Consider the following 72,089-nt stretch of genomic DNA (forward strand, 5'->3'; position numbering starts at 1 on the left):
TCGATGAAAAAAAAAATTCTGCCAGAAAATTAGGGGCTGAGGCACCTCGCTTCTTGTTTAACCACGGACATGTCCAGGCTGTATTCGGAGTGCACTTCCTGAGACGCCAAAGCATTACACGTGTTTCAGGATCACAAGTTAAAGCAGTCTCGCTGCCCCAGAATGACAACTGTCCTGGCAAGCAGTGCTCTTGTCGAACTCACAACATATAGCGAAGACCCCACAAAACACGTATCCGCTGCCACTGCAAGCATGCCGAGACTGAGTACCCGGATGCATTCAGTTGAGGTGACGGCGCACATTAAAACCTTTCTCTGAGCTGTACCACAACGGTGGGTAGGAGCACGGGCGGGTCGCCTTCGCGGAGAAGGGGGGGGGGGGGGGGGGGGGCATCGTTTCTTGCTTTAATATATCTTCGAGATTCAAGTGAAAAATTCGTAGTGGGCGGCGTCCCCAGTTGCAGCTTTCTCGTGTGTCAAGAGCTCACCTGGGCGCCGCGAACTTGCTGCTGGTGTGGGTAGATCTTCTGATAGTCAAGCATTGCTGAGGCGCACCATCAGGGACACAACAAAGAAATGACAGAGTTTAGGAGCTCGAAGTGAGGGTGTCGCTTGTGACCTTGACGAAACAGTTCGCGTCAATCACCGTGAATCATGAGACCCCCAGGTTAGACAAAAGATAGCTGCCTAATTTTTATTTTTTATTCTCGTTTCGTGGTCAAGTATGTTCCACCTCCCTTCTAACTGCATTCAAGTATAATTGCATGTTGGGGGAAGGCGTAGTTTTGAGGAAGATTGTACTCTCCGAAGGCAAGTCAGTTCAATGTTTTTGAACTCCATATTTTTCTAAACATTACCCGACACATAAGATATTGTGACGTGAAACATTTTGACGCATGGCTGGTGGTATGTGAATAGCAAAAAGTCATTCGTGTTCTGTTTTAGAATTTTTAAGTATATACAGGTACGGCGGTGATTTCATCCGTCTATAGACGACATGCATAAAAAATTGTGAAATGTGAATTTTCTTTTCTACGTAAGTGCAGTGAGCTTATCTCCTGTAAACTGTACTTCGATAACCCTTCTGCCGCCACGCCTCACAAACAGCAATTCTAGGCCCAATGAAGCCATAAACGTTAAATCATGCTTTCAAGAACTTCTGTTTTCAGGTTACTGGCCAGTTTTCTCACATCGAATAAAGCAAAATGTATCATAAAACTAGCGTCATTAAAATTACTGTTGGCAATGGTAGAACTGTCGCAAATATTTCAAATGAACGTTTATCCTCACTGAAATGGCTGACGTCTCTCTTACAAATAAATCGACCTCAAAAGCATGTAAGGCAAAGTGCGACGCGCTATCCTTTATAATTTCCCCGCCGCGGCCGACATCATTCTCGGTATGGACATTCTGTATGAATACAGCGCCATCATCGACCTTAGAGAGAACAGATTGACGCTCCGCATACATGTTCCGCCTCCAGAAGCACCCCAAATAACGTCAGTCGTCGTACTAGTCGCGCCCGACCACGTGAACCTACAGCCGCGATCAAATGTTCTTGTTGTTACCTGCGGCGAAGTTCTTCTGGAATGCAACCTTCAATCGTTCCTGGGAAGAGGAATGGGCGTCGTAAGGGGGGTCACTGAACTTAAGGGCGGACGCACTGTGGTCCCCGTGACGAACTTCCGAAACGAAACGCAGCACCTGCGCCTCACGAAAGGTGCCGCTTTGGGCCACGTCCAGGAACTCTGGAACTCCGCCTAAATCCTTGCGATTACTGAAGAATCCTCACCACCTCAGCAAAACAGTCCGTCGCCTGCGCAGCTCGCACTTGACCCCCAGCTTCCAGTCCCGAAGCGACGGCACTTGACTGATGTCCTCGCCGAATACAGCGGCTGCTTTGCGACGTCGTCGAACGTACGCCAAACCGCCGTCGCGAAGTACCGCATCGTTACCGACGATGACGCGCTTTCTGTGCATCGATCGCCGTACAGTTTCCGTTAAAGAAAGGGAGGCCCTTCAGGAGCAAGTGCAAGAAATGCTGAACGACGACATAATTCAGCCTTCAAGTAGTCCGTGGACCTTTCCAGTCTTACTGGTTGAGAAGGAGGACGGACTGGTTAGGTTCTGCGTGGACTGCCGGCAGCTGAACGCGGTGACGAAGAAAGGCGTCTATCCTCTCCCCCGCATACACGAAACGCCAGACCGGCTGCGCCACTCTCGAAACCTTTCACCGATGGAACCGAAGAGCGGCTACTGGCAGATCGAAGTCGAAGAACGGGAGCGAGAGAAGACAGTCTTCGTCTCGCCGGATGGACTGCCCCGTGTTGCATCAAAAAAAAAAAAAAAAAACGTTTTTACGAAACATCTGTAATGTTTCATATGGCCATCGTAGTGCGCCTATCTTTAAGGTCCTGAGTCAAATGCCTGTGAATTTCCTGTATGAATATCGACCGTGTGTGATTTATAAATCACATGTAGAAAACAATGCTCATTCATTTCTGGAACTCGCGCCCCTAACACCTAGAGTGACCCCATATCCCACCCGTAGCACGGAGAACTAGATGCTCCAAAATTACAAAACGACGTAGGGCGAGCAAATGATATCAGTTACACTACCTAGACTACTCAAATTACTTCGCACTGAAAACATACACCTACCTACCTCGTGATTTAAAAAAAAAAACTTCGAGCATTTCTTTCAAATACGGCTGTGTAGCAAATGTATAATATTCACCTTTGAAAAAATGCTACCATAAATGTATTGCCTTACCTTGTTGTATTGAACTGTGTTTTGCCTGTATGTATTCTTTTTTCTTTGATTATTTTTACAGCAAAGCTGTTAAGGGCTAGGTTCCCCAGGATCGTGTCCGGTGTGTCGACACAAACCTACCTGGACAGCTACCGCCATCTATAAGCGACGGCAGCAAGCACACAACCAGTATGGTTTCCGCCGTCGCTCGTAGATGGCGGCAAACTTTCCAGCTATAATATAAGAATGGATAGCTGGGCGCGTTGGTGAGAATTCGTCGTAGGAAACAGCGCGAAAAACAGACGACGACGAAGGAGAAGCACACAGTGTATCGAGTGCAGTTCTGCTGGTCTTTCTTCTTCACGAGAGTGGAAAGGCTGAACGATTTTTTTTTATTTATAAAAATTATATAACATAAAATTTCTCCAACCAAGGATGACTGTGTGTTGTAGAAAGAAGTATGCGAGAATGATGATATAAAAACCTTACAGCGTGATCTAAATCAAATTTTACAATGGTGTAACAAATCGAAGATGCCTTTAATTATAGCTAAATGTATTAATGTCAGATTTTCTATAAAACGCCAAATAGTGTCGCAGGCATCTATTCTTAATAATCATCCCTTAAAACTCTGCACAGAGGCGTTATATCTTAGAGTGCACATGCGCATGATTTTAAAATAGAAGAGTCATATGTGTAAGTTTGTTCCAAGGCTTGCAATATCTTGCACTTCCTTCGTCGTAATTTTAGGCAAATTTGTCGCGGCTTGAAAGAAACGATTTTTCGTATATACGACCCATTTTAGAGTATGCTGACATCGCTTAGAATCCGTAAACTGAAATTGGTTTAAATCAAATAGAACGAATATATAATCAAGCTGCACGGTATGTAACGAGCAACTACAATTTTTGCGAGAGCACTTCCAGCAATAATATTATTACTAGGATGGCAACCTTTTCAACGTATACGGAAATGTTTGCGACTGAAGTTTTACACAACCTCTATTATGGGAATAATGGTAATGAAAAATATAAATACATCCTTGTACCATGACATTTTTCAGATAGTAAATAATAGACGAAACGTTCGTGAAGTTTCTCCACGAACTGATGTGCTGAAGTATTGATATTTGCCTCAAACTGTCTATGACTGGAATGTGCTGCCCGAATCATTCGTAACGCTACCCTATGATTACTCTATTTTCCAAGAAATGTTATTGCACAGTTCTTTCTCATCTCTTATATAGATCTGTAGTTTGGTTGTTTGTATGCTTTTTATGTAGACTTTCGTGTATGATATATTCTTTATGTCCCCCCTATTACAGTGCAATCTGGGCAGTGTAGGTATAACAAATTTTAAAAATTAACATGAGTTTTTTTTTTTTTTATTTAGTGAATTGTTGAAAAAAAAATATTAGTCTAAAGAGCGCGAGCCGCCAACCGATAAAAATGGTTCATCCCCATCCATCCAACCAGTTAATGCCGAAAGAAATAACATGAAAATATATATATAATAAAAAGGAAGCAAAAAAACGCGACATTCCTCTATCTTCCTTTCGGCAAAGCGAGTGGCCACAGATAACACGGAAATTTAGTAACACTGCGCTATTACAAGGTCACTTTGCAAGCACCACCCTCAGTAACCTCAATTTCAACTCTCCTAAAGAAAGACATTTTTTGCGCATCCCTCTCAAGTATTGATGCAACCTTTTTCCCCTGAAATGCATCCTCTGTCGAAATAAAGCCGACTCCCTCTCCCCGGTTAAGCGCAGGGAAAGGGAATTCGTCACCGGGCCACTCACATCATTCCATCGCCGAGGTTCAAAGGTGACCTCATTGCAATCAAGGGTCAAAACTTTCCGAGAAAGAGGGGACTCGGCCCACTACGACTTCTTCACTCGACCCTCGAGGATCTCAAAGTGCCAAACATGATGAGACCGGAAAGACCGTCCCACCCGTGTCCGCACCCGACGTGTTTCTACAGCTTCGACGGGACCTACAACCTGCGTCGACATCTGGTCGGAATGCACCCGGGTTACCAGGCTCGGCATGCTTGCAGCGGCAACGGCTGCGAGGTGTGTCGACTTTACGGTACTCCCGTAGAGTACGCCAAGGCCATCCCTTTGCCACAAGAGGGGTCATCGCAAGGCAGCCCTTCAAGCGCAGGAATCTTAGGATTGACACCGATGAGCAACCAGCCGGTCTTTTTCCAATGCTGCCCGCTGGACTTGACGGTTTCTCGACACCTGGTTTCATATAAACGAGCAGCCGAAGCCCAGCCTCTGGATCTCTCCACGCGGAGTCTGGACGATTGCCGCGATTCCTTGACTTCAGAACCTCAAAACTCTGGCAAGTACCTGGATACGTCCCTGATTCAATGAAATACGAGATGCTCCCAGTTTGCTAGCGATGAAAGGTACCTTATGAATGCGGGCTACATTTTAATTTCGGATCCTGAAGCCTTCGGCAAATCGACCTCCCAACCAGTGTTTCCGAGGTAGACGCTGGACGTGACCGTGATACAACCAGCATCAAAATGAACCGTCTTCGTGTTTTCCGAGATTGCTCCTTGATCGACGCCACATTTTTGACGTCTTGCCATGACTATACTCCGATTTGTATTTCGTGATATTTCATTTGCGTTGCGTGTCTTCCTTTTTTCTTTGAAGCGAATGAGATACGGTCTTTGGCGTTTTGGATTCGTTTCTGTTCGTTGCCAATTAGTGTCCCAGTTAATTGGCGCTCTGAAGATCCGTAAACATTTGTGCATTGTGCTCCGCTAAGGCAACACTAAACAGGCGTTTTTGTAGTGTTCTGAAATTTTCTATTGCTCATTTCTCGATTTATACGTCGCACTCTTCCCAACAACTGCGGTTTCCTCTGTAAAAGGAGATTTCTAATTCTTTTTTTGTTTATTTCTACACCTCCTTCAACGCTAAGTGCCGAGAAATTACACCGAGGACAGGAATGTGAAATTCATTTGCACACTTGCAGACAGTGTCTAGAATAATTAGTCCACGGGCGGACAAATAGAATAGGAACAGTTGATCGAATTTTGTAATATGGGGATTGTGTGGTACGTACAGTAGAGCCTGATGATAATACCAGACTTGGCAAGTAATCCGTTGCAGGTAACGGATTACTTGTAATCCGTTAAATCTTGAAGTAATTTTGTCATTGCCACGCTCTTTTCTTCAAAGTAATTTGTTATGTAATTTCGTTACAAAATATTGGTAACAGACTTTCTTACTATGGTCGGTTACAAGTCAAGAAGGTATGCCCCCAGACCAGCACTCCCGAACAAGAGCTGCCACTCTAAGACGGTAAAGGCGAGTGTCGTTAGATCGATGTTCACAAATGCTTTGAACAGGTCATGTGTTCATTTTGTGGCTAAGGCAGTGAGGGGGCAGTGGCAACGATTGATGAACGCAGGCTACGAGCGAGATTTCATCGGGAGGTAAGTGGCATTAATGAACCGGGAAAGTGAAAAGGCGGAGGAAAAATCGAGAAACAGGATCGCAGTGATGCCGTATTTTCACACCGTGTCACACAATATACAAGCGTGTGCAAAAAAATGTGGCGTTAATGTAGTTTTCAGCTCGGACTTTAAGTTTGGCAACCTCACCCCGTTCCAAAGAGAGAAAAAAGGGTGCCAAAAGGGCCACAGGGAAAAGTCTGTGCCTTGTGAAACTGGTGTCGTTTACGACATACCGATGACGTGCGGTTTTAGGTATATAGACAGACCTCAAAATTCTTGAACGATCGTCTGACAGAGCACAAAGTTCCGAAATTGCGACACATGTACAATAATGCAGAAACTGCTCAGCCGAGTGGTCCGGCACAACGGTAGTATGCAAAGAGGTCAATGACGTCAAAAGGGTCGTAAAAGAGACAGTAAAAATTAGGTCGATCGGCAATTGCATAAGCCAGGCGTCTATGCTTCTTAGTGATAGGGCGAAAGCTTTTCTGCGAGTATGAATTGAACAGGTCTTGTGTTTTTCGCCAGAGGTACCTCCTTTGTCATGATCTTGTTCCGTTTGTATGCGTACGTAAAGGGGAAAAAAAAGGTGTAACAGGTTGATGGGTTCGAACTGCAGTCGGTTCCGTGTGTTTCGCTTCTTCGTCTTTTGTAAAAATAAGAGTGGCTGCGAGGTCAAAGAATGTTCCCTTCGGCCGACGGTTTGATGTGTGTGTAGCTTTTGCTACACACACATCAGCGCTTGTGTGTCCTGCATGTTCCTTTTCTCTGTCCTTGTCTTTGTGTGCGCTCTTCTGTTCATCATGACGAGATAAGGAAACGAGTTTTGAGCGCAGTCACTCAGTCTCGTTTTCAACACTACGATGTTACACGAAGGCAAACGAAACCGGACCACTGCACACGTCACGTCTCACCTTTGCCATTTCCCAAGTCACATTTCCTTCCTTAGAAACGCATGTCAGAGAAGAGTGCTACACAATTCGCGAAGTCAAAGGTCGTTCTTGGTGACTTAGCCTACTAACACACCGCAGCTCCGAGCGCGAGGATCTAAAGCTCGCGCTGGAGAGCCCAGGGATCCTAGGTTCAATCCCCACCCCTTCCCGTTTTGATCTGGATGAGCATCGTACTGGCGTGAGGTCGTGTATCACTACTGCATAGCCCACGTTAAAAACCCCAGGATAGAGGTTGTAATGCACTGGCCAAATATCTCAACTACAGCTGAGCGACAAGTCGCCTATTGAGGCCGGCTATATGTACAACGCCCTTACCTACGCCCCAACATGAGGCATCTCTGAGGGAGCGTAGTGCGTCAGCAGTGAAGCGTGAGCCGTAATAAAACTGGACACTCTGCTTGGACACAAAAGATATGCGAGTCTCCAGGTGTGCATATAAGTCAGATCTGTTGGAAGTCTAGATAACCCAACTTCGCAGTTCCAAATAGAGACCCTTCTCCTTCCTTGTCTTATAATTTTGTTTGTGTTTAATACTTTTTCTTCAAAAATATTACTCTTTTTTGAAAGACTCGCTAAAAGACGTCATGCCATTCAGTACGTACACTTGCGCAAAGTTCTACTACAGCTTCACTTTTGTTCACAAACTTGCCAGATTTGTTGAACATTCAGTGGCTTTGTGAACGCGCAGTTGTGGGACATGACCATTATACCCAAATATAACGGATTCTCAGTTTGGTTTCCGTAAGGGAAAGTCTACAGAATCTGCATTACTTCAACAAACAGAAATTATTTTGAAAAGCATAGAAATTCAATTATTTACCCTTGGCATATTTATAGATTTTAGTAAGGCATTTAATTTCATCAACCACAAAATTATATTAGATACACTATACTGCTACGGTGTCGGTGGTGTAACTTATCTCTTTTGCGGTCTTATCTTGAACAACGAGCGCAATGTGTTGTGAATCTTGTGATCGATGGTCATACATCGCCTTTTCTTAAGGTACGATGTGGTGTACCCCAGGGCAGTATTCTTGGGCCTATGTTCTTTAATATATATATTAATGACATCGTCAATATCAATAAACAAATAAAATATATAATATATGCTGACGATACAAGCCTATTTCTCGCTGAAACGAATGTTGAAAAATTAATAGCCGACGCAAATAATATGCTTAGCCAGTTTTTTATATGGTCCGACAATAATGGCCTTAAGGTCAACATCCAGAAAACAAAGGGTATTGTTTTTCGTCCGAAAAACAAGGCTGTAGCTATTTACACCAATATTACAATTGATTTTACACCAATTGAATTAGTAAAAAGTCATAAAACACTCGGAATAATTTTTTTTTTTCTGAGCATCTTTTGTGCAATGACCATGTCGATTTCCTCATAAAGAAGCTGTCCAAAGTGGTTGGAATCATGTCCCACTGTCGCTGTTTTTCCAGTTCATGTAAAACTACAAATTTACTATTCACTATTTCAGTCCTACATTAATTACTGTCATTTTATTTGGGGGAAGACTACTCAAATAAACATTAAAAAGCTAGCGTTACTTCAAAACAAAATGCTCCGTTACATTGCCAATGGACACTATATGGCTGATACAAAGCCCCTATTTTCCTAATGATATTTAGCATAGAAAAGATTTACGACTATGGACTGCTGCATTGTTTCCGCCTTTCAACTGCTGACCATATTTTGTTTTTGTGTGAAATGGCGAACCTCTCCGAACCTCCTCATCGCATCAACACCCGCCTCTCGGAAAGATGGATGATACTTCGAGCTCGTACTAATTATACTTATTAGTCAATCACTTATCGTCTATTTTCATTAGTTAACCATTTACTTACCAACAATATTGATATATATATATATAACATGGGAAGGAAATTATTATTGACGCACTTCTTATAGTCCTGTCGGACATTAATTGTGTTTAAATAAATGGGAAAGCGTTTCATTGTATGGTACATCTATTCTCGTTAAAAAGGCTGTAATGTTGTATAATGCGGAAAATGGCTGTGTGTACGCGTTTATTGGAAATTGTTTTATTATATTGCTTTTTGATAACCGTATTTCTCTTTTAGAAAGTTTTGTATTTTGTGGAATATTAGGAACAGAAGCTGTGCGTATATTTTTGTGGTATGTGCGCTTGTGTGCGATCTTGGTATTTTTGGTAAATATTGGTATTTTGATTTCGGTATTTTGGTAAATACGTTTTCATCGTGTTTTATTTATTTTTGAAACTTAGTCCTGCTGCCAAACTCCAAATCGGCCCCAGACCCCGTCAAGCTGACTTTGGCAGATTTTTTTATGGGCACCTTCGGCTATAAGGCCAAAAATAGACTGATTGATTGATTGAACATGTAAACATAATGACAAAAATAATTGAAAAGTCTTCTACTTACATTTTTTCCCCAAAGGAGTTCAGCCGCTAAACCTAAAGTCGGCTGTTATTCCCACTACGCAAACACCGTGTACTTTTCTTAAGCAAAAAAAAAAAAAGATCTAAAGGGGTTTAAAAAAAAATGTTGAGCTCTTTTTTACTGTGGCAATGCTTCAACCTACGCGAACTAAAAAGGTCCTGAAAAAAAAAAACTACGATGATGCGCGACCAATATTTGTTGTTTTAATTAAAACGCGATACATATATTACGACACTTTTTTGTTTGTGCAATTAAAAAAAGAACCTGCCAGGATTATTGATCACGTTCAAAATAAAGTAAAAAATTAGGCACACACGATCAGAACCTTGACTTTTTTTTTCTAAGTACGCTTACAAAACATAGCTTGCGTTAGCGAAATACTAAAACTCTTAATACCTCACAGCTTTAAAAATACAAAGCGTTTTGTATTTTCATTCGCACTTCTTGATTCGTGATCAGAGTTTTGGCACTCTTATCGACCAACGCCGCCGTCGCATTGACTAAGAGCGCTAAAGAGATGCTTGAAATTCGTCACACTCTGAGTTTCAAAGGCTGTGAGTATACTATAGTGAAGTAAGTATCATATCCGCTGTCATCGATACTTCGGAGACACGCCATTTATTTAGTTGCATTTATCTTGACACGGCAGACCCGTATGGCACATAGGCCGTACCATAAAGCTCCCATTAGAAAGCCAGTACAATACCCACACCAGTTTTAAAAAATACAAAACCGAAGGAGTGTATGTATGCCCGCAGATACGATCATTATTCGCTTCCATTTATAGCTGGTGCATCGAGCATTGTTTGCCGGGAGAAGTGACCCTGATGCACCACCATTTCGGGAGCCAGCTGGTCAATGCTTGAGCAACCTGCGTGAATTGGAACGAGGTTGGGGACAGCATGTTAGTCTTCTTTCAGTTTATAGTATTTTTTTTTTCTCGCGACTTGAAAGGCATATTTTTCTGTTCTCCTTTTATGATTCCTCGAAGCTGAAACAGAGAAAACAAATATTTTTGCAACCGGAGGGAGTGATTGTGTTGGTGATAAGGAAAAAAACAGAAATACCAGGTTTCTACGCGTGCGCCGCAAATGAAATATAACGACAGCCCAGGCGCTGCTCACATTTTAATAAATCGATCACTTTCGATTTTGTTCGAACTAAGCATAGAACGTACACCTTAAGTGCATATTAATGCATAGCCTTCTTGGCCAGTCTTTTGCCTGATCCAAATGTAAAAAACTGCTGTTTGTAATTGTTCTCACATTTGGCGCGTTAAGTTCGCGCTCCTTAACCGCTCATTCACACTGGAAGCGGATCCCCGTTTGCAAAGTGGTTGCGAACGCGGTTGTATAAGATCCAGTGCAATTGCACGCGCGCACTTGATGTCCTCAAGTGCGCGTGCGATTGCACTGGATCTTTATACAACCGCGTTCGCAACCGCTTTGCGAACGCGGATCCGGTTCCAGTGTGAGTGAGCGGTTACTGCTTCTCCGACTCTCCGACTTTCATACTTCAAGTGCAGCAGCTAAACAGAGCACAGCGTACAGGGTCGCTAAACTCGGCATACACAAAGATTCTTTGTGTTGTTACGGGGGAGGAGCCGAAAGACTGCAGCGAAGTTTTTTTCTTACAAACCCGCTGATCCGTTTATCTTCGTGGCGTTTTTCATTGAAGGGGCGAAAGATCCTTATCACTTTCTAGGCGCCGAACAAGAGCAGCACGAGAAAGTAAGCAGAGACGACCGTTGTTTTTACGTTTGACGTCACGACAAAGATTATTAGCTGCCACCAACATGTTTGATGGTCTCTAAAAAGCACGGCAGAGGCTTAAGTTAATTGCATTCTAAAATCAATACCGTCGAAATCGACAGTCTGATATCCTTCCTATTTCCGCCGATAAAGCAGAATCTACTGAAGAACATTCCCGCCGCTCATTTCACTTCTCTCGGCCTTTTAAATATGATCACTGTCTAGGCCGACGTGGCTAGATCAGAACCAGCTGATCAGCGTTGTCCACCTTCGGTCAAATTTCTCCTCCTGTAAGTTGCCCCCCCCCCCCCCCCCCCCCAAAATCGGCGGAATAAAATCATTTTACTGTTTATTTTTTTCGAAGTAGTGACTACTGGTCATGTAGGCGACCAAAAGCATCGATGTAGTCCAAAAGCATCGGTGTAGCCAAACGAATTAATTCTGCTTCCATCGACGCAGATAAGAGTAATGTCAGGTTGTCAATATTGACGGTGATGTTTTAAGGACGCCATGAGTCTAAGCTTCCATCATACACAATCAAACTTGTCACTAGAAAGTTTTAGTAGATCGTTCCCATGACTCCGATAACGATATCCCGATACTCCGCCACCGCCTCCCTTGCGCATGCATAGTATCGTTATCGGGGCTATCGGAGGTATCGGAACGATCTACTAAAACTCTCTACTGTCGATTCGAAAAGGCACCATCGAATTTGTCAGTCACAACTGAATCCTGACCTTGATGTCAAAGATAGGAACTAGAATCACTAAATAAGCTGCACTTGGAGTATCGGCACTCCGTTCCCCGACATTGTTGTGGGCGCCGCCATTTTGGTGCTTGTGTAGAAGGGACACAACTGCCGATCGTCATGATTCAAAAGTGCGACTTTCTCAGCAGTAGATTCGGTGTTAAAGGAGCTGTGCAACAATTTCAGGGCTTTGCTTAAATTATTGCGGAAGTTGATGCCTGACATTTCTGAAGTGAACTACAGAAAACAAATTTTGCCTGGATACCCTAGTTTTTATTTTAAAAAATAAAAAAGATCCAGGTTTTTGCCGCCTCTCAGTTCGTACGTCGTTTTGCTAGTCACGTGCGCAGTGACGTTGATGGGTTAGGCGCAGGGTTCCCGAAAAGTTCTCTCTTTAGAGCCATCAGTGAGCAGCGAGAACTCATCCGCTCGCGACCGCGTGACCTCGTGCTGGCGGACGCCGCGCGAACACTATGGTGAAAGGAGGAAAGTCTCATCCGGGTCCGGCCATACCCGTCCGGCCTGTCCCCCTCCTTCTTTGGCTACTGGCGGCTGTTCGCGGTAGCAGAGAGAGCCGACGGTTTTGTGGACCTAGGATAGAGGGCGCCACTAAAACTCCGTATAATAAAAGTTTTGCCGATGATACCAAGTTTTCGACGCATTTATATTTATGTTAAACGAAAAGATTTACAGAAAAGTTACCTTTTATCGAGCAGGTATTCGCACAACCTGCTATCTTTTTACAATACTAACCATTGACGTCACGCCGCGTGTTTCTCATGGCCGCCACTCGCGGCTGCACGTCGGGGAATATTCTAAGTTTTGCCTCGCTATTACGCGGCGGAATCGCGACATTTCCATGAAAGGAGGTGTGTTTTCTGTCATTTGTGACAAGGTGAACAATATCAAAAGCAGAAGATGGCAATTCTTTCAACGTTCAAATCGTTGCACAGCTTAAGGCCGCTTCAGATACTTGCGTTTGAGTGCGTTTGACCGCGTTCCTTCGAGAACCGAAAGCGAGACACCGGCACATAGTGAACAAAAATATATGATATTTCATTTCTTTTACAGAAGTATTGCTCGACGTCTAGTGAATAGCCAATCATATTTTGTTTTGATATGGTACACCATAATGCAGCCTTTTTAGCCACCAGGGGTCGGTTGTTGCGACACCGGTAGGTTTTATTTATTTTTCAATTGCGCCTTCTTCTTCGTCACCTCGTGGACGTTCACAGTCGCCTACGTTTTCCTTTTGTAAAAAAAGAATATTGAATTCCTATGGTTTTAATATAATATAAAGTTTTAATATAAGCATACATATCTAGCAAGAAATGGGAAGAGTACGCGGTGCAAGGAGTTTAGCGGAGAATGTTTAGAAGGCGATTATCCGTGGATACCAGTCTGGGATGAAGCAGCGCCAGCTTTCAGAGCAATTCGGAGTAGCGCAATCAACAGTTTCTGAAGTTCTCAAGAGAAATAAGCTCAGAGGAGGTGTTTTTACTCGGCACTCTTCAGGCGACCCAGGTCGACGTCTCACGTGGTCGATAGGAACATTGTTCGGGCGAGCCGCACGAACCCTCGACTGTCGGCCGTCGGCATTTCCAAGGAGTTGTCTTAGGGATCAGGCTCCATGGTGGCTTCATGGAGCGTGAAACGTCGTCTACGAGCTGCTGAACTAAATGCCCGTAGACCAGCTCAGAAGCCAATGGTAAGCAAAAAGAACCCGGCAATCAGGTTGAAGTGGGCAAAGGAGCACCTCAACTGGATTTCTGGTCAATGGAAAAAGTTGTCTGGTCAGATGAATCTAAGTTTATGCTGTTTGGCAGCGATGGAATCCAATGCGTGCGTCGTCCCAAAGGCACCAGATTCAATCCCAGTTATCAGCTGCCTAAAATGAAGCATGGCGGAGGGAGCGTCATGGTATAGGGCTGGTTCTCCGTTCGTGGTGTGGGTCCTCTTCACCGGATTCATGGAGTAGTGACCCAGGAAGTCTATGAGGAAATCCTTCAAGACGTCATGCTTTCCTGGGCATGGAGGAATTTCGGCCGTGGCTACGTGTTCCCACAGGACAATGACCTCAAGCACTCATCCAGGCTTGTGAAAAATTTGTTCAGGAAAAGAAGGGTGCATCTGATGGAGTGGCCGAGTCAGTCCCCTGACCTTAACCCAATCGAGTATCTTTGGGAAGAGCTGGAGCGTCGTCTGCGGGTCAAGAAAGCCAGAAACGTTGACGAGAAGTTTGACCAACTGCAGCAGGAGTGGGCGAACATGGACCGGATGGTTATCGACAGTTTTCTAAATCCCATGCATCGTCGGTGCCAAGCGGGGATCGATGCAAGGGGTTTCCCTACAAAATACTGATCAGCTTCAGTTTATATCTAGACATAGGGTTTTACGCGGTGTCCTATTTTGTGACAACAGCAAAATTATTGACGACGTCCTCTTGCACTGCTGTTACCAGGTTTGCAATAAGTATCGATTACAAGAAAATTATTCATATTTAAGTAAGCCTCACTTTCTACTCTATAAATACGTTAATGTAGTGTTCGATTACAATTTTTATATCTGTATCACAGTTCGAAGAAAAATTACCCGCGTAAAACCGAAATAGCATATCTTTTTGTTCACTACTGTATGTGCCTCGTAGGAAGCGTGGAATCCAATTTAAGGAATCACCTTGGCACGCAATATAAGCAGCAGGGATGTCCTGGTTTCTCGCAGCGGCAACGCAGTCAAACGCAGTGAAGCGCAGTGAAACGCAGCTGTCTGAACCAGGCTTCAGGAAGGTCATCCAATATTGCTTTGCTCTGCCGCGAACTGTTTAAACATTTGTGGAGGACGGAAAAGCGTTTCTTGTGGTTTCAGCTAAAGCTTCAGATAACTGGCAACCATAATTTTAAGACACAATATGGCCAAGTGTCTTTACTCTGAAGGGTAGCTTATTTAATGTCACTACTAGGAACTATAAAAGCAAGTCACTGAACGCGACTGCACGCTACGAGCCCTAGCACCAATCTCTCGCTTGAAAGTCTGTCATGGCTTCTAGTGAGTTCATGAAACGCAAATCGATTTTATTCCTGAACCTCTAGAACCATTGTCTCTAAAATTGCAAGCTGTGCTGTTCCTCGTCGTCGCTCAGGTGTCGAAGCAGCGGGACGGAGAGGGGGCCGTTCATCCATCCCCAGTGACATCGAAAGAGGGGCAATGGGCATAAATGGGTAAGGGGCGGAGGCGATGGCCCCAGGCCAAGACCATAGACTCCTATATTGTGACTAGACATTCCAGAAATGTATAATAAAAAAGCTTTCAGCTTTTCCACTGTTGTGAAGAAGACCAGCGAATCTGTACTATGGTCAGATGACCTCAAGGACGACTTCTTGGATGACGTCAAAGACGACGCCTAAGGACGGCGTCTAGAACGACGTCTAGGACGACCTTAAGGACGACTTCTAAGACAGCCTCGAGGACAACGGCTAGAGGAAGACCTCAGGGACGACATCTAGACGACCTCAGGGACGACGCCTAGGACGACCTGAGGGACGACATCTAGACGACCTCGAGGACGACGTCTATGACGACCTCAAGGACAACTTCTAGGACGAACTCGAGGACAACCTCAAGGACGACGTTTAGGACGACCTCAAGGGCGACTTCTAGGACGACATCGAGGACGACACCTAGGACGACGCATAAAGAAATTCAGCCTTTCCACTCTGGTGAAAACCAGAGTGGAAAGGATGGAAGGGTTATCGCCATCTATGAGCAAGGTCGCCAAGACGATTGTCTGGTTGCCGCCATCGCTCATAGATGGCGGTAGCTGTCGAGAGTTTTGTGTCGACATTTCTTTGCGGGGGATACGATCCTGGGGAAACTAGCCCTTAAAATCTCCGCTGTAAAAATTCGGGGGAAGAGATATCCCCCTTCTTAATTACCATCACCCCACCCCCTCCCCCTCTCTTTCTCTTTCTCTCTCCCGAACATTTTGTACGACTCTTCCTGACCCCTAGGTTGTTGTTGTTGTTTTTTTGTCGTATTTTTCTCCCGTTTCTTTTCCCCATCCCCCGTCGCCCCTTCATGTCTCGAACACTACCCACGCCACTACACACACCACTTCTGAGTGACTCCGATAGCGTTGTTGACAGTGGCGGAAGATGAGGTCTACCGCCACGTTCACCGAGCACGGCTCCACGATATCACAGAGTTCAATCTTCGCCTCGATTCCGAAGCAAAGATTTTGGCCTCAAATAACTCCTTCCCAAAGTTGTGAAACGTCTTTTTGTCGTCACCGATAGCTTCTACAGACGACAATATTGCGACGAAAAAGTTCAGAGTTTCCACAGACCGCCTAGGAACAATCTCGAAAGCATAGACTGTAACACGGCGTAGGGATGTAGGGACACGTGGGGGCGACGTCATCAGTGCAGCCGTTCAATCGTCTGGCCCCACGGTGTTCCTCGCACGAGCTCGGATGAAGCTCACAACAACTTCGTGTTCAACGACCTCGCTGTATTTTGAGCGGCGGGAGAGTTCGGATGATTGACATCTTGTCCCGCGTGACGCCATCGTTGCGAGGGTCCAATGAGCACGCTCTGCGAACTTCGGCACCAACTTTGTGTTCGAAGAGGTTAGCGACTCAGGAGCACGACACACCGAACCTACTGACGAGCCGCATGGGCCACTTCCGACCGCGCGGTAATTACGAACCCGGTATCTCGTGGATACGAGTGGCAGAAGCCGAAAATATATCAAAGATAAATTAAGTAGCATACGTTTGTAAAATGACAACATGTATATTTTAAAAAAAGGCGGTGTCGTTAGGAATTTTCTACGGATGTTTTGATATTCGTGAAAGACTCGCCGACTCGCTTCGAGCACACATGCGGAAAGTTACCTTGACCGGTCTATTTATTGTTTAGGCATGTTCTTCAGATTTAAATCAAAGACAACTTTTTTCAACTCGTTTCATTACTCAGTAAACTGTAAAACTTGTCAAGGATTCGGTTGTTCCGTCCTGCAGCGCGAGACTGAACCTGTCGATGTGCTACACCGATACCGGCACACCACCGTTTAATACATATAGCACGTCAATTCGTCTTCAGGCGAGAAGCATGAACGAACCTTTCCCGAAATCTTAACTGATGTTTCGTGTTTTAAATCAAAGTATATCTATTCGCTGGGGCTCGGCAAACCATTCTAAAAAAAGCAGCGGTCCGACTGTCTTTTCATTTCGACCGTTTTTTCTGACCCCGAGCTATCGGCACGCTACCGTGCGATAGATGAATTCGTTTTCAAGCAATATGCATGAACAAACCTTTCCAGCAACGCTAACTGACGTTTCGTCTTTCCAATCTAAGTATCTTTATTCGCTGGGCTGAGCATTCCAAAAAAGGGCAGTGGTCCGAATGTCTTCTCATCTCAAAAACTTTTTTCTGTCGCTGTGCTATCGACACGCTACCGTTTGGTAGATCATTTCGTTTTCAGGCGAGATGCACGAACAAACCTTACCCGGAGCGCTAATTGCGGTCGTGGCGTTCATATAAAATAGTTTTTACGTGCTAAGTTAAGCACTCTTCAACTGAAAAATGGCAGCGCTCCGGAAGTGGTCTTTGTTTCGAAAACATTTCTGGTTGGCGCAGCGATCTTGTTCGTGGACGTAACATCACGGAGCGCGAAGAAATCAGTCGGTGCACGAGGAGCACGCCAGAGTGTCAGTCTCCGGCGGCGCTCCTGTCCCTCTAGTGAACGGTGTGCCAAACACTCGCGCTCCGGAGAAGGGAATAAACGCGCCCCTTTGGTGGACTTACGGCTCGTTACCTTTAGCCAAGAGTATTTATGTGATACTGCATGAAACTGCGGTGCTCAGAACTCGTCTCGACTGGTGTGTTTAACGCTTCACTGACTTGTGCATCGAAAGTGGTCGGGAAGTGGCAGCAAATGACGTCACAAAAGCGGGAGTGTAACGCTGTCGCATATAGCGTTCTTAGTAATTAATCACAAAAATTCCGCCAAAAAAAAGAAAAAAAGAAAAGCTAGTGTCATTGTCGTCACTGCGTGCCTACTCCCGGCTTCCGAAGCTTTCGAGAACTGTCAAGAGGGTGGAGAGTGACTTGCAGCAGAACACGCGTCTGCCCCACCTACCACAGTAGCTGTGACACCGCTACGATCGCGTCCGGCGACAACATGGCGCTTCTTTGAAGTCACCAGGCGGAAATCGAGGGACCACTTTTTGGACGCGGCAAAAGGCTACAGTGGGAGACGCGTTCCAGGCAATGTACTGTGACGCCAAGTGACGCTAAGTGGCACCATTGCATCACGTAACACTGTGACGCCACGTAGCCCCGTGGCGTCACAATTCCAGCTAAATTTATCGGGGAAATTTCCCTTAAATTAGCGGGAGGTGATTGATTGCTACAGAAACTATAAGTATACAACCACCCTTGTTTCAACTTAGCGGTGGAACGAAAGATACACCTTTCCGTTGCTCTTCGTGTGAGCACAATATGCAGAGTTGTACAGGACCGTAGGATGATAGGCAGAAGAAAGACAGTGTGCATTTTCAAAAAGCAGTCCACAGCGCAGTACAAAAAAAAATATAGCAGCTTGCAAACAACAATGCACAACATTTTAAATAGAGGCAAAAATTATTTGGAAATACAAATACAAGAATACATTTTAGGGAGAGCAGAAATACAAATACAGAAATACTGATACTGCAATACATTTTTTAAATTTGTTTGAGACACCAAATGAGATGAAGTTGGAAGTTGGAAGTGGAAGTTTTTGATCCTGAAATTACTTTCCCGTAGGCTTGGCACTTTGCCTTGAAGGTAGTGATTTCGGACGACGAGGAGTCTTTAGTGGGCTCAAAAAATGTTCCATCAAGGAGTGACCGCGGTCCCTTCCCTGACATCCTGTCTGTCTGACGAGGGATGCAAAAAGACTTCGACCTCTATATAAATTTGATGCCATCCTAAATTGCACCAAACGATGGTCTATAGGGACACGAGCGCATGCCTCGTTCTAAGAGCACATCAAGCTTTGCGGGGCTTTCGGCTAGTCGGCTGACGCCACATGTGTAGTCATTCAAAGCTTAAAGAAAAGTAGGGCATTTTAAGTTCATGCTTCTCACTCCCTCATGCGTTATTCGGCGTCCTTCCCGGCCAATGCCGAATTCTCATTGGCTTCTCTTCGATAATAAGATGCACAAAACTCGCGAACCCCTACGCTCTTTTTTAAATACCAATGACTTTAATATTACGCGTCAAACATTGCAGACCTGCCACTATTGCAGTAGATTATGCGTGTGTGTTTGGGGAGGTGGGGAGGGGGAAGGGCAGAGTTATAAATATCGTATACCCATCAGTGCCAGCGCTCCATCCAACTCTTCTCTCAGTATCGCGAGCATTTTCCTTACGCCAGGTTCCCCCTGAAAAGGTATAAAAAAGAACAGGTTATCCACTCGCGCCTGGAACACTAAGACTCGGCAGAACAGTCGGGGAAATTCCTGACTACCGCGATTGGTCAGCCCTGGCCAATCGCGGCGGTCGGAAATCTCGCCGACATTCTCGCCAGATATCCATCTTAGGACCCCAGGGCCGGTTTGCTCATCTTGCGGCTGCGGACGCGGCCGCGGCCAGGGGGGATTTTTACGTCACGTGACCAGCTCCATGGGGACAAGGAAGTACCTAGCGTCCCTGCCTAATGGCGGAGAGATCCGCATCGCTTCAAGCACAAAAGCCTAATTTCGCTCGCAGAAACTGATGGGAGGGACTTTCAACTGGAATCCAATTGACCGCCCCTTTATACTGTAGGAGCGGCAGGTAAAGTTACGGCCAGGGAGGACAAATAGGAGCCAAAATAAAGAAAAAACCACACGAGATAAAAGCGGTAGCAGTATTTTATATACCTCCGCCGGGACCGCGCTTCGCGCATTCTGCTGTGGTCGAGGAGTGTCCACTTCCGGCTGCCGAGCGCGACGGACGTGTTATCATGTGCTCCGTCGGAGCGGCAAAAACGGCCGTGTCAGGCCGTGGTACATCTGTTTCTGGAAACCCGGAGGAATACAAGATCATCCTGCCCACTCTGCCTACTGGATACGTTGCCACCAACTCTGTTATTCTTCACTGCGATGTGAAAGGCCGGCCATACCGGATCCAAGACTTTCGCGACGAACTGCGGCGGCTGGAGGTGCTGAAAGACCTGGCGTCGGCGGGGCCGCACCAAATGAATCACGTGTGGATGCTCCGACTGCACACGCTCCAAGCGAAGCAAAGGTTAGTGGATGCAAAAGAGTTGACCGTGAAAGGGGGGCGTTGCCTCGTGCTGGACCCCGCCAACGCGGCGGTCAAACTCAAGCTGCATTGGGTGCCTTACGACGTGCCGAACTGCCAAGTAAAGAAAGAGATGGAGCGGTATGGCAAGGTGTCTGACATAACCAGAGACTTCTTCCGGGAGAAGGGTTTTGAGGCTGTCGAGTCGAACACCCGGTCTGTACGCCTGACCCTCAAGGAAGGCTACACCACCGACAGCCTCCCCCATGAAATCCGTCTGGAAGGATGCAAGGTCCTTGTTGTCGTACCAGGACGGGCCCCGCTGTGTCTTAGATGCAGGCGGAAGGGGCACATCCGACGAGACTGCCGCGTCCCGCGCTGTACAGACTGTCACCGGTACGGCCACGAGACGGACGACTGTGTTAAGACGTACGCTTCTATCGCCCGAGACCGCAAGTCGGAGGACAATTCCGACTACGTCATGGACGACGCTGAAGCCGAGGAAGCCGTAGGAGGGTCACCGCCCACCGCCCTGACACGGACGGAACCAAGCGGAGCGTCGAAACCCAACGACGACGGGGACCCTGACGCAGCGACTCCATCACAGGATCCTGAGGCGACGGTGCAGGTGCAAGTCTTGACCGGTGAGGGAACGAAGGAGCAGCTCGACGGTCAGAAAGCGTATCGTGAACGTGCGGCAACGACGGTAGGCCATCCTGGACACGACGACAGCAACGGAGGAGCGGATGACAGCAAAGACGTCGACATGGACTCAAGTCTGACCGGGAAGCGACCGGCTGTTGCACCAGAACCAGCCAGCGGGACTGCTACTCATGGGACAGCACCCAAAAAGAGTCGTGCAGTGAAACCGCGTTTTTCGACGGAAGACCGTCGCAAAGAAGACTCGCTGTGAGTTTCCACAATCACCCCGGTGTTTTAAGTCTCCGGATACAGGATGAGGCTCAGTTGGGTAGCGTTCCTTTCTATTCGATTTAATTTCAATGCTCAACGACTCGAGCAGTTTTTTATTTAACGAGTCCGTACGATTCGCGACTTTAAACGTACGTGGCTTAAACGCACGGAAGAAACAATACCAGCTGCAGCGACTACTGGCTGAAGAGAAAATTGATTTTCTAGCGCTCCAGGAGACAAAAATGGCCTCCGACGACGAAATAGAACAAGCGCTGCGGCCTTTCTTGAGCCGTTACGAGGTGTGCGTCAGTCACTCGAATGGGATGTCGGCAGGCTGTTTTTTGTTTTTGGCAAAGTCAGTGCCACTGCGAGACTTGAATGTCGTCGTTGATGAGCTGGGGCGCTTTGTTTTGTGCGACTTCACTTTATTTAACCGTGACTGGCGAGTCATGTGCATCTATGCGCCCAACAGAGCGAACGAGAGAGTATTGTTCTTTCAGTTTCTAAGCTCGTACATGCAGTGCGACAGAATAGTGGTTCTTTTGGGAGACTTCAATTGCGTATGCAGCCAGGCTGATCGAAGTTCAGGCGTGTCGTACCGAGATAGCAGCGTAGAATTACTAACCGAAATGTTGCAAGAACACGATCTGGAAGACGTAGCGCGCTCGAGGGCCAATCGCGACACTCTCCGTTTTACTCATTTTCAAAGGTCATCTAACGCGCGTCTAGATCGAATCTACATGTCGGCCGAAGTAATCACCAATGTATCAGGCTACGTCGTGAAGCCCCTTTTTTTCACAGATCATTGCTTAGTCACTGTGACTCTGGGAAACAACAAGCAGCCTAAGAACAAATTTAGTTGGGACTTGTGGAAAATGAACAACCGGTTGCTAGACGACGCTGTTTTTGTTGAGAGCGCAATAGAGACGCTAAAGAAAATTGCCTCCGGAAAAGAAACATCCTTCCTTGAAAAATGGGAATATTTTAAAGAAGAGGTCAAACAAACGGCAATTGAAAGGTCTTCCTACTTAAAGTACGTGCCAAAAAAGAAGGAGAAAGAATTGCAGAAGTATTGGCATGAACTTTTTGAAAAAGAAGATAAAAACCCGTGCACGAACGTGGCAGAAATAAAAAAAGTGAGAAGCCAGTTAGATAACTTACACCAAGAGCGTTATCGCGGTGCGATCGTGCGAGCTAGAGCAGATAAGTTTCTGTTGGGCGAGCAGCCCACTCGACGTGCCCTGGCCGAAGAAAGAAAGTACGCGCAAGATAAGGAAATCACGATGATTAGTCACAATGGTACTATAAGTGGTGACAAAACGTTTATAGAGAATGCCTTTCTTGAATATTATAAACAGCTATTTGGAGGCTGCCAGCAGCAGATTAACACGGATGAGATTGACAGCTTACTCCAAGGAACACCACAGCTTACAGATGAAGAAAAAGAGTGGTTGGAGGGACCAATTACGCTCGGAGAAATAGAACGCGCAATAGCTGGTTTGCCGGCGCATAAAACGCCCGGACCTGACGGCATAAGTGCCGAATTTTATCAAAAGTTCAAAGATTTAGTAGCCCCTTTTTTTCTGGAAGTCTTTCGCGAGGCGTATGAATTCAAAGCATTACCACCTTCCTTTCTGAAAACGTATACTGTGCTTATACCGAAAGGCACTGACGCGAATGCGGCAAGGCGCGTAAGTGAGTACCGACCGATCACTTTATGCAACGTCGATTATAAAATTTTTGCACGGGTTTTAACTAAGAGACTCCAGCAAGTCATATGTAATTTAGTAGGTGAACACCAAACATGTGGCATACGGGGAAGGTGTATCCAAACAAACATACATGTCGCACGAACAATTTTAGACACTGTTAGCAACGAAGGAGGCCAAGTGGCGATGCTGCAGATAGACTTACAGAGGGCCTTTGATCGTGTCCGACACGAGGTGCTCTGGAAAGTGCTAGAACGCGGTAATGTAGGGGCAGTTCTTTTGGAGGGAGCACGCATGTCGTACGCTGGGTGTGTTACACAATTAGTTATCAATAATTCTTTGACCCCTAAAATACCTGTATCTTCCTCCGTGAGACAGGGGTGTCCCATGTCACCGTTGCTGTTTGCGTTGTACTTAGAGCCCTTTTGTCTGAGTGTTATTCAAAGTGAAAAAGTGCACGGTTTTAGAATGGACTCAGTTGAGACAAAAGTGTTGTCTTACGCAGATGATATTGCCGTATTTTGTAGTGACAAAAGAAGCGTAGAGGAAGTTTTAAAACTGACACAGTCATTTTGCGCCTCCACGGGTGCCGTAGTGAACCTCGATAAGTGCTCCGGCGTTTGGCACGGTACCTGGGCTACAACACCAGCTTTGTACGAAGGTATTCGATGGCAGTGCACCCCGTGCAAGTATCTGGGAGTCCCACTACAGCACCTGAGGAAAACAAAGCCTTACTGGGAAAATGCCGTTGAGGACATAAAGAAACGCACCGCCTCATGGCGTAATCGTGACCTGTCTATTTTTACGCGAGCAACCGTGTGTAACATCTTCCTGACCGCGAAGATTTGGTATGTCCTACAGGTGCTATGCTGCCCCAGAATCTATATCCAGAAGATGCACCGCGTGTTCGCACTATTTATCTGGTTGTCATCAAGCGAACCGATGTGTCGGGACAATCTGTTTCGTCGTGTGTCCAAGGGAGGGGTTGGACTGTCGCATCTTTTTATTCGTCAAACTGTGTCGCGGTTTCTTTTTCTGCGTGATCAGCGACACCCCCTTTTACGAACGATGTTTCAGACAAGGCTCAGGGACGCCCTACCGTCCTTTTTTGTCGCGTCAGACTCGGGGCCCCCAGCCAAACCAGTTGGGTTTATAAAGGAAGTTATAGAAGCCTTTCATTTTTTGGACGTAAGATTTTCACGGGAATATTTATCAACAGTATCGCGCAAAAAGTTGACGCGCGACCTCCTCGAGTTGTTATTCCCTGCTCCGTTGTATAGACTTCCTTATGTTTCGTGTCCGGGACAAGATGTTCTTGCCCGGGTAAAGAAAATGTGCGTCCCGCCTTGTGTCAAAACCTTTTTCTTCCGCCTCCATAGTGAAACGTTGCCTGTGAAGGTATGGCTCGATAGACGAGGCATTTACGTCCCATGGAGTGTAAATTGTCTACTTTGCAAACAACCGGAGACGATTGAACATGCATTCTTGTACTGCTGGGATGCAGTGTTCTTCTGGGACGTTTTGCAGCGGACTTTGAAAAAGGATTTACAGGTCAATCCTTTTTCAATTCGCTTCCTCCCGGTGGAAAAGCATCAAAGCGTACCCTATGATATGTTTATGGTATTAGGATTGCATAGCCTTTGGAAGTCTCGCATGGCGGTGCGCCACGCAGAGCAGCACCCTAAGTCGGCCCGCCTGTTTTTTGTTGAACTTGTTGTCCAAGTGAAGAGCGTTGTTGAACGTTTTGAAACCCCGCCAGAGTGGTTTAACCTGTTAGAAGAACTAACAGGAATGAAGGAATTTTAATCCTACGGACGGCTCCAAGTCGGAGTACATGGGTTTTTAATATCTGATGTGCGACTTGTGCGCAATAAAGAAAAAAAAAAAAAAAAAAAATTCTGCTGTGGTCGAGAGGTTAAAGCGCCGGTACTTGTCGTCGCGGCGTGAAAGTTCCGAGTTCAAATCGCGCTAGGGACATCTTTTTTTTATTATTATTTTGCGCGTGTCTTACTTTTTAACTGTGATACTTTTTTCGAAATCATCCACTTGCACTACTGCGCCTTACACGCTTTTACTGTTAGTCCCACCTGTTCAATCGAAACACCGGGAAGGAGAAAAAAAAGATCAACGCAAGTTAACGCGCTAATACAATCATTTCATAATGTTCATTAAAAGGAAACCAAGCTAACAGCATCAGTATGGCTTTCACACAAGCGGAGCCGAAACAAGCATCCTTTCCCCAGCATTTACAATTTTATCTGTTTTTAAATAACGCTCTTGCTACGATTCGTTTCAATGACAAGAGACGCCTATTTAGGTCTAATAAAAACTGCAGTTGTAGAAATTTAAAAAAATCCGAAAAACAAGCAAAAAAAAAAAAGACTAGCAGCTGTGGATACATTGATTGAGCGAAATCCTACAGGCAAGGCAGCAGGTCAAACGTCTGAGAAAGTAGTAAAACCAAAATAAAAGAGATCATACTTTTACTTGCATGGAATGAGATAAAAAGTATATTTATACTCTTTACATTTTGTTGTGGCAATCGTTTTGTAATATTAACACATTACTTGTTGAATTTTAGTTAGAATAGTAGACGATCACGACCAAATGCGTTTGGTTTGCATTTGGTCGTGATCGTCTGCTATTCTAACTAAAATTCAACAAGTAATGTGTTAATATTACAAAACGATTGCCACAACAAAATGTAAAGAGTGTAAATATACTTTTTATCTCATTCCATGCAAGCAAAAGTATGATCTCTTTTATTTCGGTTTTACTACTTCCTCAGACGTTTGACCTGCTGCCTTGCCTGTAGGATTTCGCTCAATCAATGTATCCACAGCTGCTAGTCTTTTTTTTGCTTGTTTTTTTTATTTTTTTTTAATTGCTACAACTGCAGTTTTTATTAGTCCTAAATAGGCGTCTCTTGTCATTGAAACGAATCGTAGCAAGAGCGTTATTTAAAAACAGATAAAATTGTAAATGCTGAGGAAAGGATGCTTGTTTCGGCTCCGCTTGAGTGAAAGCCATACTGATGCTGTTAGCTTGGTTTCCTTTTAATGAACATTATGAAATGATTGTATTAGCGCGTTAACTTGCGTTGATCTTTTTTTTCTTCTTCCCGGTGTTTCGATTGAACAGGTGGGACTAACAGTAAAAGCGTGTAAGGCGCAGTAGTGCAAGTGGATGATTTCGAAAAAAGTATCACAGTTAAAAAGTAAGACACGCGCAAAATAATAAAAAAAAAAAAAAAAATGTCCCTAGCGCGATTTGAACTTGGAACTTTCACGCCGCGACGACAAGTACCGGCGCTTTAACCTCTGGACCACAGTAGAAGGCGCGTAGCGCGGCCCCGGCGGAGGTATATAAAATACTGCTACCGCTTTTATCTCGTGTGTTTTTTTTCTTTATTTTGGCTCCTATTTGCCCTCCCTGGCCGTAACTTTACCTGCCGCTCCTACAGTATAAAGGGGCGGTCACTTAGACTCCAGTTGAAAGTCCCTGCAATCAATTTCTGCGAGCGAAATTAGGCTTTTGTACTTGAAGCGATGCGGATCTCTCCGCCATTAGGCAGGGACGCTAGGTACTTCCTTGTCCCCATGGAGCTGGTCACGTGACGTAAAAATCCCCCCTGGCCGCGGCCGCGTCCGCAGCCGCAAGATGAGCAAACCGGCCCTGGGGCCTTAATTTGTAGACTTGGCGAAAACGTCGGCGAGAAATCTGGTGACTGTGATTGGCCGGCGCTAAGGTCAAGTCTGGCGTCGGCCAATCACAGCCGCCTGATTTCTCGCCGACTTTCTCGCCAAGTTTCCAGATTAAAACTGCTGGTTTGAATCAGATGTAAGAGGTGGAGTTCCCAACCTTCATTTGAAAGTATTTATGCCGGATGATTGCACACAAATACCTCTTGAACGAAAGCGTTTTCCACGCCGGGCCTTTGCGCGCAGAAGAAAGGCGCGGTCGCGCGCTTCGCGGCTTGCCTCTTTCATGCAGCGCCATCTCACGGCGTGCGTCAGAAATGAGAGCGAACCCACCGTGGCCGTGGCTCCTACGAAGTAGAAGGCAGCAGAACGTGTGCTAGCTTATCGGAAACGTAAGAAACGGCTGGAGCAATCAGCCTTTATCAGGGGCCCCGAGGACGAAGATCGATAAGCGGAAGGCCAATCACAAACCTTCGGCTTACCAGTCTTTGTCAGCATGATCAAGATTGTATAATATATTAGAGCTTTTGTCTTTCCCACTAGCAGATGGCACACTTCCCCTACGAGATAGCTGATCTAACACCAGGGTTGGGCAGAAATACTCAAAAATGTATTTGGAAATACAAATACTGGGATACATTAAAATAGTAGCTAAAATACTGATACTGAAATATATCTGTAGAAGTGTATCGCGATACGTATCGGAAATACATTTTAAATAGAGGCAAAAATTATTTGGAAATACAAATACAAGAATACATTTTAGGGAGAGCAGAAATACAAATACAGAAATACTGATACTGCAATACATTTTTCAAATTTGTTTGAGACACCAAATGAGATGAAGTTGGAAGTTGGAAGTGGAAGTTTTTGATCCTGAAATTACTTTCCCTTAGGCTTGGCACTTTGCCTTGAAGGTAGTGATTTCGGACGACGAGGAGTCTTTAGTGGGCTCAAAAAATGTTCCATCAAGGAGTGACCGCGGTCCCTTCCCTGACATCCTGTCTGTCTGACGAGGGATGCAAAAAGACTTCGACCTCTATATAAATTCGATGCCATCCTAAATTGCACCAAAATGTCACCATGCCCCTGTCCAATAAAGACGCCCCTGTCAACATTGATCGCATGACTTCACGGTGGAATGAACTGGTATTCTTTATCTGTAGTTGTGACCTTGAACATGAAACTTTACCAGGCTGCTGTATGAAAGGACAATACGTGCTTTCGTTGTAGGTTACCTCATTGAAGATCGTGCAGGCAGCGTCATTTAGAATTTTCGAGAATAGTGGACCACCTGAAGCCACCTGGAACACGTGTCTTATATTCTGTTACGGTTGAAAAAACGATACTGTGGCATCCCTGTTGTGATGGATTGCAGTCCTCAAGTTTCGTCTTGCGTACAGACGCATGGATTGCAGTCCTCAAGTTTCGTCTTGCATACTCCAAATAGGAACCTCATGGATTGCGACCTTATATTGCCGGCACAAGTGTGAGCTCTTCGAGAAACAGCGCGCTCGAGACGAGCCGCAGGTGTACGAAGTCTGGGTCGTCACAGCGAGGCCAAGTCTGACCTCCTTTCTGGGTTCGCATCACTAGAGCAGCGGGTCCCTTTCACATAGGCTGATGACGTACCCTTGAGGTGTGCAATATTACGGCCGCAGCCGCAGACGCATTCGAATATGTGTTGAACTTCACTGCGTGAGTCATCCTACGTTTTCAAGTCAACCACCACCAGGCTCGGGCTGCAACGGACTCTGACTCAGCTTTGCCGGCTGGGTGTACTGTGCACGCTAAGGCAATAGAGACGGTTAGCAGCGAGCTTTGGATGACAGCAAACAATAACTCAAGAAACCCTTACCTAAACAAAATACATTTCACCCTGATTGTATTGCGATACAAAGGAACATTCAAAATGTATTTCGATACAGGAATACAGATACTGGTGAAAAAAAATGTATCGCGATACAGAAATACAGATACGAAATTTATTTCTGAAATACTATCGCGATACATTTCTATCGCGATACTGCCCAACCCCCTGTCTAACACCCTCTTTATTATAGTTCACACGCCTTGATTAGTGATTCGCTCTTCGACTTCCTTATCCGCTAATACTACCGTGTCATTGGCGGCAGAGCGAACACTAAATGCTAGGCACTTGTCACACTTTGCAGTGCTTAGGCTGTCGCTGACTGTAAAATTTCAAACAGTGCCCTTTTGTATGAGCTGCCGCCAGATTGGAGGAGTTTATCTCACTGAATATATCTTGTAATTCGATAGATTTTCATCGGCTGCCTAAGTACTCTTTTTGACAAAGTTAGATATTTTTGTGCACATTTAAATTTGTATTAAGGCACCAAGACAAATGTTTGTAGCACTGCGTTATTAATTTATGCATGTCTTTGGCAAACAACGAAAGGCATCTTCAAAACGAAAAGATTTCGGACGTTCAGTCATCTGCACGAAGAACGGCACTTTGTTCCCTTAAAATTATTTCAGTATTCTATTCATCGACAGTTGTGTGAAATCGCTGCAAACAAAATCTTTCAGCCTTTAACAGTCTTCAACTACACAAAGTTACGGCTTTGCTATTAAATTTCGTTCACGCGTGCTAATCTTGCAACTTTATTGTAAACAGGCTAGGATAAATAAGTATTACCTGGCACCTCCCTTATTCTTAAAAGAAGATTCAGGTAATGTTGTTGTTGTTGGTTTTTTACAGCTTTTCTGATTTTTGTAGGCCGTTACAAGACGAACTCTTTCTAAAAATGTTGCTGAAGTCGGGGGCAGTCGTCTTACGTTGTACGCCAGACCCCAGAGGGCAGGACGACCGACAAACACGGCCTTGGCTCCAAGCGCCAGGGCCTTGACCACATCGGTGCCGCGACGGACTCCGCCGTCCACGTAGACCTCGACGCGTCCACGAACCGCACTCACAATTTCTGGGAGGACTTCAATCTGCAAAGAGACGGCAACCAAGATAGCTTTGCTTTAAACCCCGTCTATACGGAAAGTAGCGAGCGCCATTGATTGATCCTCCGACACACCCGCACCCTCTAAAAAAATCCTCCTCCTCCTTTTCAAAGTTCTGCTTTCCACTACCACTGAACGGCCGAGCGTCCACCCGGTTTCGGTTGGTTACTTCCCTCCCGTCTGCTTTTTGTGCCCTCCCGTGTTTAGGCCTCGCATCCCCCGCGGCGTCCATACGTATAAATACAACGTTGCCAACCGCCCGTAAAATATTTTTTTTTTGTAGGGCGTATGTTGTGTGATTTGCTTTTCGATACGTTATCAAACTGCCGCTACGACGTGGCCTTACTAAATAAAATCCGCCTGTTTACAAAACGCTGTTTTACGTTGTTGATTTTTGATTTCGTCGTCACTTCAGGGTGTAAAAGCAGACGCAAAAACGCTCAAGAAGTAATGATATTTCCTGTCAACTTTATTGAAACGAGCGTAGAATTACAGCTTCGCATTTCACAACAGAGAGGTGTGCTCGTTCATCGCCTTGGCTCCCCTGTCTGCTGAAGAACAAAAAAAAAAAAAAAAAGATTAGGACGATCTTTCTCACAGTTCAATTTTATCGTGTGCATGTTTACAAATCCAAAGATTGCATCTGATTTTAAAACGAATGATCCGAGCAAAGACAGAGCCGATTGTTGTGTAGCGTGGCGAGAGGGCGACTTACCGGAGCCAGAAACCTAGTACGTTACGCCGAGGTAGCCATATTTATAGAATGTCTTTCTTTTCTTTCTCCTCCTCTAGGACAGACCTCGTTTCTGCTGGTCCCTAGATGGCAGCATTATTCCACATCCCCCCTTTTTTATGGGATAGCCGTAAGGTCTGCTACTGAATATATCGCTGTTGGGTTTTCAGACATCGGCCACTTCTGCTGTGTAGGTGCGAGTTGTCCCCACATCTTGTTGGACATTGTTCCGATCCATCGTCGTCTGACGCACGTGTTGCCGGTTCCGATTGGTTCGGCGAGGCAGGAGAAGGCGAACAAGGAATTAGATCTGTTCTGTTTCTCCTGACTGGACCTTCTTGGTCCAGTCAGAAGAAAGCCAGGAGTCACACCTCTGAAGGTCCTGACTGGACCTTCAGAGGTGCGACGGTGTACAGTTCCTCTCCTTTCCAGGTCACCGACCCAGGCTTCTGTGCCGTCGACGATGTCGCCAAGGTCTTGTACTCCATGTCGGCGATCATAGGCTTTGCCTTGTTTCACGCAAGCTTTCCTTCATATTTTCGTAGCCGTGTCATGTCCGGAGTTGACGGAACCAACGTCTTCTTGACTGTTGGGATCGTGGACCGGAGTCTCCTTCCCATTAACAGTTCAGCTGGGCTGTACCAATTGTTCAGTGGTGTGGTCCTGTACGCAAGTAGTGTTTTGTATGGGTCTCCAGTCTTCCCCATCGACTTTTTGATAATCTTAACTGCTGCTTCAGCCAGACCATTGCTTTCCGGGTAATGGGGACTGGATCTGATGTGTTGGAACCCGTACTCTTGAGCAAATGTGGAGAATGCTGACGTTTTCACGCGCAAAAACTGAGGGCCGTTGTTCGACACGACAACCTCAGGTATCCCATGGCGGGCAAAGATGCTCTTGCAGTGGCTAATCACTGTTTCAGAGGTGAGACTGCTGATCAGTGCTACTTCCGCGTACCCAAAGAAATAGTTCGTAACAATTAGCCACCACTTGTTGTGATGATAGAACAGGTCCATAGCCACACGTTGCCATGACGTTTCGGGGACGTCTGTTGGCAGTAGTGGCATCTTTCTGTTGCTTGACTTCACGGTGAAATGTTGGCACCTCTTTACAGTCTGTTCAACGTCCCTGCTGATGCCAGGCCACCACAAAGAGTGTTTAGCTCTGGCCTGTGTCTTGACAATTCCAAAGTGCCCTTTGTGTAGAAGACGTAAGGCCTTTTGCCGGCATTGCGCGGGCACGACGATCCTTGCGGTATACAGCAGGATGTCGTCTTCCAGCGTGAACTGATGCCGAAACTCGTAAAAGGGTTTGACATCGTTGTAAAGGTCACGGCGACTGGGCCAGGCCTGTTGAGAGTACTTGCGCAGTACTTGGCAGACAGGATCAGTTTTCTGGTTCTTGATGAGCCACTGTAAGCATGGTTTTTCCACAGGACTGTTGGCTTTTACTTCACGTACGTCAGCCCCGACCTCTTGCTCAAGGTCCAATGAGTCAGTTTCTTGGAGAGGCGATCTGGAGAGTGTCGGCAGCGAGAAGCTCTTTTCCCGGCTTGTATGTGATGATCTTTTTGTAACGCATCATGCGCATACGCAACCTCTGTAACCTTGGGGTGAGGTCATCGAGTGTCTTCGATAAGAAGAAAGGAACCAACGGCTTGCGGTTCGTTTCTAAAGTGAACTCCTTGCCGAAGAAGCAGTCATTGTACTTTTCACATGCCAAAACAAGGGTCAATCCTTCCTTCTCTATTTGAACGAAACGCCTTTCCGTCTCAGTTATGAGACTTGACGCGTAAGCAGTGACTTGGAACTTCCCGTCCTCTCGCCTCTGCCGCAGTACGGCACCCAATTCATAGGAAGATGCATCCGCAGTAACCACTTTCTCTGACGCAGGGTCGTAGACGCCGAGGACAGGATACTCTTCCATTTGTCAAAGGCTATCCTGTTTGGTCCCCAAACAAATTCTTGCTTCGAGCTGAGCATGGAGCTCAGTGGCTGAAGAACGTCGGCGAAGTTAGGTGAAAAAGCTGTACAATTCTCGTACTGCGTTTGCGTTTGCGTCATCTGGACGGGTGCCTTGATGGTCGATTCTGTGCCCCGGAAAGTGATCTCCTTAACTTGAAAGGAGCATTTGCGAAGGTTGAGAGTGACTCCTGTGGCTTGTAGTCGCTTAAGTACCTTACGGAGCCTCTCGTTCTCTTCCCGGTTGAAGCCCCAAACAAGGACATCATCCATGTGGCAGACTGCGCCGTCGATGCCGTTCAGGATGCTTGAAAACTGTCTCTGAAAATGTTCCGAGGCAGAGGAGATGCCGAATGGAAGTCTGTTAAAACAGAACCTCCCAAATGGCGAAATTAATGTTGTTGGGATCTTCCTTTCTTCACTGAGCGGTATTTGCAAAAACCCCGAGTTGGCATCGAGTTTGGAGAACACTCGTGCGCCCTGGAGTAGTGCCAGCGTGTTTTCACCCGACGTACTGGGGTGCCATTCACTCTTGACGTAACAGTTGAGTTTTGTAAATTCCACACAGATTCTCACTGTACCATCAGGTTTCGGTACTATCACCTTGGGCGCACATCAGTCCGTTGGCTTATCCACAAGAGATATAACTCCCATAGATTCCATCCGCTGCAGCTTCTTTGGTTTGCTGGTACAACGGTAGAGGAACACGGCGTGGGGAATTGAGTGCAAAGGGAGTTGCTCTGTTTTGAAGTTGCACGTGGTAGGCGACCTTGATGTGGCCTAATCCTTTGAAGAGAGCAGGGAACTCCTTTGTCACATTAAGTAGCGAGCTCCTTTGCGTTGGTGTGTTCTTTGTGGCAAGGCCGTCTACAAAAGAAACCACGTTTAGTGCTTCAATGGCGGGTCTGCCACACAATGGCGTGCGTAAATCCTCAAGGATGTAGACATCATGCAGTTATGTCGAGCCTTTGTAGGTCATGGTCAGTTGTTCTACTCCTTGGACTGCTAAGGGACTGCTGCCTGGGCCTTGAAGTTGTCCTGGTTCATGAAGCAGCGGTTCCCATTTTAGATTTCGGAACACGCTTCTCGGGATGATTGTCTCATCAGCCCCTGTGTCTATTCTGAAGTTGACGGGGTCATCTTGGAGCACCACCGTAGCTTACCACTTCTCTGCTTGTGGATGCGACACCCCTCCAATGAACCGGATCTCTTCGTCAGACCCGGAGACATGGTTGACCCGTTTGGAGAGACAGACTGAAGCGTAGTGACCTTTCTATTGCAGCTCTTGCACGTTTCGCAGCGGGCTGGACAGTCTCTCCTCGACTGCCGGTTTCGTCCGCACCAGTTGCACGATTGCTTGTCATTACAGCTTTAGATTCAGGGTTCCACGCGGCTGCAACAACCTTTTCCGTAGTGTGAGTAGACTGCTTAGATCGGTTGGACCCCGAGGCGAGCTTATTGATACTGCCGTTTAACTTCCCGTCCTACGTTAGCTCCACTTGTTGGCGGACACTTTCCTCTTGTCTTGTAGACTCGAGTGCCCTGCGTAGCGTTATATTAAAGTCTAGCTGGAGCTTGGCAGACAGTTTTTGTCTCGAATCCCGACCACAAGTCGGTCTCGGACAAACTGCTCTTGCGTGTCGCCGTACCCGCAGTGTTTAGACAGGCTGTGAAGCGCCGTCGCGAGTTCTTCCACGGACCCTCCTTCTTGCTGGACGTGGGTGTTAATTCGAGCTCGCTCGAATATCACGTTCCTCCGCGGTATGAAATATCTGTCGAAGCTGGCGATGACGGTTTCGAAAAGGCTTGTGCCGAGAGTTGGAACGAAGCGAAGACGTCTTCAGATTGATCGCCCATTAGGTAGAGTGTGGTATCTACCTGACGCTCTTCGGGTTTGTTCCTTAGTCCCGAGGCGTTGTGGAACCGCAGGAAGCGTCGTTTCCACTTGGGTCATTCGTGGGGGTTACTGAACGAAAATGGCTCCGCGGTTGAAGAACGAAGGAACCGTGCTGGGGGCCCGTTCCGGGTGTACCGTTGGCCATGGCCAGGAAGCAACTCAGCACGATCCCGCTTTTGGCACCATGTTGTGTATTGTGGCGAGAGGGCAATTTCCCGGAGCCAGAAACCTAGTACGTTACGCCAGCAAGCAAATTGTTGTGTGTATGTTTATGCAGTCGGAAGTTAGCCTCGCTCAGTGTGCGTCGGGTGTTTCAGCTGTAGATGAGCAATTTAGCCAGTGCGGTACAACCGCTAACCTGGGGCCTTTAACGTGCACCACGCAGTAGTGATACACGACCGCACGCCGGTACGATGCTCAGCCAGATCGAAGCGGGCAGGGACGGGGATTCAACCCAGGATCCCTGGGTTGTGCAGCGCGAGCTTTCGCTCCACGTGCTCCGAGCTGGTGTGCGCTAGACCACTCGGCCACCGAACCCCCTATACTCCATTTCACCTTATGGTGTACCGCAGAGAACGCTAGAAGCGCAAGCTCATAGCGTTGGCAGTTGCCCTTAATGCACGAGAACTTGTGCCGCCGAGATGCGCCCTAGATCAAGGAGCTCACTCTTGTAGCCTTTCCCGTGGTACATTATAAGGTGAAACAGAGTACAGTACGTTACGCCGAGGAAGCCACGTTTATAGACTGTCTTTCTTTCCTTCCTCCTCCTCTAGGGCAGACCTCGTTCCTGCTGGTCCATAGATGGCAGTATTATTCCACACCGATGACTCGACACCATTCGCGTGCCAGCTCCAGAAGTGAAGCAATGGAAATACATTGCTAGTAGCCAAGACGTCGGAGACGCCGACAACTGATATCCTAGCGAAAACACGGAAGGTGCTAGAGGTAATCGCGCAGAAAACGAGGATTTGCCACATGTCAACTGTCGCAGCGCTCGGAGGAAGGGCAGCCTAGGAGGCGCAAGAGTCGGAATGAGAGAGGGAAAGATCCGCGTAGAGATGGAAAGAGCGAGAGAGAGCGAGAGAGAGCTTGGCGCTACTTTCAGTATAGAAAAGCTTTTCTTAACTTCGCAAAAACAATATTTCCCCGCTGAAAGAAAAGGCATGCATTGATTTGAGCTTATAAAAACATTCACAGCATGATCCAAGTCATTATGTATGTCTGTCTGCTTTACGTTGCTGATATACCTTTCACGAGAGAAGAGTTGGCGTCAATCCAGACCATAATATATTTTTTTTGTTGTTATGCAACTTTTTTTTCTTTCCAGTGTTCGGTGATTAGATATGGAAATTTTGAACAAAGGCCGTTGTCTAGCCTCTCTCTTCACGGCGCAGGAGATAAGTCATGACTTTAATCACAAGTTGTTGGCACCACCATGCGTCTCTGACGTCACGCTGCTGCAGTGTCGTTTCTGTCAACACGGCGCATGCGCAAATCTTTCATGTTACGTAAATATAATTTCTGCGCAAGCGCATTGCCCACGGTCGGTGTTGGCCAACACGGACTCATCTGTAAACAGCTGGATGTTCCCTAGAGAAACGGGCAGCTCACGTGGTATTTTGTGGGTAGTATTAGACTCTTTAAACCACATGCTAAAGTTGGAGCCACATAGAGAGGAAGTAGCGGTCATCATAGTTCAGTTTTAAAAGGACCATGGAATGATTTATCAAGCCGTCATCCTTAGCTTTCCTCCACAGCTTAATCGAAATGAAAAATCATATGGTCGTGAAGCGTTTGGGCCCCGGAACGATGACTCCACGCTTCCACCGTCCTCCTTAAAGGGGCACTGACACCCCAAAGGTCGTATTTATTTTTATTGTCAAAAACGATGCAAGTTGTAGTCATAGACACGCAAAAAAAACCGCATCGCGAAAAAAAATTTCCCGCGCGCGCGCGCGCCTTTTTATTTTTGGCGTTTGATTTTCCCGCCTCTCGCCTCCTCGCTTCTTTTGATCGGTGACGTCAGAAATCAGGAAATTTAGAAGCTTTGTAGGCGACATCTCTATAACATTTAATTACGGCAATCTTAAAACATGTTTTTTAACGCAATTGCGAACGCACTACGGCCCTTCTTTTTGAAATACCAAAAATCGGGAGTTCGTTGTGGTGCCGTCTCCTGGATTTGTATCCTCCAACGGAAAACAGGCGACACCGCTCAAAACCGGTCCGCCGCAACGCCGGCGCTAGCCGGCGCTCGCTCCTATCCTCCTCGCTTTGGGTCGCCATGGCAACAGCAGGGAGTGGTGACAGGAAAGCAGTGTTGTGCCCGTTACCGAAAAAAAGTAACGAAATAGCGTTACTCGTTAGTTTGGTAAAAAGTAACGCGTTATCGAGCTGCGTTACTCTTTTACAAACGTAACGATATACCGTTACCGTTACTTTTCAAAAATAACGAACGTTACTTTTACGGTACTTTTACGTTACTTTTGTGTTCGAGTACATATGCCTGGCAGAGATGTATGATAAGCCTTCTTAACAAGCTTGGATAAAGATAGAAATTTACAGAGTGGTTTCATAGTGTTTTGACGCGCGAAGTAGCTTAATTTTCGCCATGCAGAATAGGAATTGAAACTGTAATTTACCTGATTCTGTCTCCTTTAGTTGATACATCTCATTCAGACCTGCTGGCCATGGCGACGGAGTTTTGTTATTCATGTCCACCTCACGTGCAGAATGTGTCGGAGATGTTAGTCAATCGGCTTTTATAAACTACAGCATGCGAACGGGGACTGCTGGAACACAACCAGCCAACCAACACCCCTCATCTGTACGCCGGTTTTCGTAACAGTCCGGTTCATACTATTACCAGAGACTGATTTACTTCACTATCTGTTACAGGACACCGGTTACCAGCACACTGGCTATAATCACTTGCTGCCTCCTACCAGCAGTAGCTCTTAGTTTTTCTGTGAAAAAAAGGTTTCGTATTTGTAAGTTTTCTTTAAAACTTTTTTTTTATATTTTATCATGACCTTGGGAAAATAAAGACTAATCAAACGAAAGATTCTGTCTACAAAAGTGGGTCAGGAACTTTCAGGCAGCGAGGGGGAAAGCGAGTTAAAAAAATTCCACAAAGGGTGTTTCTTTTTTTTTTTTTTTTGAAACTAGAGAAATGAGCAAATCGCTTCGCCACTAGTTGTCCACTGTTGTAAACGGACGTCTCTCCACGGCCCCCCCTCCCCCCCCCCCCCCCCCCCCCCGCTGTCCACCCCGGCTGCACAAAGCAGGGGGGGGGGGGAGAGGAGGGAGGGGAGGGGGCTGTAACGCAGTCGTTCGTTCAAGCCATGTGGGTGGTGACACAATGGAAAAAAAAGAAAAAGGAGGATGAACGGAATAAGCTGGTAGCCGAAGGTTTTTTTCGCCTTCGAGAAGTGAGATTTTTTTTTCTTTTAACTTTACTGTGACAGATGCTGGTTTCCTGCAGCGATAGGCTCGAGCAGGATTTTGAGCTAAGCTCATGCAGGATGTCACCAGTTTTGGTCAAAAGTAACGAGTAACGAGTAACGAAATTTGACAGCCGATACCGTAAAAAAGTAACGGAAATACTTTACTCGTTAGTCATTCAGAATACTAACGAGTACGTTACTGCGTTAGCGAAAAATGTAACGCGTTACCAGTAACGTCGTTACTAGTAACGAGTTACCTCCAACACTGCAGGAAAGTGGACTCTCAGGTCTCCTCAATTTTTGACGTCAAGGCACCGGCGCCGATCGCGCGGGAACTTCGAATTCGGCATTTGGAAATTGTTTTTTTACTTCACGAATACTGAATTCCCAAATCTCAAATTTTGAGGGTAATGTCCCGGCATCGTTTTCAATCGTTTCGGATAATAAAAAAAAATATGATTTTGATGTGTCAGTGCCCCTTTAAAGGAGCGATGCAACAATTTTCGTACTTTGGGCTAATACCGCTTAAAACGGATCTCTAACGTTAATAACCTATGAAACACGCGTTCGTTTTTCACCCCACGCAATAGAAGTCTCAGAAAAAATTAAAGAAAAACGAGCAGCGTTCACCCCCTTAACTCAAAGCCAGAACAAGCGGCCACGTGATCTGGAGCCGATTTTATGCCGCCAGTGTTGATCATGGCCACGCGCTGGGGTTGGCAAAGCGCAGGACACGCGCTGAGTTCCAGACATTGTTATGACTCGGCTGTTGTCGTCGTTGCAGCGATTGGACACGCGTCAACTACCCGAATGCTTCTCGAGCTAGCAATTATCACGAGCCCAAATCGAGGGCCCACGCAATGCTCGGGTACAATCTTTGAACCGAATTCAAATATCGTCACTTGGGTGTACTGCGATCCCCATGTTACGTCATCAAATTTTGCAAAGGAGAGATTGAATGAAAATGATAGCTTTTTTCCTTGAAATTACACCGCAACAAAGGCGTTTCTTGGCCAGTGGCGTTGCGTGTGAGTATCCTTCAGTCCCAGGTGTGCCAGTAAGCTCGTGTCAAGTGAAAAAACATTCCAATTGAATATCGTTGCACCGCTCCTTTAAGGAGCAGTGCAACGATATTCAATTAGAATGTTTTTCACTTTACACGAGTTTACTGGCACTAGTGGGACTCAAGGATAGACGCACGCAACGCCACTGGCCAAGAAACTCCTTTGTTGCGGTGAAATTTCAAGGACAAAAGCAATTATTTTCGTTCAATCTCTCCTTTGCAAAATTTGATGATGTAACGTGGGGATCGCAGAACACACAAGTGACGATATTTGAATGCGGTTCATAGATTGGACCCGAGCACTGCGTGGGCACTCGATTTGGGTTCGTGATAATTGCTATCTCGAGAAGCATTCGGGTGGTGGCCCGTGTCCCATCGCTGCAATGACGACAATAGCCGAGCCGTAACAATGTCTGGAACTCAGCGCGTGTCCTGTGCTTTGCCAATTCCTGCGCGTGGCTATGATCAACATTGGCGGCATATAATCGGGTCGAGATCGCATGGCCCTTCTTCTGGCTGCGAGTTGAGGGGGTGAACGCTGCTCGTTTTTCTTTAATTTTTTTCTGGGGCTTCTATTGCGTGAAGTGAAAAACGAACGCGTGTTTCATAGGTCATCAAAGTCAGGGATCTGTTCTAAGCGGTATTTGCGCAAAGTACAAAAATTGCTGCATCGCCCCTTTAAGTACTAATCATTCGCAAGCGTGATAAGTGCCGTCACTGCACTCATTGACCACGAACGCGAATTCAAATATTCGTCGACGGATTCATTGTTTTCGAGCGCATACGTCTGTGTGACGCAGTGCTCGTGTCCAACGCAGCTCCCTCGCTAAGCTGAGAGAACTTCCTTTTGTGGTAGAAAGGCATAATTTACGTCAAGGCCACGTGATTTCACATGTTGGTGACCGAGTCCGGTTGAGTCGTGAAGAAAAGCAGACATGATTTTTTTTTTTTTGTGAAAAACTGAAGGCAATAAAACGAAAACAGAAGCCTGTCCTTGATTCTGTGAACATTAAAAATTAATTGGTATCTTTATTTGGAAAAAAGTTCGAAAATCATTTTATGGTCCCTTTATGCTCCGGTGTACTAATTTTCAGGAGTGCAAGAGATCATGCAGCGCTGAATAGCGCCACGTTCTCAAAGATTATGAGTTCAAATCACGCTTTTACCCCTTTTTATAGGGTGACTGAAATAACCAAGCTCGATCTAAAAGGGGCCGTAAACATCAGCGCCTGCACGTACCAATCAAAACTTTTCGTCAAAGATATATTTTACAGCTCGATTTTTTCTTGTAAAATTACAAAGCGCAGCTCCCTATCTGTAAAAAATTGTGCCAAAATGCTGCCAGGGTAAACGGCGGACGGCGACGCACATGACCGAGTCGAGTGGCGGTGTGGTGCCTGGAACGCGTCTCCGACTGGTGTGTTTACCGCACCCAAAAAAAATGGTCCTTCGATTTCCGCCTCGTGACATCATAAAAGTGGAATTTTGTCGCTGGTCGCGATCCTAGCGACGTTCTAACAACTGTGGCGTATGTGGCCGACGCCTGTTCTGCTGCAGGTCGCTCTCTGGTGCGACGGTGCACGGAAGCTTCGGCAGTCAGAAGATGGGACGCTGTGACGACAGCGACACTCGCGTTCGCTCGTGCTTTTTGCCAGCATTTCTGTGGTCAACCGCCATGATCGCGACCTCCGACAACATGACATTCCGGCTTCATGGGCGTCATTTGTGGCCACTTCGTGGGACCAGTTTTGATCTATGGGCGGTATAGGACGCTACTCACACTAGTGGGAGACGAGCTCCAGGCACCATAGTAGCGGTGCGCCTTTGGCACACGTATTGGTAGATGGCTTCGGGAGCAGCGTCGGAAAGTGTAGTCGGCCAGCCAAAGAAAGCAAACCACACGGAGACGAAATCTGTCGGCAGCAAGGGCGCGGTCGTTATGCAACCACGTATTTGTTTTTTCTTTACTTCAAGTTTTGGTACATTACAAAAAGCACTATGTTCATATTAGTAGACCACGGTTCTCGCAAGCAGTCTCAAGAAGGAGGTAGCGCCAGTCATCAAGACGTGCGCCCAACGCGTCTTGTCACTCGATTGGGTCGTCTGCGTCGCTGTCCGCCGTTGGCCCTGGCCAGTTTTTTTTTTTTTTTTTTACAAAAAAAGGAGCTACGATTTGTAATTTTACATAAAAAAACCGACCTGTGAAATACACTTTTGACAAAATGTTTAGATTGCTAAGTACACGCGACGATTTTTACAGCCCACTTTAGATTGAGCCTGGTTATTTCAGTCACCGTATATACGCTTAGTTCAGAGAAAGACGGTCATAGATGTGCCAAGTCTATACTTTTTTTATTATATTTTATATTAGGCACCAATAAATGTTCATACAATGAAATTAACCCTGTTTTGCAAGAAATGTTTCGTTATTTTCGTCAAACAAATCGTATCTGAGGGGAGGTTGAATTACGTTTTTCCCAATTGCGCGTAGATGCAAGTTTGAGGACCACAGGAATAAAAAAATAAAACTTCTTACAAAGTAACTATTCATATGTACCAAATACATACCAACTGGCAGACTTGTACGTAATCCGTTACAAGTAACGGAATTACTTGTAATCCCTTACATTTATCGGTAATTTAGTAACGGAATAATTACATATTTTCTAGAGTAATTTTAAAGTAATTCCCTTACATTTTTGACGTAACGGATTCCTTGTAATCCGTTACATTTTTTTTTGTCAAAACAACCCCCCCCCCCTCATTCTAAATAAAGTTTTTTTTTTTTTTTTTTTTTGTAAAATTGAGCGCAGTGACACTGTCACGGGAATCGACCACCGCAAAGGGAGGCTTGGCACTCTTCAGTTCCGCAAAGCCTTTTTTTGCAACACCAAGCCCCTGAGTATCTTTTTTTTAGACCCTAACATCAATGTAAAAAAATCCAAATAAACAATTCTACAAAAAAAAAAAAAAGGGGGGGGGGGGAGGGCAAGTTATTTCCGCTTCTTTTTTAGTCCTTTTGTTTTTTTCTTTGTGGTCGAAGACGGGGAGAGGAGGGCACCCAAGTGATTGTGCGCCTCTTCGAGAAGCTCGAGGCGGTAAGTGCGCCGAAAAGAATTAACAATGTCCTTCTCGGATATAGTGACTACGACCATTTTCATAAAGTCACAACACGAGACAACGCTCCCTCTACCCTACCCTTTTTGTGAGTCAGCTTTTTGCGAGCACTTAGAAAATGGTAATGGTCTTCCTTTCTTCTTCTTCCTGTTATGCCCCAGCAGGACGCATCTTAACTCAAGCAGATATTTTTACAAATAAAACATAATGGTGGCTGACGTAGACTTGATATTCTGGGCTTGAGGAGAGAGTGAAATTCGTGAGTGGGGCCATAGCGCGGCTTACTTGGTTCTCTGCCCTTCGCTGCCCGTGGCATCAGCGGACGTCTATCTGGAGAACACCGGAGTAAACTGCAGTCGGCCCGTGCTCCGTGAGTTTTTGAACGGCACCAAGAAAGGTACACACGGCAAACGTGCGTCTACATTTCCTTGTTTTAACTGACGTTCTAATTAATTGTTGTTATGAGTGTCCTTTTTCTTTCATTACTTATATTTATATACTGGAAACTTTTTTTTATTGACCAACGTCTCAAGTGAGGCTCGAACTGTTCAGAACCAAAGGAAGAAGAATATCGAGCCAAACCTTATTTATTATTTAATTATCACCTTACTGTTACAACTATGTTTTGCTATTGATGACTTCTACAACTTCGCCATTTAGACAATGGAGAATTTTAGTAGATCGGTCCGATGACTCCGATAACGATATCCGATACTTCGCCGCCGTCTTTGCGTATGCATCATATCGTTATCGGGTACCGTTATTGCGAATATCGGAGGTATCGGAATGATCTACTAAATCTCTCGAATAGCAGGAACGGCTGCAACGACGAAGCTTTGCTCTACATTCGAGGTAAATAGTACTTCCCTTGCTTCGCTGAAAAAGCTCAATGCAGAGCATGAAGCATTCGTGAGGAACAATATGGCACTCCCATCCGGTGCCTCAGCTCAAATGGTGTTCAGCGTAGCAGTCGACATATTGAGTAAGAAATAAAGCAAAATCTCTGACGAGACTTTCGAGAGCCAGCTGTTGCTCAAAATACTCAAGGTCATTAAATGGAACAGGTGGCAAGAATAAGAAATTCAATAACCCTCTTCCATTTGTTTCTTACTTGAGGACAATAATGTTAAAAGTAACGCCACGAAAGTAACGGATTACTTTTTGGGGTAACGGTCAGTTACTTTCATGGGAGGGTAATTGTAATTGTAATAAATTACAATTTAGCCTCGAGTAATTGTAAATGTAATTCCTTACTATTTTTCAGTAACGTGTACAAGTCTGCCAACTGGTCTACTTGAAGCAGTTAGATTAGTTTATATAAGTTTATATTTTAAGTAACATAAACTTACTAACTTGGCCTCATGCGCAACTCTTTATATTTAGAGAGTTCTTTGGTGATTTTTAGCACATCTTAGAGTTACATTTTAAGGCTTAAACTTTTTCTATGGAGTATATCGTGCTTCGTTCACTATTAAAAAAAGCCTATTGCGCTCGACTATTTCAGTGTTCTTGCATGGATGTTTTCGAAATTAAAAAAGTCAAAATTGTGCGATTTTTGTGAGCCACTTAAAAAAGACAAACATAATCATCCTCAATTTTCTCCAAATTTCCCACGATGAGCCCCTGGAAACGCCTGCTATTGTTTCGCATTCGCCAAGCCCGCCATCGGTTGGGGCAAAAGATTCCTAACGTCTCCGGCTTATATGCTCTGTTTTCCTTACGATGGTCAACAGGCGACGTTGATTCCTGCAGTGCAGCGGAATCAACCAAGCACGACACCCAAAGGACAGACTGTGCCGCAAAGTTCAGTTTTCATATGCAAGATCGGCCTTATCACTTATATTAAAAAATATGGCACTTTTTTTTTGTTTTTGTTTTTTTGTGTGTAATGATTTATGGTGTCTGGGAGATAATGGGACAAACTACTTGAACTGTGGATGCGGTGCTGGAGTGCCACAAATCGCTGAGGCAGAACGCGTTCGTTGGTAATTTACCGCGACATAAATCTGGAAAGAAGATTATTTTTCTAATTTTAAACATTGTAATTCAAAATATTTTTGCGGTTCTTAAATCATATATTTCAATCAGTAAATCGAGAGAAATCTGAAATATATCGAACAGTTATTATTTTTACAATTGCAGCACAATTTTGCACAATTTTGACTTGGTATTTGGAAAACTCCGTGGCGAATAGCAACATACGCAAAATTTGTTGAGCGCTAACTTCTTTGTTAAGAGTGAACAGTTCGTCAATTAATGTGTAGAAACGTTTCAGCTTACAATATTACTTCTAAGATGTGTTACAGTATCTACGATAAATGCCTAAATATAGAAGAGTTGCGCGAGAGGTAAAATTTGGCATTTCATTTCACTTGAAACATAAATTTAAATAAACAAAATTTGACTTATTTCAGGTACATCAGTTGGCATGTTTTATACATAAAAATATTTGCATCGTAGAAATCTTGCATTTTTTTTCTACTCCCCTCAAATTTCCGTCTATGCGCAAATGGAAAAAATGGTAGCTCTATACCTTGTCTTAGGCGTTGATCTTTTAACGAAACCCAGCGCTTTTCTCTTCTTTGTTTCTTTGTTTTAAAGTAAACTTTATTTATTATATTTTTTTACATATTTTGCTACCATATATAAAAAATTATATGAAAGCGAAAAATAGGTATGACACCCCTATGACCTTCCTTACCTGAATACTTTAGAGGTTGCTTTTGGAAACGCGAGTCAATTCGCTCCTGCCAAATCTATGCATCGCACATAGAAAAAGATTGCTTTACTCGTGGTCTGTACCAAAGGCCCATTAAGGAAAATTATTAACGTTCAGTATAATTAGACAACTAATTACGTTTCAGTAAAAAACTTTTAATCGCTAAATAAAAGGTATGGTTTCAATTATAAACTTTTATGCGAATCATCGAAACCTACAAAGTCCACCCGTTTACAATGATATAAGGAACGCGCAGTATTTTTCGGCGTTTCGAATATGCGCTTCATTCGGACGCGCTTTTAGGTTTGGTCTTTTATCGGAGCGGATCTGTGCGCCTGCAATCTCGCTCTCCGTGGCCAAAACGCGCAGTGTACGTGCGCCGTCACAGATGGCCCATTGAATTAACTAGATAAGAAAGCCCCCGGACTGCCACATGATGTTCGCCCTTTTGACGTGGGTGCCTGGGTGAAAACGCACCTTTAAGCGTGATGCGTGGGTTTTGCCACCACGTGAGAAAAGAGAGAGGGGGAAAGGGGAAGGGGTAGAGGATTATTGCTGGCGCGGGGGTCCGATCATATAAAAAACCGAAACCTAGAAAGGCATCCAACTTGAGCAATTTTCTGGCGCGTGCCAAATATTATTTTAATATGGATTGATTTAAGAGCTTCGGATGATTCGCGTCACGTTTCTAGTTTACACCGTACCTTTGAAGTTCATAGCTAAACTTTTAATTACGAAAAAGTAATTCATTGCCCATTATACTCAAACGCTAGTCATTTTCTTAATGAACCCTTTGGTTCAGACCGCTATGTCATCAACCTTTTTTCTGTACGATGAGATGTTTTCACATGAGGGATTTGACCTGCTTTTCCAAAAAACCCTAGTGTATGATCGAGTGTTGAGTCGGCATGCGCTTGCATGTTGCCTGTAGCAAGCTGCGCACTAGTATAATATCTGTTCTGCCAAAACATGTACAGCAATTTTACTTTCGCAACATGACTATATTCACTTGAGTAAAGCAAGGCGTCGATTAAAAGTAAGATTTTGTCAGATGTAGCGTACGGTTGCTGGGACTCCGTCTAGCTGCCGACCGCCATGATTCGAGACGAGTATGGCTGAAACCCCACGATCGATGGCTATCTCAGCGTCTTCGGCTGTAAAAGACGGAAAAGAAATCTTATCATTATTGTCTCAAAAATTTGCTCCAAAGTATATTGTTTTATTCTTAGAAATCAAACTATGTGCTTGATGAAAGCGTCATGCCCAACGCCATGAAATAATTTCGAACAGTCTTCAAAACGTTTCATCAACAGCTTATACGAAGCTGCATTCACACGCATAAAGCTATCGAAATGTGACGCTGTGCAAACGCCGGTAACAAAATCAACAATACCCTCCATATTAAACCAAATATCCTTCCCCACCACAGTGGCCTGATCCAAGGGCGAAAGGGTGACGGGGGCGGCCCCCCCCCCCCCCCCCCCGCCCAAGCAAAGTCGACCCCCCCACCTCCCCCCTTCTTGGAGGGCAATTTGACATTGGTGGACCCCGGGTGCACAAGAAAGAATGGGAGAATAGTATCCTTTCAAATTTTCCGCCCCCCCCCCCCCCCCCCCCGAAACTTTGGCTTAGTACTTCAGGGAAGTGGTTCGCATTACTTATATATTCCATAATGTAAAAAAAAAAAACTTCACTTCGGCGTTTTAGGTATCAATTCAGAAAAGCTAAAATTCACAGGATTCTTTCATACTCCCGACACATGTACAACATTGTTCTCAGGAGGAAGGTACAAAAGAGGGCACGAGCTTCGAGTTTTCTTTTGAATATTAAATCGTGGTATTGTTCGATACAAAACTGCATTAGCAGGCTTTCTGACTAATATCTAGACACAAGAAGTACAGCGTGCCCCCCCCCCCCCCCCCAAAAAAAAAAAATTTGCAGGTTTTCTTTTCTATCGCAAAATGGAGCTACGCATCGCCAAACGTTTGTCGTTCAAATGTACCGCTTGCGGTCCCAACCAGGTTCCAAAGTTTCAGAACTAACCGTTAGCTTAATCAAATGTATTTTTTTTTAAATTTTATTGGGAAAATAGGCTTCGTTTTTGTCCGTTTTCGGTAACTAGTGCCTTTCAGCTTCATGTATTTAACATCTCCATCGGCCGCCATTTTTCCATTGAATATTTTAAGAATCACTTATAACTTTTGAATAAAATCACGGTTACTTTTATAACTTTGCCACCTGGTTCGCACCACTTGCGCTTTATTTGGGCTAAGGATGAGCGTCCGTCAATGCGTAAATTATTTCTTGCGTTAAAAAAGGTTTGTATATTGAGGGGACACCATGTTGATCACAAGCTTCTCCTCAACTAAATGCATTCTGTGATGCAGTGGTTCTCAAAAGAGGGTCCAAGGACACTTTGAGGTCCGCGAAGGCGTTATAGGAATCCGCGAGAAGAAATATTTCAGTTTTCGGGCGAGTTTTCTCGTGTGTATGGCAATAAGAGAGGTCTCCTTCACACTATCCCTTAGTTATATCCATTTATTAAATCATTATTATGTTTAACCTAAACCTCTCCTCTCCTCTCACCGCGAACTGGGTCCCTCATAATCTCCGCCGGCCCGCGAAACTTCGATGGTTGAGAACCACAGCTGTAATGTAAGGCGATTCTCCCGTTTGTTCAAATATTCTAATGACAAAAATGCATTAAAGATACTTCTAGTTAGTGCTAATAATATACCAACATGCAACTTTATTGTGATCTACCCGCGAGTGGGTTACGTTGTGGCTTCCCATCAGCCCGACCATGTTGCAGCGGCTATGAAACTGTCCGCTATTTGACTACTATTGAAAGCTGCGGACTGATTGAAAACATGATTCATTTTATGTTTTATGCACCTGTGGTGTTGTGGTTGGTAAGTTGGCCATGCGGGGGTAGGTAATCGATGATGGGAAGGGTCACTGCGTCCATTTTTGTGGAGGAATAGCCAATTTGACATTTTTGCTCCACTGTCGCTCTTTCTCTGTATTAAATTCCTACAGAAATAGGATAAGCGCGATAAAATGTTGAAACTTAAATCTTCATAAGCCCCAGTTTTACTTACAGTTACTTAAATGATGCGACTAAAAGATTATAACCTACAGCTTACTAAGGAACTCAAGAAAGGTATCCCATGCTACAGCTGTAAGAATACTATGAGCAGGCTCGCACCCGTGGTGATTCCTTTCACGACGACGGGAAGACTGGTGATGCTCTTCAACCAGGTGACGTCATCCCACGTCTGCGCAGCGTTGATGAGTGGATCGTTCACGGGCAGCACCATTTTCCCGTTCCCAACTTCGTCCTCCGCGATCTTTTTGAAGTTGGCAAATCTGGGTTCGAACGGTATACCTCAAGATATTTTCGTCCATTTCTAAGAAATTTTCTATTGAAGTACCAAGAATGACCGCCTATTATTAGGGTGGAGCGTTACTAAAATTAGGAAACTTGAGACCTCTACGAGGTCTCAAGTTTCCTCATTTACATCCAAGCTACATCCGTACCGAGGCACCTGGTATGGATGTTTGAAGGACGAAACGACCCTGGCGTCCCGTCATATTTTTCCATTTGTTTCTAAACAGGCACTTGTTTTGCGATATGGCCGAAATCAGAAGTCGACACAAATTTTGCGTATCACAGTTAAGCAGTTCCACACTCTACGAGATACGCAGAGTCGTCGCCCACGCGCAAGCCGTTCCGCTTACTGTGGAGTTTGGCTATGGTAGGCTGGAAGGGGACTTTTGACGATCACACGACCAAAAGCGAGCCGATGACTAATGTCCATAAAGCCCGATTCTCACGGTGCGATTTTGCTTGATAATTCCCAGCTGCGACGTCGGGCACCGTATTTTCCTCCGCGTTCTTTTCCCGCACGAGCGAAGTTGCAGCTGCGAAACCGCAAGTAAAACAGCAACATGGGAATCATGATTGAGGCCATGCAACATCGGTGTGCTTGAGGCTGCTTTAGCTTGCAATCCAAGTATAGAATTTCAAGATTGGGCATCTTAACTCCACTCTGTAGTAATATGTTTCCTTGGTTGTTTTCTGCGCCCTGCAAGTTGGTGCAAGTTTGCACTAGAGTTTCTAATAATAAAGGTAATGCCCCCACTATCTCGGTAAAGCACGAAAATTAATATGTTGACTGCAAGGTGGAAGTTACTCACAAAACAACGCTTACGTATAAAGAGGCCTCGTATATTGACCAAACGGCCACTTCTGTTAACCACAGATAGTGGGAGGTTGACCTGTCGTTACAATCAGAAGTGGGAGCGGTGGGGTGGGGTGGAGAAAGGGGGGGGGGGGGGGGGTGGGAGCAGTTAATTCTTCATTGTGCTACGGGCCTATGGGTGTCGACCCAACCTTAAAAAACAGAGATTGGCAAGAGAGGAAACCGAATGACTAGGGAAATTTTAGAAGCCTGAGTAAATAAAAAAATGGGGATACAAAATGTGTCTGTCAGTGGTCACTGCATTTACCCAGCAAAGATATTGCCTTTTTAGATACGTGTTGATTCGCCATTCCGTGATGTGTTCGGTGTTGCTGATTTTTTTCTCTAAGTTTAGTTGAGATTTTGCGTTTGTCCTGTTTTCACTCCTCTACTTTGTCTACATTTTGCGCATTTTTGTACATTTGTCTTTGTTTCATTTAGAATCATATTTCCAAGAAATTAGCTGATATTTGTCAGTGTGCGCTCGTGCCACCATACGCATGTGATACTTTGCTTATTTTTGTTGTCTCGTCGCCTTCTCCTCAAATCTTCCTCTTCATATCCTTCAACGGAAGTTACTGACCGTGCAGAAGATGAGCGACTTTTGACACCCCTTAGACGAATACTGAACCCAAATTTGGAGCTCACAAAACACGGCTGGACGAATAGACGGGACGCTGCAAAACCCAAAAAGAATGAGAGGAAGCGAGGCCGCTTCCCCTCATTCTCAAACTTTCCAGGAGGATCATGACGTAAAAGCCCTCTCTTGATCGAGCCCTTCTTTTCCAAAAGTACGGCCATTCGTTTGAGATATCGATGTATCAGTGATGTCTAGGAGTTCGTAGTGTCCCGTTCAACGCTTTTGCATGCGGCCTCATTTTGTGAAATCCAAATTTCGGCTCAGTATCCCTTTAACCCACATTTCGCTTGTTCGTTCTATTGTTTGTTTGTTTTATACACAAAGAATAGCATGGAGTGTATAGCGCGACGCCGCTAGCGAAAAAGGTGCAACGAGCGTTTTGTTTTGTTTTTATCACGGCTCAAATGATGTCGGGAAAACTACTAATTTTTACGAGGTGATCATCCATGGGGCATAGGCCGATGTACTCAAGTGCTAACTATGTCGCTCAGTGAAATACACCAAATGCGGTTATACTAACCTGATATCTTCTGGAGGGCTGTAGCTCTTCTTTACTCTGTCTATTCTCATTCCGTACACTGGCATGTCAACAGTGAGTACAAGAGCTCGGTAACCTGCTACTTCAGCGCGTCTCACGAGGTCCTTTGTGAGGGCACGGTCCCTAGACAGCTGCATCTGGATCCAGAGAAGCCCTTCTCCAACTTTCTTCTTCACGACCTCCATGGAAGTGCTGCTGTAGAGGCTCAGTATCATCAGGGTTCGCTCCGCCTGCGCTGCTAAATATCGAGAACAAGGAGCGATTGATATCAAGTAAGAATCGGGCGCACTATTCAACAGCCTGCCCTAAAAATAAGGTGATTTACGCCTCACCCAAAACACAGATTAAATACAAATTTCAAGGCAAGTCCGGTAAAAAAGAAAGGGTGCGTGCGGGGCGATATTCTAATTTGTGATAATCTAATTTCCTACAAAGTTAAAAACATTTACTCCGGCTTAACATAACTTGTGGTCGCGTATTTGTTATGTTAAGCCAGATTTATTATGTTTATTATACTTTTTTTTGTTCACGTTAATCCGGAACAAACGCTTTAATCTATAAGTACAAATGTACCCTTACTTAGAGCACCACTTTCAAACATCTTGTAATAACCGATTACAAAGCTAGAATAATTTAAAATAAATATTTTGACGAACGTCTGAAGAATTGGTGGTTTTAGTTGACCAAGTAGCAAAATAAATTCAACTTGTGCGTTTTGTCCGTTTTCTATCATCACCCGTTGGGCAATCGCGAGAGGACGCAATCAGGTCATCGTTGCAACTTCGAACTGCCTACTATGTACTAGTGTATACGTCTCCGCAACAATGAGGATCAACTGCATTATTGGTATGAGGAGTGCTTACTTGCACTGCAAAACCATGTTAGAAGAATCCTGTTACAAGCGGGCTGTGCCATCTTGTCATTGGCAGTCAATGAAACGTGTTACGCAAGTAAGCAGCAAGAAGCGCGAACCAGCACGTGATTGCACTATGGCTATACATTTCATTACCTGTGATCAGAGCACTTGTCAAAGATGTAGTGGCTGCGGGACTGCCCTTGTGCATTCGACAGAATTTCGCCTGTACGAGCCTCTAAATATGAGGCCATGCTCGTCGGCCTAGCGCTTGGAAAAAAAGCCCTCGCTACAAAACCTAAGGATTCTGAGGATTGAAATAAGACGCTCATTTCGATGTCGATTATCATCGTATCGGAGTTCTGTAAAATAATACCTCCTTTAAGCGCCTCAAAGGTGTATTTCGGTGATTGCTTTAGCTACCTTAACGAAGTAAATATTTGGAATCACCGGCCTTTACTATTTTTGCTATGCTACTTAGTATCGCAAACTTCAGATTAGTTATTGTGAAATCTCTAAGTGAAATTGTTGCCAAAACCATTATTCAAATATACTTGCGCGTTTCAATGCAATAACGCCAGGGGAAGGCTAGCTTGCAGGTCGAGTGGTCAGTGTAAAATATGGACTATGCCGAGCATTTGTGTTTCGTGCTGCTGCGCGGGTGCTGAATCGGGCTTCCAAAGCATTCATTTTTGACGCTATGAAACTGCTTGTCATCAGTTGGAAACAAATTGTACTGTCCAATGAGTTAACTTCTGCCTTCTCCTGGCGCTGCTTTTTCTATTGTTGTCAGTAGACTTACACTTTCAAAAACAGAATGGGGACCAAAATTGTAAATTCAATATGTTTGCCAAAATAATTATTTTGGCTTAATATTTTGGTTACTATTTCAGCGTTGCCTGTTAGTGCGTTTCGCAAATTTTAAGTCAAATCTGGGAAAGCAATACCTCAAGTACTCGCCTACGACTTTGGACTAGTGTCAGTACTTTTTAGGAGAATATATTCCTTTAACTGCAGAGAGGTTCAAAACTTCAACTTTTTTTCTTACGTCACAAATATTTTAAAACACGAACGCTTTGATTTTTTTGGTGGAATCTCGGGATTCGCAATACCTGATGTACAAGAACAATATCGCAGATATGTGCGTAAACAAAAGGAAACAAAGAGCGCAGAGCGCCTCTTTCGACAGCCCAGACTTTACCACGGCCTTGATGCCTTCCTTGGTTTCTTAGCTCCGCATGCCCGATCGAAGATCACTTCACGCCAAAGTGTTATCTAAGCTAGAAAGCGTGCTCCGGAGAAGATACAACTTTTGAGATCTGTATTCGCAGCTAAAAATTCGATACAATGCGATCGTCATTTTCGGAAAAGGATCGGCCCGCGCCTCAGTATACTGACTCGCGGTGCTAAACTTGCCTCTGGCCGTGGCAACTTCTCCGTCTGGGTGAGCCAATTTCTGCAGGGCCGACGGCGATATTCCGACCGGCATGGACAGCTTCTGGTCGCCCAGCAGGGTTACTCCCATTTGCCGCTGCCCTAAGTCACGAAGTAGACGAGGGCGGAGACACAACCTGCGTGTACAGAAAATTGATTCCATGTATTCCCTGTCACCTTACGATGAAAAGCATCGTATTCTACGAGCGATATCAGCCAATCCGATTCAGTGTGTATATCACGTGACCTTCGGGAGGGACGTTAGAGACGCGCAGGATGCTTAGTGACGTATCTTTACAATCCTAGAATGGCTGGCATTACTCATAACGTCCGCTATGGTTCACCGTAACGGGAAACGGAGAGCAGAAATACGTACGAATTTCATCATCAATATTTATGGTAGATCTTTTTTTTTATTAACTCGCAGTATTTTTTTACTCCACTTTGAAGCAATGAGGGCCCAACTTTTTTTACTTTGTACCCAGTGTCTTTAGAGAAAGAAAAAAGGTCCGACTAGCGCGAAAACAAAAAGATTGCTCTGCGATTAGACAAAACCAGCCTTTTGGCGAGCAAGTAATTTTTCACAGATCCTCTCGTTCAGAACCTTATCTTATGGTGGCTAGGGGAGACCCAGGACTTAGGAAAGTGCGGAACAAGATTGACTTGAAGTGTTTCTGTGGGTTTCCACCATTCTTCTACGAACCATACGATGTCAGGAAGAAAATTTGGAAGTGCCCTTTACCTTGAAAGACCCATAATGCATGAAATGTCTTATAAAAAATGGGTTTGTCACGTGACGTACATTTTCCGCTATATTTAGCTGGGAAACTGAATGGTTGCATAGTTTACGTAACGTCAAGTCACGTGACATTGATTTCCTCGCTAAATTTAGTGGGGAAACTAATTCGCGTGTAGGTCTCAAGATATCAATTTCCCCGTTAAATTTCGCGAGACAGGCGCGGACGGACGGACAAAATATTGGGATCGAGGAGTAGCGTTAAAAATCACTTCATACTTAAAAAAAATACTGCGAGAAGGCAGATATTGTTATTTGGTGACATTAGAGGAGTAGATCATTGCGTTCGACATAAATCCCCTCATTACTCGAAGCTTTATTCAGCGAAACAAAGAAATGGTTTATCGACGACTCTACGACCCGTCAATAATATTTACCACAACGGTTCCTTTAATGACCTTCTTTCTTGTATGTGTGTTGCCTATGTTCACACGGTATTTTCGGGAGACGCACATTTCCGCCAGTTTTAGTGGCGTAAACTGGACAGCATCAGCATTTCTTAACAGTGGAGAGCCGTGGACAGCCACACGTTTTATTTGCGACACGCCGCAACATTGTACCGTTTTCTTTTGCAGCCGGACAGATGCGTACTAAAGAGCTGCATTCTTCCAAGTAATCAAACACGATTGTCTAGTTGACGATAGAAAACGTCCAACATGTGCGGAAAGTAAAGTCTCTAGACGCGTTTCCGTTTGCAAGTAGCGTCTAAAGCCTGGTTCAGACAGTTGCGTTTGACTGCGTTTGACTGCGTTTGACTGCGTTGCGGCAGCGAGAAACCAGGACATCCCTGCTGCTTTTATCGCGTGCCAAGATGATTCCTTGAATTGGGTTCCACGCTTCATACGAAGCACAAATGTGCCGGTGACTCGCTTTCGGTACTCGACGCAACGCAGCCAGACGCACTCAAACGCAAGTGTCTGAACCGGCCTTAAGGCGCCGATGCACGAGGCACATGCATCGTGCATTTGCGCACGCCTCGAGCCGTGCACGAGGCGTGTAGCCCTTGGGCTGCACTGAAATGCCCAAGGACTGCACTGCGCTACACGAAGGCTTCCAAGGGCTGCACGTCTCGTGCAGCCCTTGGAAACAAATGGCGAGGATGGAGTCAAATGAGTGGCTCTTTGAAGCGAATGGCGACGGAGCACTCGCTCGTGACACATGCCTTGCGCGTTTCCACAGTTTGTGGTACTTGTATGAAACACCAATAACACGTTTTTTCAAGTGGTTTTATGGGGGGATCGGTGGCCGAGTGGTCTAGCGCACACCAGCTCGGTGCACGTGGAGCGAAAGCTCGCGCTGCAGAACCCAGGGATCCTGGGTTCGAGCCCCACCCCTGCCCGTTTCGATCTGGATGAGCATCGTACCGGCGTGCGGTCGTGTATCACTACTGCGTGATGCACGTTAAAGACCCCAGGCTAGCGGCTGTACCGCACTGGCTAAATTTCTCATCTACAGCTGGGAGACTCGTCGCCCCTGTGAGGCAGACCAAGTTCTAGGCTGTATAAACACACACACAACCCAATTATTATCAAGTGGTTTTAGTGGAAGGGGCCCACCATTTTGAAGACGCAACAGACATTGTCAACTTGTACCATTACCCTGATGAGACTACCTCTTGACACATCACAATCATTATCAAGAGCCCGTTGTGTTGAAGATGAGAAGACATTGTCAATTTGCGCCATCAATCTGATTAGACTACCTCTTGGTACACAAATCATTATCATAATAATTTTCAAGCCATCATCAAGATCCAGTTCTGTTGAATACGAAACAGACATTGTCAACTTGTACAATCAACCTGGTACGAATACCTCTTGATAGTCACATCATCGTCATCATTATCAAATCACCCCCAAGAGCCCATTGTTTTGAAGACGGAACGGGCATTGTCAATTTGTGCCATCACCTTAGTATACAACCTTTAGAGATCCAGATCACTCATCCTCACCAAATGATCATCAAGAGCCCATTATCTTAAAGACGGAACAGACCGTATCAAAGTGTGTCCGTGACCTGGTCAGACCACCCCTTAATGCCTATGTTGTACCCAACGTGCACCTGAGATAAGCCATCTTGTTCTCCTTCATGTCGTATTACACCTGAGACTGCGGTGGAAGAAATCGGAAGAACTTTCAGTAGAAGGAACAGACACAGAGAACGTCTCGTTTTGAGACGTTCTCTTTGTCTGTTCCTTCTACTGAAAGTTCTTCCGATTTCTTCCACCGCAGTCTCAGGTGTAATACGACATGATTAGCTACCACCAGCTCGCCTGCACTCTCACCGTCTTTTCACTAATTGTTCTCCTTGAGCGTCTGTTCCTGGTCCGCACCGGTGTTGCAGTGACTTCTGGCGTTCGCGGTCATGTTAAAGTTCCCGAGACGTTCAATGTCATCCAGCGTGACCACGATCTCACCATTAACGCTAGCCTCAGTCGCCGCTTCCATTGTGATGTGCTGCTGAATTCCCCTTCAACAATACAAACGCAGCTCCCAACCCGGGTGAGGCCACCACGATAAACATATGCAAAAAACTGCATTCCACAACGAGAAAAACAGTGTAATTGGATGTTTAGGCTCCCACGTGGGAATCATTTCCGACATTTTAAGCCTAGATGAAATTAATCACCACTTACCATCACGTCTCACATTAAACTTGGGGAGGCACTGTCTTTATATAGTCAGTTAGAACATTCACGACAGAACATAGAACATAATTTTACTTGTAATATACCCCTTTTTGACAGAGTACATTCACGAGGCGGCAGAAGCCAGCCTGCAATAACGAGCCGTGCTTCATTTCTCTGCTCGTTCTACGCTTTGATGGAGCGTTTGTTTTCAGATGTGTGTTCTGGTTAATTTGCAAGTGTTTACAAGAAATAAGCATAAATGCAGACTTTATAAAACCGTTACAGGCTTGTGTCACCCTAATAATTATACATCTAGTGCCTGGTAGGTCGCGGCAAAAAAATAAAATATATACCCGGCACTAAAATAGAAGATACAACATGTCCGGAAGGGATATTAACGTTTAGTTTATAATGCGGCTTGCAGAAACGTTTTCGTTTTCAGAACGAAGCTCTTAGGGGCTCGTTCCCGTGTTTTGCGGCTTCGGCGTCGGCGCAACCGCGCGCGTTGCATTGTGGGACGTCACAGACCTGTACACAAATTCGATTCCCCGCTAAATTTAGTAAAGAAATTGAACAGGTGTGTAGGTCTGTGGCGTCCCATAATGCTACACTGCGCATTCAGTTTCCCCGCTAAATTTAACGGTAAAACTGACGTCACATGACCTTAACGCCAATTCAGTTTCCGCGCTACATTTAGCGGTTATTTGAATGGGTGTTGAGGGGACGTGACGTCAATTTTACCGCTATACCTAGCGGAGAAACTGAATTAGTTCACAGGTGACGTGACACGAAATCATGTGACGTTATTTTCCCCGCGAAGTTTTGCGGGGAAACTGAATTGGTGTCGAGATTACGTGGTGTCGATTTCCCAGCTAAATTTAACGGGGAAACTGTGGGCGGAGGCGAGCGTATGGAGGAAGAGGAGGGGAGGGTACGGAAGGGAAGGGTACGAAGGAGGAAGAGGACATATATACAGGGTGTTCTTCTTTTAATATTGCGGATTTGTTTTTAAAAAAAGCCCTAAAACCTACACTTATGCGGTTTGTCCGAGTGAGTTATACGCCCAGGGGACAATATGTGGGCGGCTAATCTCTGCGATAAGTCGGCTAATTAATTAAAAATCACTAATTAACTTTTAATTAGTGAAAAGAGACATATGGTTCCAATTAGAAACTTCCTGAGCGTCGTCCAAAAGCCCTAAATTAGTAATTTTTAGAAAGACTTTGAGCGCATGAGAAGCGGAGTAGTGCGCTGAAGTTACCACTCGTGGAGCAGGTACAAGGCTGGGGCTAAATAAGAGACGGAAAAATTGCGCGGGCGCCTTACCGAAACCGCTAGCCTTGTACCTGCTCCACGAGTGGTAACTTTAGTGCACTACTACGCTTCTTACGGGCTAAACGTCTGTCTGAAAATGACTGATTTAGGGTATATACATATATATATATATATATATATATCAGTGTGTCGAACCGAAAAAATACGGGTTCGGTGCAGGTTCAGGTAAATTTATTTTGTTCCGGTTCAGTTCCGGTTCGATTAATTCGATTCGCGAACCGGTTCGCGAACCGGTTCAGAAATTATAAATGACAAATTGCAACATCAAAATAAATTACAAATAAAACATCTGAAATCAGCACATACGAAACGGAATACATCGTAGTGTAAGGCTCAGGGATTTCTACCAGGAATGGTTTCTTTATGTGCACTCAAAGGTTACCTCACCGACGTTTACGCATTCGTACTTCATCTAATTGGGTTCGACGCAGTAGCTGTAAAATCCGCAACCTCCTTACAAACCCACTTACAAGTAGAACTCGCTAACTATCCCGCCACCTCGGCGTGTAAGCAATTGAAGGAACAGTGGGGAGAAAATACAGCTATGACAACTTATTTATGGGAAAGCTAGAGTCCAAATTTCTTTCTGAATTCCCCCTAACGCCAACTTTCTACAAGAAATACATAGACGATATCTTTCTTATTTGGACACACAGCGAGGAGGAACTGCTGGATTTCATAGGCTGTTACAATTCTGTACACCCGAACATTAACTTCACTTACGCGTACTCTCAAACGGATATTAACTTCTTAGATGTAACTGTAAAAATTGAAAATGGTGAACTCTCCACAAATCTCTACCGTAAACCGACAGATCGACAACATTATCGTCATTACCAGAGCGACCACCCCCGCCATTGTAAAAACAGCGTCCCCTACAGCCAAGCCCACCGTTTCAAACGGATTTGCACGAAAGAGGAAGATTTTGATGCGAGCGCCCAGAACCTAAAGACAATGCTGGGAAAACAAAAATATCCATTACGTGTAATTGACGACGCAATTCAAAAAGCTAAACAATTGAACCGCGAGGACTTAATTGCGAACCGGCCCCCCAAACCCGACCTACAACGCACGAATCTATGCCGAACTTACAGCACAAACTTTCCTAATGTAAACGGTATACTGAGACGGCACTATAATATTCTAAAACAAAGCGAAAGTCTTAAACGTGCGTTTCCGTCCGCCCCCGGTGTGGTCTACAGACGATCACGTAACCTAAGAGACTCACTTGTAAACTCTCAACTGAATTCGTCATTGTCAAATGACGAATGCAAGCCGTGCAAGAAACCGGGATGTCTGGTCTGCAAACAAATGCAACATACTAGCACCGCTAGCAGCACACAATCGCAATTCTGCTTAAAAATTCGAGGGAACCTGACGTGTGACTCTTCAAATGTGGTTTATTTGCTTGAGTGCACTGTCTGCCAAATGCAATATATAGGGCAAACGAAGAGAGCATTCAGGGAACGCTTTAATAATCACAAATCTCATTCAAAATCGCTCCCAAGCCTACGCCTTTCAAAACACCTTAGCCTCCCACATCATTCGTTCGGGAAACTTTCGGTAACGATCCTTGAAACCGGATTTAAGTCAGACCGCGAACCGGAGCAGCGCGAATCGTATCTCATATACCGATTCAACACGATCGATAAAGGAATAAATGAAAATCCAGGGACACTTGCAGCGATTAAAACGTTGTCTAAGAATTAACAGGGATCACCATTCTCACCCTGACCAAGTGGCACTGTATTGGCTGGTGGAATTGGACTATTATTTTGTTTATGTGTGTGTGTGTTTGTACGAAACAGCGAGCCTTCCACACGCGCTTCTGTGCACATTGCGTCCTTTTTCGTTGGTATACCCACTCATATGCGAGATCCGCTAATATTCAATTTTCATTTCTTTTCATTGAGAGGCGAAGGAAACCTGCGCCTTCCGCGCTATGCTGTCCTGCTGCACGCAATGTTACTCGGTCTTGACCCGAGGCATGCGTATTTATTTGTATTTATTTGGAGTTTTACTTTAATGTTTTATCTTTTAAATTTGTACTTTTAATTCTCTGTCCGGTACGACGACGGCTTTGCAACTATCCGGGGGTATTCGCCCCACCCTCCCCTGCGCCACCCCTGCCCCGCGATCTGCTCCTTGCTCCCCTCTCCCCTCTCTTCCGCGGCGTGCGGCGCCCGAGGGGACGAGGGGTGACCGTCGCGGAGACGGACGCCCACATCGGCTTAGCCTTACGGACAATTAGTACCGAAGATGTCGTTCCAGAGCCAGTGCCGTCCGTTTATGACCTATTGTACCCACCGCAGTGTCGGAGATTTCATATACGCCTCTTTAGCTTTGAAACCCGCCGCCCTAACGTGGGAACGCGCTCGAATACAACTTTTTTTTTTCATGTCTTTTTACTTTTATTATTCGTGACGTCACGTCCTCCTCGCCCCATTGGCCCCTTACTGCTTTGCACAGTCTGATGCCCTCACATGTATGCCATCTCCTGACGAAGCCGAGCCTCTCGGCGAAACTGTTGAAATACATGCAATAAACTCCTAGCATAGCAACTCCGCAAGTACGGATCTCTGACTTATTACATTTTCCCGGTCCATTGTTCTCAAGCTACTCTGCTTCACCTATATATATATATATATATATATATATATATATATTGTAACAGCGCAACATCATCACCATCAACATCCACACTATCATTACCATCTACAACAGCGCACCGCCTGCACGGGCGGTGTGTGTCTCATGCTGGAGCTCGCGGGGCAGAATTGCTCCAGGGCTCGGCCAGTAAAGCCGGTCTTTTTCATCTCCACTTTCTCTTTCTTACAATATATATATATATATATATATATATATATATATATATATATATATTTCTTACTCAAATTGTTTGGCACAATATTTCGCAAAATCAAAATAGCTCAAGAGCTGCGCTGCAGTTTCCAATTACACAGATTTGTAAACTTCTTTCATTTTTCTTATAATTAGGAAAACAAAACTACAGTAAGTGCGCACGCGAGCTGGTGGGAGCTTACCGTACAGATCAGCTAAAAAAATCAGTGTCTGTTTTAGAGCGCAGCCCTTAGGCACACTTTACCGGGTTGGGCGGCGTCGGCGTCGGCATAACCGCGAGCTGCATTATGGGACGTTTCCCATGATGACGTCACACTGGACGTGTGACGTCACGAGGAAAAAGTTTCCTGCTAAATTTGGCGAGAAAATTTTTCCGCTAAATGTAACAAACATTTTCCCGACAAATTTAGCGGGAAAATTTTACCCTCGTGACGTCACACGTGACGTGATTTATTTTTTTCGCATAAATTTAGCGGAAAAACTTCCTCGCTAAATTTAGCAGAAAAAGTTCCCCCGCTAAATTTTGCGGAAAACTTTTCCCCCTAAATTTAGCGCGGAAATTGACGTCACGTAACCTTAATACCTAATTCAGTTTCCCCGCTAAATTTAGCGAGAAAATTTTCGCTAAATTTTCTCCTTCATTTAGCGGTAAATTTAGCGAACATTTTCCCGCTAAATGGGGGAGCAGGAGAAGAGGAGGGGACGGTATGGAGGGGAAGCAGGGGCATACCCTACTCTCCGTACCCTCCCCTCCTCCTCCTCAAGAGCTGCGCTCTAATTTGGCATTACAGAAAATTGTAAATTTTTTTTTAGTTTTTTTCAGTTTTTTTATTCTTACTGAGCATCTATGTACTCCTCCGGTGCATGCTGCCGCCTTTCGCTTAAACGGTCGTGGTCTGGACTGGACTGGACTAGACTGGACTGGACTAGACTGAACTGGACTGGACTGGACTGGACTCGACTGGACTGGACTGGACTGAATTGGACTAGACTGGACTGGATCGGACTGGACTGGACTGGACTGGTTTCGTGAGGCCGCGGCGATGTTCCCGCCGTGCTCTTTCGCTCCGTTCGGTCGCTCGTAGCATTTATTTTACCTCTTACAAGAGAGAAAGGGACTTCTGGCAAGCGTCCGACGTCACGCCGCGGGAGCTGGAGAGGGAGGCAGATCTCGTGGCTGCATCGAATTCGCCGACGCCCCTGAGAACAGATTGATTCTACGAACACAACAGTATGCGAACCGTTGCAAGGTTTGAGTTGGCATCCTTTGCCAAGTTGTAACCCCTGCACTAAAGGCGAAGGCATTTCGTCAAGGATCAGCGTAGCGCGATAGCACCGATTTTGTGATTAATTTTTTTTCTACCCCAATCAAGATCGTTTTATCCTTCAGCCGTCTTGAGTAAAATGCACCATTATAATTAGCAAGTTCTAGTGCATTCTTATTAAAATCGAATAATGATATTTTATAACGATGAGATTTATGCAAAAAAAAACGTAGACAGTATCGGGTGCTGTTACTGGAGTTATGGAAACGGTCTTTTAAAACTCAATATTTTCTTTATAGTATTCTAATTTATAAGGAAAGGAATGTTTCTTCTATCGTGATATGCATTTTTTTAAACACTTGGCTTGTGCATTAAAGTCATTTTAACGTCCGCACTTCAGTACCGCATGAAGCAAAACGACGTTTTTAATCAGCAGGCCTCGGACATTATCAGGTATAGATGAAGCGTTGAACCTGAATCCCTTATTGTTACCGTTGCTACGACATGCACGTTAAGTACTCGCACCAATAATGCCAACCGATTTAACATTACGCATGTTAGCAAAGACATAACATGCCTTTATTAAGAACTGACGTCCCTGACCTTCTCAAAATGTTTATAAAACTAACTTGACGTTCCTGCAGTTTTATGAATGAATGAGGGCGTCATATCGGGATCAATTCATTTTCTAAACTAATGCACGGTGCACGTCATAAAATCTGCAATGGCAATTGCATTGTTATGAAGCATAGGCTTTTTGCAGCATAGACACACCTGGTCATATTTTCATATATGCCAGAATCTGGGCGCCTAAACGTTCAAAACGTTTTACAACATTTTTTTTTTTTTTTTTGCGTTTGATTTTGAGTTTGCAACTCAGCATTTTTAGACGCCATACAGGGGGAATACCTTCCATCTTGCCGTTCAATACTTTCTGGGGTTAGGGTATAGAATCCAGTTGGTAACTATCTAACATTTTACTTCATGAGATAATACACGAATGAGACAAATCGTAATCAAGTGAGGGGTAGGGTAGGGGCGTAGCTTTTCTAGTGGTGGCCATTCAAACATGATTCTGCAAGGTCTCACGCAGGGTTGGGCAGAAATACTCAAAAATGTATTTGGAAATACAAATACTGGGATACATTAAAATAGTAGCTAAAATACTGATACTAAGATACATCTGTAAAAATGTATCGCGATACGTATCGGAAATACATTTTAAAAAGAGGCAAAATGTATTTCAAAATACAAATACAGGAATACATCTTAGTTAGGGAGGGTAGAAATACAAATACAAAAATACTGATAGTGCAATACATTTTCCAAACTTTCTGAGACGCCAACTGAGATGAAGCTTGAAGTTTGAAGTGGATGTTTTCGATCCCGAAATTTCTTTCCTGTAGGCTTGGCACTTTGCATTGCATTTTAGTGATGTCGGACGACAAGGAGTCTTCAATGGGCACAAAAAAACGTTCCATCAAGGGCTGACCGCGGTCCCTTCCATGACATCTTGTCTGTTTGACGAGGGAATCCTGTCAACATTAGTCACATGATGTCACGGTGGAATGAACTAATATTCTTTATCTGTAGGTGTGACCCTAAACATGAAACTTTACCACGCTGCTGTATGAAAGGGCAATACGTACTTTCGTTGTAGGTTACCTAGTTGAAGATCGTGCGTACAGTGTCATTTGGAATTTTTGAGAATAGTGGACCACCTGAAGCATCTTGGAATACATGTCTTATCTTCTGTCACGGTTGAAAAAACGATACGGTAGCATCCCTGTTCTGAAGGTCCTTACTACCAACCCTCCACCACCGACGCACGGATTGCAGTCCTCAAGTTTTGCCTAGCATTATACAAACAGAGACCTCGTAGATTGCGAGCTGATATGGCCGGCACAGGTGCGAGCTGTCCGAGAAACAACGGTCTCGAGACGAGTCGCGTAAGTGCGTAGTCTGGGAAGGCACAGCGAGGCCACTTCTGGCCTCCTTCCTGGGTTTCGGATCACCAGAGCAGCGGGTCATGTTCACGTCGGCTGATGACGTACCCTTGAGCCGTGCAATGTTACGGGCGCAGCCGCAGATGCATTCCAATATGCGTTGAACTTCACAGCGTGAGTCTTCCTGCTATTTCAAGTCAACCACCGCCAGGCTCGTGCTGCAACGGAATGTGACTCAGCTTTGCCGACTGGGTGTACTCTGTACGCTAAGGCGAGAGAGACGGTTAGCAGCGGGCATTGGATGCCAGCAAACAATGACTCAAGAAATCCCTGCCTAAGGACCTGCGGCAGAAGATACTCTGACCCCACTCCTGGCACGCCACTACCTGGTTCGAGTCCCCGACTGCGCAACTAGTTTACTGAATCAAAAGGAACCTTGGTCAGCACAGTAACAATGCCCCAGCATCTCCTTAACTCTAATGCCCTCAAAAATTAAAAAAAAAAAGTGCCTTCGGACTTGTTTCTTTTTTCTTTTTTCTCGGGGGGGGGGGGGGGGGGGGGGGAGTATTTCTCAAGAAATGTAACGAAATACATTTCATTCTGATTGTATCGCAATACAAAGAAACATGCAAAATGTATTTCGATACAGGAATACAGATACTGGCGAAAAAAAAATGTATCGCGATACAGAAATACAGATACGAAATGTATTTGTGAAATACTATCGCGATACATTTGTATCGCGATACTGCCCAAACCTGGTCTCACGGATAACGCTTGGAAAAAAAAGTACCAACCTTTGAGCTAAAAAAAAAAAAAAATAACAGAAACCCTCCGTCGTTACGGAGTCGCGGCGCGCCATTGAGCGTGGCAGCCCTTGCTTCGGCACACCTTTGAACGGTGCACACCAAAGCCAATCCTAGCAACAGCGAGCAGCAGTGAGGTGTACCCGCGTGATATTTGTGAGCCTGTAATATTAGTGATATTTCACATTATTTTCTGAGTCGGTGATATCGGTGATATTTATGACTCGATTATGTCGGCGATATTTCGTTATATTTGAGAGTTTGAAATATTTATGATTCGTTGATATTTCGTGATATCTTTGAGTCGGTGTTAATCTGTGATATCTGTAAGTCGGAGATACCGGTGGTATTTCGTGACATGTGTGAGTCTGTGATATCTTGTAATATTTGTTAGTCTAGTTCAGTATTATCGATGATATTATTCATGATGAAAGTCAAAAACAATACAAGAAATCGTGAGTTTTTTTGTTTTTTTTAAATCTTGATAGGCCTTGTAATATAACTGGCGGTGTCTTGAATCTTGATGTACTTTGTGGTTTGACTGGTGGTGACTTTTGGATCTTGTAAGAATTCGTCATATGAGTGTGAATGAACAACTTTGTAAACGCGATTAAGTGATTCGGATCCAAAGTGCCGACCTGCGGGCCTGGACTACAGGGTCAAGTCGCTACTTAGCGTTCGGTGAAACAGAAATATAAACGAAAATGTGAAAAACTAGAGAACACGCTTGGAGGTACCCCCGCAGACAAAGTAAGATGAAACGCCCGATCCAACCCCTTTTTAGAACGCAGCTCTTAGGCGCCCGTTTCCGGCTTGAGCGGCGTCGCCGTCGCCGTCGGCGTAACCAAGGTCAACCCAAGGTCACCCCAATGTCACGTGACACCCCAGGTCACGTGACCCCCGGAGGTCACGCGACTCCCCCGAAGTCACGTGACCCCCCCCCGATGACGTCATCGTCGATGATGACGTCACCGGCATCCGCATCGTCATCGTCATCATCACTGATGGCGTCATCAGTGACGTCACCGGCATCCGCATCGTCATCGTCACTGATGACGTCATCAGTGGCGTCACTGATGTCGTCACCGGCATCCGCATCGTCATCGTCATCATCACAGATGACGTCACAGATGACGTCACCGACATCCGCATCGTCATCGTCATCATCCATGGTGACGTCATCAGTGACGTCACTAATGACGTCATCGGTATCCGCATCGTCATCATCACTGATGACGTCATCAGTGACGTCACTGATGACATCATCGGCATTGTCATCGTCACGTGACCCCCCAAGGTCACGAGACCCCACAAGGTCACGTGACCCCCCCCCCCCTCCGGTCAGTTGACCCCCCCCCCCCAGTACCCTCCCCTCCTCCTCCTCAAGAGCTGCGCTCTAATTCGGCGTTACAGGGAGTTGTAAACGGCTTTCACTTTTCTTTCTGCGATTCTCACGAGCACTACTATCTCTCAATTTTACAAGTAGTCCAAAGTAAAGAACCTTGACTTGGCAATCCATTCCTGGTTCGGAACACAGCTCTCTTAAAAACTGGCAGGTACGCAAAAAAAGAAAAAAGCATGAAAGACTGTTTAAGCTGATATTGTCCGCGATAATCCAACACACAATTTTCCGAAAGGCCGATGGGACCTTGTTAGAACTGAAATTTCGAAGAAACGAGTGAGCGACAAACAGAAGGCAGCACACGTAGTCACGGCTGGGAAGACAGCCCACATGGCATGAAGTGTCAATACGTCGCGAAGCTAGGCCATGTATACATGTCGCCATGCTGTCTAGCTCCATGGTCACTCCCAGACCTATTTCTGCGCTTATGTGACGACCCCGTATAGAGAAGCTCAAGCCGCTGTGTTGTGTTCAAGCCGTGGTCCAGGCTGAGGCGAATGCATAGCGAAAGTTCGTCTGCTTCGTGTGCAGGGGTTCTAATGACGTCAAAACGACGCCGATCTCTGAGTGGCCCTGATTGAAGGGTAGTGGGTACACCTCGAGGCAGCTAGCTTCGAGGTTACCCACTATCCTTCAGTCAAAGCCAATCAAAGCTCGGCGTCGTTCTGACGTCGCCACAACGCGTGCAAAAAAGAAGCAGACAAACTTGCGCTCCGCATAGGGTGGCAGCAAGCGTTGTTTTGTTTATAAGAAACCATCCTTTTCAGGATAATTATGTTCCGAGGGTACTTGGTAGGAACCGAAACGTTGGTAGGAACACAGGCTGCTAACATCCGGCTGGCACCATAACCTAAAACAGTATTACATAGAGGACAATATATGCAACTTTTCTTTTCTAACGACACCTACGCAGAACGAATGAGAGCATCTTACAAGGAGCGCAATTGACCCCGTAAGTGGTACGTCACTGATTCACACCGCTGCTATGAACGTAAGGGCGTTGCTTTAAACGAATATATGGGACCGGATTTCGTTCAGAAAGAAAAAGTATTAAATAAAGGAAGCCTAAATTTTACAATTACCATGACAAAATTTTGAAAAGAATTGTCTGTTTCTGAAATATTTGTGACGATGGCAAATTCCGATCATTGAGACGTCTCGAAATGCCTGCAGCCAAGGACGAACGCTTGACAAACGCCTAAGGAATGACCGAAGTTTGCCGTTTGCACTAGTAGGAATTATTTGCATAATGATACGATTTTTATCTTGTCTTTATTGGGAACATGAGAGGTTTAAGAAAACTTATCAGGTCTATGCAAACGAATTGTTTTTGCGTGCGATACGGGATAATGCCTGACTAAAGTCCTCATACCTATGGAGATCTGCTAAATATATAGCGAGAGAAGCATCTGTTCAGAACGTGATATCAAAGCAGTGTCATGCCTTCTTTTTGATTTTGTGGTTGACGTGCATTGTGATATTGGAACAAATATTTTGGCCTAATCATAAACACTTCGAGACCGCAAGCTTTTTTTTATTTTCAGACTCGCAATATGTGAGTGTTTCGTACCTGTTTGTAATCCTCACACTTAAAAAAATCCTGAGATTCTTCCATGTTTAGTAAGACCCAAATAAAGGAAGAGCTGGATAATAAATCCGGTAAGTTATATACCAGTTACAGCAGCTGGGATGATCGCACAAATATATATTGAAGCAACTTCTGCACTGTCAGAATTTCTTGGAACGCGTACTGGCCTTCACTTCGACGTTCATACGCTTCATGCCGTCGTCGTAGTGATTCGACTTCACAGTATTTTCGTCCTTTTCAAATATGGCGGAAGCCTCCACGGGCAGGCGTTCGCGCTTTGTCGCACCTAGGCCGATTGGCTGATCTTGCGGCCGCGGCTGCGGCTGCGGCCAAGAGGGATTTTTCTGTCACGTGACCAGCTCCATGGGGACAAGGAAGTACCTAGCGTCCTTGCCTAATGGCAGAGAAATCTGTATCGGTTCAAGCACAAAAGCCTAATTTCGCTCGCAGAAACTGACTGCAGGGACTTTCAACTGGAGTCCAATTGACCGCCCCCTTATACTGTAGGAGCGGCAGATAAAGTTACGGCCAGGAAGGGTAAAAATGAGTCAAAATAAAGGAAAAACCACTCGAGATGAAAGCGGTGGCAGAATATTTATATGCCCCCGCCAGCGCCGGCGTCTCGCGTCTTCTACTGTGGTCGGAAAAAGAAGAAGAGGCCGCCTGGAACGGCTGCGAAATAATGAGTTCTGGTGGAAACACCGCATCGGCCTCTGGCCGAGGTATTATTAAATCGTCTAATGTCACCTGAAGTGAGTACAGAATCACCCTTCCTCGTCTGCCAACCGGAAACAACGTCCTCAATTCTGTATTTCTCCACGCCGACATGTCCTCCAGGCCTTATACGGCACCGGATTTCCAAGATGCTCTCAAGGAAGTAATAGACCTAAAAGACATAAAAGCCACCGGACAATTCCAAATGGGCCATGTATGGATGGTCACCTGCGTCAACGCTCTCGCCAAAGAAAAGCTTTGCCTTCGTGGTGAGCTGCTCGTCAAAGGCAAGAAGTGCCTGGTGATCGACCCAAACACTCGGGATCTCAAGATGAAGCTCCTGTGGCTTCCGGACCATCTCGAGGATAGACGCATTGTCGAAGCCCTGACACCATACGGCATAGTGCGTAGCATTCATCGAGAGAAGTGGCGCTGTCCGGAAATGGAGCAGATGGACACCCTAAACAGGGAAGTAGACATCACTCTACATGAAGGAACGGCGACGGAGAAGATTCCTCACCTGCTACAGGTGTACGGAATACAAACGCTCATCATCATCCCGGGAAGGCCTCCTTTGTGCCTCAGGTGCAACCGGGTAGGACACATTCGACGGCAGTGCAGGACACCGCGCTGCTTCAAATGTGGTACTTACAGACACATCGCTGACACTTGCGTCACGGCTTACGCGACCAAGCTTCGTGGGAAAGTGTCCCGAGACGCGGAAGAACACTCGCAGCTCCTGATGGACGTCTCCGAGGTCGTTGACGCTTCAGGCCACACTTCCTGTGCTGAAACCCTCATGACACACATCAAGGATAACTCGCCTGCAACAGAGACAGCCTCTGGTGTCAAAGAAAACGACTCTGGAATCCTCCCAGAGCTAACGCCTGCGCCCTGCGACCACGGTGATGATGATGACGCCTCATCGACGGCAACGATTGTCGAGGAGGACGCACCATCAGACGCAGAAGACATCGCTGCTCCCGCTGAGGTCATTCCAAAGGCCAGCGAGAAAGAGGCAGTATCACCGAGGCCAGAGGGTGCCACAGAACTTGGCGACCAGAATGACCCTGTGCCAGTAGATGACGAGCCGTTTGTACGGGTTAGAAAGGACCGAAAACAGGTAGGCTTTAGGCCTAAGCCATATTCCAAACAAAATAGTCATAAACCGCTCGATAACAACCAGAGCGGTGACTTGAACTCACCTTAAAGCAGTCTCATGGGAGACCCCGCCCTTCCTTTACATTTTATCACCCTAAATGTAAGAGGCCTGAGGTCTAAAAGGAAGCAGCGCCAACTCTTAAGGCTCTTAAATTACGAGCATGCCGCTGTACAGGAAACAAAATTATCATCAGATGAGGACATTGCAGAAGCCTTAGAACCCTTCCAAGATGACTTTGAAGTCTGTGTGAGTCAGGCAGTGGGCCTTTCTGCTGGTTGTTTTTTTGTTTCTGCGTAAGTCGATTGGCTATCCGTCGGTTTCCTTATCCATTGACCAGGAAGGGCGTCTCATTTCATGCGACCTTTCTTTGAGGCAGAATGAATGGAGGATTATTTGTGTATATGGTCATAATACTGTGAATGCAAGGCTCCTTTTCTTCAAATTTCTAGCCAATTTCTTATGCACCGACAAAGTGGGGGTGCTAATGAGAGATTTTAACTGTGTCTGTAATGCAGAAGACCGAGCACTACTTCAGACGCGTTATGACAGAAGCGCCTCGATTCTCAAAGACCTGCTTCAGGAGCACAACCTTGTTGATGTGGCATGTCCGAAAGATATGTCAATACATTTTACCCACTTCCAAGGTGTTTCACACGCTCGTCTGGATAGGATATACGTGTCAGGCGAAGCATTCACTTCAATGGCGAGGTATAACGTTAAACCAATTTTCTTTTCCGACCACTGTATGGTTTCTGTTCGCTTTGGCGCCAAGGCTCCCCGTGTATTTCGACCTAAATGGGAACTATGGAAATTTAATGTGAGTATCCTAAAAGATGAAAAGTTTTCCAAGGAAGTTTTAACGATTCTGCAAAAATGCCTTGATAATCAAAATATGCATATTTTCACCATATGGGATAGTTTCAAACAAGAGGTTAAAAATTCGGCAATTGAGCGTTCGACAACACTATCTTATGAAAACAAACAAAAACGTCGCGAACTTTATAAAACTCTTTTAATGTTTCATGAATTATAATGCATAAATCCTGGTTTGTACAGTGATGATATTAATGTCACCAGAGCCCAGCTTCAGGCATTCGAGACCGAGAGAGAGAGAGAGAGAGCAACTTTAATGGGTCTCCTGCAGTAACCCCTATCATCCCACCCTCTCAGGTGGGTTCTTGGGGCGACGTGGCCGGACGTCTTCTTAGCGGGGAGAGCCGCTCGCGGCGGGCTTCAGCGTACTCGGGTTAACCCTTTCTGCTTCCATCCCGTCCGGTCGCTGCTTCTCGAGTGCCGCTAGGATCTGCTGGACGGCCGTGTGTTGGACGTCGTAGTCTTCGGATCTCTTCGCCTCCTCCATGAGGGGCGGGAGAACGTCTGCACTGTTGTCCGCGTTCGCGCATTCGCAGTCTTCCAGGATGTGGGCCAACGTGGCCCTTTCCTTCCCGCACAGTCTGCATAAGTCTGTTACGTATACCTCCGGCCACAGGTGCTTTGCTAACACTGGGGTTATCACGGAGTTAGTCTGTAACTGGCGGAATACCACCGCCTCCTCCCGCGTCAGACGGGGGTGGGGCAGGGCCATCGTTCTTCTGGCTAACCGGTACCACAGGGTTACCTCGTTGTAAGCGTCCATGGTGTCCTTCTCGGGGCGATCCACCACGTCGGCGGCGGCCGTTACCGGGGCGCGGCCGGCGAGTCCACGCGCCACGGAGTTGGCCGTCTCGTTGTGGTTGGTGAGCCCCAGCGAGCCCGCCACTTCCGCGCCCGCGTGGGCGGGAAACCACTTTATCACCGCACTGGTGATGACTCCGTTGACTTCGGCCTTTCGCAGGATGCGCGCTGCCGCACTGCACACTCGCTGTTTCGCAAAGTTGCGCACTGCCGTTCGCGAGTCGCACAACACCGTCTTCGTTCTGGGGTCCGCGATGGCGAGGGCCACCGCCACTTCTTCTGCCTGGCTGGGCACAGTGGTCCGCACGCTGGCCGCCATCCTGATCTCACCCGTTTTGGCTCCGATCACGCTGACGCTGAAGGCGTCGCCGATGTTCTTGTAACTGGCCGCGTCCACGAACACGGCTCCCTCATCGCCGGCGTGTAGCGCGATCAGCGCCTTGGCTCTCGCCTCTCTTCTTTCTTGATGGAATGTGGGAGTCATGTTCCGCGGGATTGGGCTCACGACGATGTGCTTGCCCAGCTCCCGCGGTATCTGCTCCTGCATCCGGTGGTCGTCTTCCTTGGCTCCGATGCCTAGTTGTTTGAGGATAGATCTGCCGGTCCTGGTTCCCGACAGTCTGGTGAGCTGCGCCGTCTGCTGTGCCTCGGCGATCTCTTCCAGGCTATTGTGGAGTCCCAGGGCTTCGAGCTTCTGCGTGCTCGTGCATCCTAGGAGTCCTAATGCTGATTTGTAAGCTTTGCGGATCATCGCGTCGATCTTCTTCCGCTCGCACTGCCGCCAATTATGGAAGGCGGCGACGTAGGTGATATGGCTCATCACGAAGGCTTTCGTTCGTTTTCATCCATGTCAGAAAGAGAATGTGTGGTATGGAACGTGGTTATATACGCATTTAAGCATTTGACCGCAGCGCCCTCTCGTCTACAAGCGTTGAGCCAATGCATGCAATGTTTAACGCGATTATATACGCATTTGACCGCAGCGCCCTCTCCTGTATAGACGTTGAGCGGCTACATTCAACGTTTCATCCATGACATCCCCAGCTCTTGAGTTACTACCATATCTCACAGCCCCCTACTCGTCCCGCAGTCGTGGCCGAGTGCTATATTCGATGGACTAGAAATCCATTGGGGTCTCCCCGCACAGGTTCGAATCCTGTGTACTGCACAAACTTTTTTTCGTCATTTTTTTTTATTTTCTGCCCTACACGAGCACGTGAGCACGCGAGCACGTGAGCTCACCAGCACGAGCACCAGCACCAGCAAGATTGATGTGAGCACGGACGCCGGACGGACAAGGCTAGACCCTAAGGAGCTTCGCCCCAAAAATTCAAGTTTCATCGCTTGTCACCAACTTGTGAAAGCAGTAGCGTACTTCAGAAAAGAAAAAAAAACACTGCACCGCTGAAGCCGTCGTGTCGTCTGCTATCAAGGCAAAACCGGTTGGGAAATTTTCTGACGCGCTTTCATCGTCGCTTTCTGGTGCTGAAACGATAAATTCTTTGTGAATATATGTTAAGAAGACGCTATGCTTACAAAAAAAAAATAGTTACTTATCAGTCAATTTCTAACCTCTCGTCGAGCCCCC

General features: G+C 45.6%; 2 protein-coding genes across 2 annotated transcripts; both read right to left on the reverse strand.

Annotated features, from left to right (window-relative positions):
• Window positions 1–19,451: 19,451 nt before the first annotated feature.
• LOC121838525 (hydroxyacid oxidase 1-like) lies at window positions 19,452–50,290 on the reverse strand. Its single transcript, XM_042294817.1, has 5 exons — window positions 50,018–50,290; window positions 47,822–47,982; window positions 45,676–45,767; window positions 29,504–29,662; window positions 19,452–19,538 (listed from the first exon to the last, which is right to left on the reverse strand). Exons 1-5 carry the CDS (start codon window positions 50,248–50,250, stop codon window positions 19,452–19,454), a joined length of 732 nt encoding a protein of 243 aa, XP_042150751.1. The 5' UTR covers window positions 50,251–50,290.
• Window positions 50,291–69,946: 19,656 nt separating this feature from the next.
• Window positions 69,947–71,321, reverse strand: LOC120843150. Its single transcript, XM_040214401.3, has one exon. The coding sequence runs from the start codon at window positions 71,319–71,321 to the stop codon at window positions 70,032–70,034; it is 1,290 nt and encodes a 429-aa protein (XP_040070335.2). The 3' UTR covers window positions 69,947–70,031.
• Between the last annotated feature and the right edge of the window lie 768 nt (window positions 71,322–72,089).

The sequence above is a fragment of the Ixodes scapularis genome, unplaced genomic scaffold (assembly GCF_016920785.2).
Source record: "Ixodes scapularis isolate PalLabHiFi unplaced genomic scaffold, ASM1692078v2 PGA_scaffold6__148_contigs__length_123643588, whole genome shotgun sequence".
Taxonomy (NCBI): Eukaryota; Metazoa; Arthropoda; class Arachnida; order Ixodida; family Ixodidae; genus Ixodes; species Ixodes scapularis.

Excerpts from the sequence above, each read along its gene's own strand:
- LOC121838525 (XM_042294817.1), bottom strand. The coding sequence starts at position 50,250 with ATGATACTGAGCCTCTACAGCAGCACTTCCATGGAGGTCGTGAAGAAG. Across the intron at positions 47,983-50,017 it reads AGCCCTCCAGAAGATATCAG|ATTTGCCAACTTCAAAAAGA; the intron begins GTTAGTATAACC and ends GTTCGAACCCAG. Across the intron at positions 45,768-47,821 it reads CGTGAAAGGAATCACCACGG|CCGAAGACGCTGAGATAGCC; the intron begins GTGCGAGCCTGC and ends CGTCTTTTACAG.
- LOC120843150 (XM_040214401.3), bottom strand. The coding sequence starts at position 71,321 with ATGAGCCATATCACCTACGTCGCCGCCTTCCATAATTGGCGGCAGTGC.